General features: G+C 43.0%; 3 protein-coding genes across 3 annotated transcripts; 1 reads left to right on the top strand and 2 right to left on the bottom strand.

The window, feature by feature from the left end:
* Nucleotides 1-5,313: 5,313 nt before the first annotated feature.
* Nucleotides 5,314-14,018, bottom strand: LOC115206868 (P2Y purinoceptor 13-like). The gene is made up of 4 exons (XM_029774045.1): nt 14,004-14,018; nt 10,807-10,813; nt 6,214-6,391; nt 5,314-5,824 (listed from the first exon to the last, which is right to left on the bottom strand). The coding sequence occupies exons 1-4, from the start codon at nt 14,016-14,018 to the stop codon at nt 5,314-5,316; spliced, it is 711 nt and encodes a 236-aa protein (XP_029629905.1).
* A 13,456-nt stretch (nt 14,019-27,474) lies between these two features.
* On the bottom strand, nt 27,475-29,536 carry LOC115206867 (P2Y purinoceptor 12-like; the record flags this gene model as incomplete). The annotated part of the gene is made up of 3 exons (XM_029774044.1): nt 29,411-29,536; nt 28,787-29,046; nt 27,475-28,254 (listed from the first exon to the last, which is right to left on the bottom strand). Coding segments are annotated over exons 2-3 (1,032 nt in total), but the record flags the coding sequence as incomplete, so codon positions are not given.
* Nucleotides 29,537-52,978: 23,442 nt separating this feature from the next.
* On the top strand, nt 52,979-68,636 carry LOC115206866 (uncharacterized). Its single transcript, XM_029774043.1, has 3 exons — nt 52,979-53,731; nt 61,709-64,360; nt 68,622-68,636. The coding sequence occupies exons 2-3, from the start codon at nt 61,955-61,957 to the stop codon at nt 68,634-68,636; spliced, it is 2,421 nt and encodes an 806-aa protein (XP_029629903.1). The 5' UTR covers nt 52,979-53,731; nt 61,709-61,954.
* Nucleotides 68,637-72,089: the final 3,453 nt, after the last annotated feature.

The raw sequence follows: 72,089 nt of genomic DNA, 5'->3' as shown, positions 1-72,089 counted from the left end.
GAGTTTGGAATCTGATTGATTGATTGCTTCTGTGGACAGGTGTCTTTTATACAGGTAACAAGATGAGATTAGGAGCACTCCCTTTAAGAGTGTGCTCCTAATCTCAGCTCGTTACCTGTATAAAAGACACCTGGGAGCCAGAAATCTTTCTGATTGAGAGGGGGTCAAATACTTATTTCCCTCATTAAAATGCAAATCAATTTATAACATTTTTGACATGCGTTTTTCTGGATTTTTTTGTTGTTATTCTGTCTCTCATTGTTGAAATAAACCTACCATTAAAATTATAGACTGATCATTTCTTTGTCAGTGGGCAAACGTTCAAAATCAGCAGGGGATCAAATACTTTTTTCCCCCACTGTATATATTTTGTGCCACTGACTTAGTCTGACTTTAATTCCAATTGGTGTACAAATTAATAATTGGTATGTTGGAGTCACGTCTCCATCTCAACCAAGAATCAAAGTGAAAGAATATGACCAAATCAAATCAAACTTTATTTAAAGTGCATAATTTTTTGCTGATAGTGGATATAACGTTTGAGATCTAAAGTTGTTTCAAAGGTACAAATTCAACATATTTTATGCAAGATTTGCTTACGTAAAAATATATATATTTTTTAATTGTTACAATGACAGACGGTTTAAATTCCAATCTCAAAACGACAGTTAATGACTTTTTTCAAATCTAATGTATTTTCCACGTCACAATACGTTGACAAATTACATTGAAACAACGTTGATTCAACCAGATTGTGCCCAGTGGGTGGCTTTGCATGATCAGGTGATAACGAGATAAAGTAACAGTAAACCGTTGGTGTGACCTCCCTCATTTTGCATTATACATTTTAGTCATTAAGCAGATGCTCTTCTCCAGAGCAACTTACAGTAAGTGCATCCATCTTAAGGTAACTAGGATGAGACAACCACATAAAAAAAAAAAAAAAAAAAAAACAATTTTATTGGTCACATACACGTGGTTAGCAGATGTTAATGCGAGTGCAGCGAAATGCTTGTGCTTCTAGTTCTGACAGTGCAGTAATATCTAACAAGTAATCTTAAAATTCTCCAACAACTACCTAATACACACAAATCTTAAGGGATGGGATAAGAACATGTACATATAAATATATGGATGAGTGATGTCCGAGCGGCATAGCCAAAATACAATAGATGGTATAAGATACAGTACATAAACTCAGCAAAAAAAGAAACGTCCCTTTTTCAGGACCCTACCTTTCAAAGATAATTCATAAAAATCCAAATAACTTCACAGATCTTCATTGTAAAAGGTTTGAACACTGTTTCCCATGCTTGTTCAATGAACCATAAACAATTAATGAACATGCACCTGTGGAACGTGCGTTAAAACACTAACAGCTTACAGATGGTAGGCAATTAAGGTCACAGTTATGAAAACTTAGGACACTAAAGAGGCCTTTCTACTGACTCTGAAAAACACCAAAAGAAAGATGCCCAGGGTCCGTGCTCACCTGCGTGAACGTGCCTTAGGCATGCTGCAAGGAGGCATGAGGACCGCAGATGTGGCTAGGGTAATAAATTGCAATGTCCGTACTATGAGACGCCTAAGCCAGCGCTACAGGGAGACAGGACGGACAGCTGATCATCCTTGCAGTGGCAAACCACTTGTAACAACACCTACACAGGATCGGTACATCCGAACATTACTCCTGTGGGACAGGTACAGGATGGGAATAACAACTGCCTGAGTTACACCAGGAATGCACAATCCCACCATCAGTGCTCAGACTGTCCGCAATAGGCTGAGAAAGGCTGGACTGAGGGCTTGTAGGCCTGTTGTAAGGCAGGTCCTCACCAGACATCACCGGCAACAACGTCACCTATGGGCACAAACCCACCGTCGCTGGACCAGACAGGACTGGCAGAAAGTTCTCTTCACTGACGAGTCGCGGTTTTGTCTGACCAGGGGTGATGGTCGGATTCGGGTTTATCGTCGAAGGAATGAGCGTTACACCGAGGCCTTTACTCTGGAGCGGGATCAATTTGGAGATAGAGAATCCGTCATGGTCTGGGGCGGTGTGTCACAGCATCATCGGACTGAGCTTGTTGTCATTGCAGGCAATCTCAATCGTCCTCCCTCATGTGGTACCCTTCCTGCAGACTCATCCTGACATGACCCTCCAGCATGACAATGCCACCAGGCATACTGCTCGTTCTGTGCGTGATTTCCTGCAAGACAGGAATGTCAGTGTTCTGCCATGGCCAGCGAAGAGCCTGGACCGCAATCCCATTGAGCATGTCTGGGACCTGTTGGATCTGAGGGTGATATGTAAATATTATTAAAGTGGCATTGTTTAAAGTGACTTGTGATCCATTTATTAAAGTGGTCAATGATTTGAGTTTCTATGTAGGCAGCAGCCTCTCTGAGTTAGTGATTGCTGTTTAGCAGTCTGATGGCCTTGAGATAGAAGCTGTTTTTCACTTTCTCGGTCTCAGGTTTGATGCACCTGTACTGACCTCGCCTTCTGGGTGGTAGCAGGGTGAACAGGCAGTGGCTCGGGTGGCTGTTGTCCTTGATGATCTTTTGGGCCTTCCTGTGACATCGGGTGCTGTAGGTGTCATGGAGGGCAGGTAGTTTGCCCCCAGTGATGTGTTGTGGTGCCCCTCTGGAGAGCCTTGTGGTTGAGTGCTGTGCAGTTGATGTACCAGGCGGTGATACAGCCCGACCGGAAGCTCTCAATTGTGCAACTGTAAAAGTGTGTCAGGGTTTTAGGTGCCACGCCAAATTTCTTCAGCCTCCTGAGGTTGAAGAGGCACTTTTGCGCTTTCTTCACCACACTGTCTGTGTGGGTGAACCATTTCAGTTTGTCTGTGATGTGTACGCCGAGGAACTTAAAACTTTCCACCTTCTCCACTACTGTCCCTTCGATGTGGATAGGGGGGTGCTCCCTCTGCTGTTTCCTGCAGTCCACGATCATCTCCCTTGTTTTGTTGACGTTGAGTGAGAGGTTATTTTTCTGACACCACACTCCGAGGGCCCTCACCTCCTCCCTGTAGGCCGTCTCGTCATTGTTGGTAATCAAACCCACTACTATTGTGTCGTCTGCAGACTTGATGATTGAGTTGGAGAAGTGCATGGCCACAAAGTCATGGATGAACAGGGAGTACAGGAGGGGGCTGAGCATGCACCCTTGTGGGGCCCCAGTGTTGAGGATCAGAGGGGTGGGGATGTTGTTTCCTACCCACCAGAAAGTCCAGGACACAATTGCACAGGGCGGGGTTGAGATTCAGGGCCTCCAGCTTAATGATGAGCTTGGAGGGTACTATGGTGTTGAATGCTGAGCTGTAGTCGATGAACAGCATTCTTACATAGGTATTCCTCTTGTCCAGATGAGATAGGGCAGTGTGCAGTGTGATGGCGATTGCTTTGTCTGTGGACCTGTTGGGGCGGTATGTAAACTGAAGTGGGTCTAGGGTGGCCGGTAAGGTGGAGGTGATATGATCCTTGACTAGTCTGTCAAAGCACTTCATGCTGACAGAAGTGAGTGCTACGGGCAATAGTCATTTAGTTCAGTTATCTTTGCCTTCTTGGGTTATCTTTGCCTACAAGAACAACATCTTGAAGCATGTGGGAACAGCAAACTTGGATGGGGAGCGATTGAATATGTCAGTAAACACACCAGCATGCTCTCAGGACGTGGCTAGTGATGCCGTCTGGGCCAGCAGCCTTGCGATGGTTAACACATTTAAACGTCTTACTCAAGTAGTCCACAGAGAAGGAGAGGGGAGGCCCACAGTCCTTGTGTCGGTGGCACTGTATTATCCTCAAAGCATGCAAATACATTCGGTATCCGTAACGTGGCGGGTATTCTTTTTGTGGTCCGTAATTGCCTGTAGACCCTGCCACATACGTCTCATGTCCGAGACATTGAATTGCGACTCCACTTTGTCCCTGTACCGACATTTAGCTTGTTTAATGAATTGCCTTGCTGAGGGAATAACTACACTGTTTACATTCGGCCATATTCCCAGTCCTCTTTCCATGGTTAAATGCGATGGTTCGCGCTTTCAGTTTTGCGCAAATGCTGCCATCTATCCACGGTTTCTGGTTTGGGTAGGTTTTAATAGTCACAGTGGGTACAACATCTCCTATACACTTCCTGATTAACTTAGTCACAGAGTCAGCGTATAGGTCGATGTTATTCTCTGAGGCTGCCCGGAACATTTACCAGTCCGCGTGATCAAAACAATCTTGAAGCGTGGATTCCGATTGGTCAGTCCAGCATTGAATGATTCTAGTCATGGATACATCCTGTTTGAGTTTCTGCCTATAGGATGGTAGAAGCAAGATGAAGTCGTGGTCGGATTTGCTGAAGGGAGGGCAGGGGAGAGCCTTGTATGCATCGCGGAAGTTAGAGTAGCAATGGTCCAGTGTATTACTCACACGGGTCCTGCAATCAATATGCTGATAGAATTTAGGTAGCCTAGTTCTCAAAATGTTATTTGTTAAAATCCCCAGCTACAATAAATGAAGCCTCAGGATATATAGTTTCCAGTTTACATAGAGTCCAGTGAAGTTCCTTGATAGCTGTCGTGCTATCAGCTTGAGGAGATATATACACATCTGTGACGATAACTGACGAGAATTCTCTTGGGAGATAATATGGTTGGCATTTGATAGTAAGGAATTCTAGGTCAGGTGAATAAAAGGACTTGAGTTCCTGTATGTTGTTATGATTACACCATTAGTCGTTAATCATGAAGCATACACCCCTGCCCTTCTTCTTCCCAGAGAGATGTTTATTTCTGTCGGCACGGTGTATGAAGAAACCCAGTGGCTGTACCGACTCCGACGACATATCCCGAGAGAGCCATGTTTCCATTAAACAGAGAATGTTACAATCTCTGATGTCTCTCTGGAAGGCAACCCTTGCCCTAATTCCGTCTGCCTTGTTGTCTAGAGACTGGACATTAGCGAGTAATTAACTTGGAAACGGACATTGGCGAGAAGTATGCTCGGAAGACAGTAAATACATTTTTCCTCACTAAAGCGGCTTCCCTCAAACTGTCTCTCTATCAAAGATTGGTGGAAACATTTAAACAAGTATAGAACAAAATAAAACAAATTTAAGATACAAATTTTAAGTTTTCCTCAGGAAGTTTTTTTTCAAATCCCCTATTTAGCCCTACAATATGTTTTTGTCTCAATTAGAGAAATGTCCAAATGGATGTCCTGTCTAATTGTTCTTTATACTCCTCCCTGTCTATGTTGAGCTGTACTCTGTGGTGCCTGATGTTATTTATGCAGGTGTCCCTCCTCGGTTCACCATCCTCATCCGTTTCTCTCTGAACTCCCTGCACAGCAAGAGGAGTAGAGGAGTGGGTCCAGGCAGATGTTGGTGGTGGATAGCCACAGCGTCACCTTTTTAGCGATCTTGATGGAGACTTGAGAACAGGGCTTGTCATCGTTGGTCTGCTGAAAGGTGTATGGGATCTGCACGGTGTGGAGCGGAATAAAGCACACAGAGAACATCACCAGAACCAGGAAGACACGGAACTTGGTCTTTTGCTTGCCCTGGCTTTTGTTGCTGCCGGAGTTTCTGAAGGACTGGAGGACCTTGTTGGTGATACACATGTAGCAAACTACAACCAGTATGCTCACAGCCCAGAACAAGACATCTATGAACACAACCACACCTGTGTGAAATCTGACCCCAGCTGGGTTCTTCATGGACATACAGAAGGTGACCGTCTCATTGCTGGCACACTGATCAGTCAGGATAATGGAAGGGAGAGCAGTGGCTGCAAACAGCGTCACCCACACCGAGGCAGACAACACTTTACTAAGAACAGGTTCTGACCCAACAACTTGCCACAGGGCCTGATGATCTTGAAGAAGTGATCCAGACTGATGAGGCCCAGTAGAGGGATTCTTGTGTGATAGATGACACCGGAGTAGCGACTGGCGAATTCTCATAACCCAACAGATGAGGTTGGAAGTTTATTTGTAATTTTTTATTTAACCTTTATTTAACTAGGCAAGTCAGTTACGAACAAATTCTTATTTACAATGACGGCCTACCCCGGCCTCCCCTAACCCAGACGAGTCACATTGTGCTCCACCCTATGTCACTCCTGGTTGTGATACAGCCCGGCATCGAACCAGGGTCTGAAATGACGAATCCAGCACTGAGATACTTAGACCGCTGCGCCACTCTGGATCCCTGTTCACTGGCTGCCACGAGAGGCGTGGTCAGGTGTTGTCAGGTTCCTGAGAAGGTCAGCGGCCACAAGGTTCTTCAGATACACCATGAAGGTTGAGCTCAGGTGTAGGGAGACCCAGGACACGACCCCATTCAACAGCAAGGCAAACGGGAACATTACAAAGTACATACATGGGACAACCACATCTAGGTCGCCATGATTGAAAGAGCCACAGTCCAGAAGAAGAGTGGGGATGTCTGGTTAGGTGTCTGGTTAGGTGTCTGGTTAGGTGTCATTGCAGCATCTGAAAAAAGGGAGAGGAAAAGTTATAGAAATATCTCAGTATAATCCATTGTTTTGAAATATCTCAGTCTAATCCATTGTTTTGAAATATCTCAGTTTAATCCATTGTTTTGAAATATCTCAGTATAATCCATTGTTTGGAAATATCTCAGTATAATCCATTGTTTGGAAATATCTCAGTTTAATCCATTGTTTTGAAATATCTCAGTCTAATCCCTTGTTTGGAAATATCTCAGTCTAATCTGTTGTCTGACAAATTATAAACTTTTTCAAGGGCTCTCCTAGGTCTATATGAAAACATGCAAAATAAAGACACTGAGAATTTAACAGAATTTAACATGATTTAATATAATTTAACATGATTCAACATGATTCCACAGGATTTAACTGATTTGCATTAGTCAATGCATTGTTTTGGTTTTCTTTTGTTAGCATTAGCCTACAGTGAACCAAGGGAAACAAGCTTAGCCTATAGTGAACCAAGGGAAACAAGCTTAGCCTATAGTGAACCAAGGGAAGGAAGCTTTGCCTATAGTGAACCAAGGGAAGGAAGCTTAGCCTATAGTTAACTAAGGGAAGGAAGCTTAGCCTATAGTGAACCAAGGGAAACAAGCTTAGCCTATAGTGAACCAAGGGAAGGAAGCTTAGCCTATAGTAAACCAAGGGAAGGAAGCTTAGCCTATAGTGAACCAAGGGAAGGAAGCTTAGCCTATAGTAAACCAAGGGAAGGAAGCTTAGCCTATAGTAAACCAAGGGAAGGAAGCTTAGCCTATAGGGAACAAGGGAAACATGCTTAGCCTATAGTTAACCAAGGGAAGGAAGCTTAGCCTATAGTAAACCAAGGGAAACAAGCTTAGCCTATAGTGAACCAAGGGAAACAAGCTTAGCCTATAGTGAACCAAGGGAAGGAAGCTTTGCCTATAGTGAACCAAGGGAAGGAAGCTTAGCCTATAGTGAACCAAGGGAAGGAAGCTTAGCCTATAGTGAACCAAGGGAAACAAGCTTAGCCTATAGTGAACCAAGGGAAGGAAGCTTAGCCTATAGAAAACCAAGGGAAGGAAGCTTAGCCTATAGTGAACCAAGGGAAGGAAGCTTAGCCTATAGTAAACCAAGGGAAGGAAGCTTAGCCTATAGTAAACCAAGGGAAGGAAGCTTAGCCTATAGGGAACAAGGGAAACATGCTTAGCCTATAGTTAACCAAGGGAAGGAAGCTTAGCCTATAGTAAACCAAGGGAAGGAAGCTTAGCCTATAGGGAACAAGGGGAACATGCTTAGCCTATAGTGAACCAAGGGAAGGAAGCTTAGCCTATAGTGAACCAAGGGAAGGAAGCTAGCCTATAGTGAACCCAGGGAAGGAAGCTTAGCCTATAGTGAACCAAGGTAAAGAAGCTTAGCCTGTAGTAAACCAAGGGAAGGAAGCTTAGCCTATAGTGAACCAAGGGAAGGAAGCTTAGCCTATAGTAAACCAAGGGAAGGAAGCTTAGCCTATAGGGAACAAGGGAAACATGCTTAGCCTATAGTTAACCAAGGGAAGGAAGCTTAGCCTATAGTATACCAAGGGAAGGAAGCTTAGCCTATAGGGAACAAGGGGAACATGCTTAGCCTATAGTGAACCAAGGGAAGGAAGCTTAGCCTATAGTGAACCAAGGGAAGGAAGCTAGCCTATAGTGAACCAAGGGAAGGAAGCTTAGCCTATAGTGAACCAAGGTAAAGAAGCTTAGCCTGTAGTAAACCAAGGGAAGGAAGCTTAGCCTATAGTGAACCAAGGGAAGGAAGCTTCGCCTATAGTGAACCAAGGGAAGGAAGCTTAGCCTATAGGGAACCAAGGGAAACATGCTTAGCCTATAGTTAACCAAGGGAAGGACGCTTAGCCTATAGTTAACCAAGGGAAGGAAGCTTAGCCTATAGTGAACCAAGGGAAGGAAGCTTAGCCTGTAGTAAACCAAGGGAAGGAAGCTTAGCCTATAGTTTACCAAGGGAAGGAAGCTTAGCCTATAGTGAACCAAGGGAAGGAAGCTTAGCCTGTAGTAAACCAAGGGAAGGAAGCTTAGCCTATAGTTAACCAAGGGAAGGAAGCTTAGCCTATAGTAAACCATAAAACAGCTCAGAGAAAGGAGAAACTTTTATCCACTGATACATTTACTCACCTAGCAACCTGAAGGGAGACACCTAGGCAGTTGTAAAACTGAGTGTATTCAACTGAAATGTGTCTTCCGTGTTGAACCCAACCCCTCTGAATCAGAGAGGTGCGGGGGGCTGCCATAATCGACATCCACGTAACAGTGGGTTAAATGACAGATTTTAGGTGGTTAGGAGGTTAGGTGGTTAAGTGGTTATTAGGTTAGGAGGTTAAGTGGTTATTAGGTTAGGAGGTTAGGTGGTTAGGTGGTTAGGAGGTTAAGTGGTTAGGAGATTAAGTGGTTAGGTGGTTAAGTGGTTAGGAGGTTAGGAGGTTAAGTGGTTAGGTGGTTAGGAGGTTAAGTGGTTAGGAGGTTAAGTGGTTACTAACCACTTAACCACCTAACCACCTAACCTCCTAACCACTTAACCTCCTAACCACTTAACCACCTAACCTCCTAACCACTTAACCATCTAACCTCCTAACCACCTAACCACCTAACCTCCTAACCTAATAACCACTTAATCACCTAACCTCCTAACCACCTAACCACTTAATTAACCTCCTAACCTGGTTGTAGATATCCCTCTAGTGGTGTGGGGGCTGTGCTTTGGCATAGTGGGTGGGGTTATATCCTGCCTGTTTGGCCCTGTCCGGGGGTATCATCGGATGGGGCCACAGTGTCTTCTGATCCCTCCTGTCTCAGCCTCCAGTATTTATGCTGCAGTAGTTTATGTGTCGGGGGGCTAGGGTCAGTCTGTTACATCTGGAGTATTCTCTTGTCTTATCCGGTGTCCTGTGTGAATGTAAATATGCTCTCTCTAATTCTCTCTTTCTCTCTTTCTTTCTTTCTCTCGGAGGACCTGAGCCCTAGGACCATGCCTCAGGACTACCTGGCATGATGACTCCTTGCTGTCCCCAGTCCACCTGGCCATGCTGCTGCTCCAGTTTCAACTGTTCTGCCTGCGGCTACGGAACCCTGACCTGTTCACCGGACGTGCTTGTTGCACCCTCGACAACTACTATGATTATTATTATTTGACCATGCTGGTCATTTACGAACATTTTAACATCTTGACCATGTTCTGTTATAATATCCACCCGGCACAGCCAGAAGAGGACTGGCCACCCCTCATAGCCTGGTTCCTCTCTAGGTTTCTTCCTAGGTTTTTGGCCTTTCTTAGGAGTTTTTCCTAGGGAGTTTTTCCCAGCCACCGTGCTTCTTTCACATGCATTGCTTGCTGTTTGGGGTTTTAGGCTGGGTTTCTGTACAGCACTTTGAGATTTCAGCTGATGTACGAAGGGCTATATAAATACATTTGATTTGATTTGATTTGATTTGTTAGAAGGTTAGGTGGTTAAGTGGTTAAGTGGTTAGGAGGTTAAGTGGTTAGGAGGTTAAGTGGTTAAGTGGTTAGTGGTTAACCACTTAACCACCTAACGTCCTAAAGCTCACACCTTGACCTTCCCTGAAATTACTCAAGAAGGCTTTACGTGTACGGACAGATGAGAATCCAGGGAAATAGAGTGACGCTGAAGGAACAGCACTACTCCACGGTACGGTTATGTTACTGTGAGTCTCTAATGCAGTGTATAACAACATAATTTTAACCCAGATAGTCTCGTTTTGACATACTGTAGACTAATCTGGCAACCCAAAAATATATCTTTAACCTAATATGACCATGTTATTCCTTTATCTGGCAACCCAAAAATATATCTTTAACCTAATATGACCATGTTATTCCTTTATCTGGCAACCCAAAAATATATCTTTAACCTAATATGACCATGTTATTCCTTTATCTGGTAACCCAAAAATATATCTTTAACCTAATATGACCATGTTATTCCTTTATCTGGCAACCCAAAAATATATCTTTAACCTAATATGACCATGTTATTCCTTTACTGCTATGCTTTTTTAATAGTATACAATACTTTTATGGAAAATGAAAATTAGATCCAAAGATTAATGTAGAGACTATTTAATTGTATAATCTAAAAGTGTTTAATACAAGCAGCTGCAGGGGAGATTCGCCTATGATTTCACAGGGAATAACTTGAAAAATAAGTGGTTCCGTGTCCCTTATACAGTGGGAGGTGATAATACAATCCTATTGGTTACACAACAGTTATTCTATAAATTGACAACTGTTCCAGAACACAATGGGCTTATGTTCTAGGGTGCAAACATACCAGGAGTCTATGAAAGGCAGGACATCCACAGTCCAACACAGAACATATCCCCATTGAGAAGTTACAACAGTTCCACCCTAAATTCTGCCACCACAATGCGATATACTTTATTATCCATTGTCACAGAAAATGACGTACTCTTCGGCGAATATGTCGTATGGGAGAGAGAAGGACCAAGGCGCAGCGGGATTGTGGACACTCATGTTTATTACTGACAAAACATGTAAGGCATCCACTTGAAAAAAAAAACACTAGACAGTACTCACGACATGGACAGTCTTGCAGGCTATACAAAACGCAGTGCAAAATCAATTCCCCCACAACCCCAAAGAAAAACACACACACCTATATAGGACTTCCAATCAAAGGCAACTATACACACCTGCCTTCAATTGGAAGTCCCAATCACCAACACAACATTTATCAAACACAAACCACCTGCCACATCCTGACCAAGACTAAGCAATACGCCCTCTGCTGTTCAGGACGTGGCATCCATTTACATGGAAATGCATTTTGTGAATTCAACATACAAAACACACAAAAAAAAACAATACAGCATAATAATACAATATGGAAAACACTGGAAAGCTAATAGTTAGCATGGGGGCCATCTGACCATAACATCATCATGACCTGCAACAAAGGGTGACTGGAAGATGGTAGAGCTCTAACACAACAAGGGGGTTGCTACGGTGACATGTGGAATTGTTTTAAGACGGTCATACCATGGATCATTTAGCTGTTTGATTTAGAATTTTAGGACCCCTTTAGGTATCAAAACAAATATGTAAAAAATTATTAGATTAAATATTGAATTTGGACTTTACTGCTATAGCCCATAGAAACACATTGAATAACGTTTGTATAGAGAAAAACATAAATCTGAAGGAACAAGGTTTTGAAGTGTCTGTCCTATATCTAGGAGATATAAGAAAGCTCAGGAGTTAATTTTATTCAATTTTTTTTTACACATATTTAACCCCCTTTTTTAATGGGGCACAAAACTACCTCTACGAAAAAATTAATAGCAGGCCTACAACACATGTAACTAGTAGGATAGTACATCACACCTAGTGGATTCATTTCTAATATAATTAGTAGGATAGTACATCACACCATGTGTAATAACCCAAACCCTCTAATAATTAGTAGGATAGTTAACCTTCCACCAGGGGCCAGTATGATACTTGGTGAACAGAACATCACACAACATAAAGTAGATAGTTCAGAAGAGTTTTTATTTTCTATTCCATCACAGGAGTCTTATCGGCTCTTAACCAACCATGCTTAACTTGTTTTGTACATATTGTAATGTTGCTGCTACCATCTCTTATGTGCCGAAACGAACGCTTCTGAACATCAGAACTGAGATTGCTCACCTCAAACTAGACGAAGAGTTTTTCTTCAATGGGTCGGATGGGAGGAATATACTACAGACACCCGACCAGGCCCAGATCCCCATGATTCGCTGGAGAAGGAAACTGAGATTGAGGCAAAAGATCAGGGTGCCTTGTGAGGATCAGGTGACGAGTGGCTAATCTGCCCTTGCCCTCCGTTCTGCTAGCTAACGTTCAATCGCTGGAAAAGAAATAGGACGCTCTGAAAGCACGTATATCCTACCAACGGGACATTAAAAACTGTAATATCTTATGTTTCACCGAGTCGTGGCTGAACGACGACATTAAGAACATACGACGGGTTATACACTCTATCGGCAGGACAGAACAGCAGCCTCTGGTAAGACACAGGGCGGGGGCTATGCATTTATGTAAACAACAGCTGGAGCACAATATCTAAGGAAGTCTCAAGGTTTTGCTCAGCTTATCTCATGATAAGCTGTAGACTACACTATCTACCAAGAGAGTTTTCATCTTTATTTTTTGTAGCAGTCTACATACCACCACAAACCGATGCTGGCACTAAAACCACACTCAATGACAGTAAAACGCTAATCCAAAGGCGGCGCTCCTGGTGGCCTGGGACTTTAATGCAGGGAAATCAGTTTTACCTCATTTCTACCAGCATGTTAAATATGCAACCAGAGGAAAAAAAATGGTAGACCACCTTTACTCCACACACAGAACTGTTAAGGTACAGCTAGATGGTAGTGATACTACTGTTAAGGTACAGCTAGGTGGTAGTGATACTACTGTTAAGGTACAGCTAGGTGGTAGTGATACTACTGTTAAGGTACAGCTAGATGGTAGTGATACTACGCGTACAAAGCTCTCCCTCGTCCTCTATTTGGCAAATCTGACCATAATTCTATCCTCCTGATTCCTGCTTACAAGCAAAATTAAAGCAGGAAGCACCAGTGACTCGGTCTATAAAAAAGTGTTTAGATGAAGCAGATGCTAAATTACAGGACTGTTTTGCTAGCACAGACTGGAATATGTTCCAAGATTCTTCTGATGGCATTGAGGAGTACACCACATCAGTCACTGGCTTTATCAATAAGTGCATTGAGGACGTCGTTCCCACAGTGACTGTACATACATACCCCCAACCAGAAGTCATGGATTACAAGCAACATTCGCACTGAGCTAAAGGGTAGAGCTGCCGCTTTCAAGGAGCGGGACTCTAACCCAAAAGCTTATAAGAAATCCTGCTATGCCCTGCGACGAACCATCAAACAGGCAAAGCGTCAATGCAGGACTAAGATCAAATCGTACTACACCGGCTTCGACACTCGTCGGATGTGGCAGGGCCTGCCAACTATTACAGACTACAAAGGGAAGCACAGCTGAGAGCTGCCCAGTGACACAAACCTACAAGAGAAGCTTAACTTCTCTAGGGTAGGGGGCAGTATATTGACGTCAGGATGAAAGGCGTGCCCGTAGTAAACTGCCTGCTACTCAGGCTGAGAAGGTAGGATATGCATATTATTAGTAGATTTGGATAGAAAACACTCTGCAGTGTCTAAAACTGTTTGAATGATGCCTGTGAGTATAACAGAACTCATATGGCAGGCAAAAACCTAAGAAATATCCAACCAGGAAGTTTGACCTCACATGGTTGTAGTCATTTCAAATTATGTTCTATCTAAACTGCAGTGTCTGTGATGTCATATTGCACTTCCTAAGGCTTCCACTAGATGTCTACAGTCATTAGAACCTTGTTTGAGGCTTCTACAATGCAATTTGATTGAATAATACCCGGAACAGTAAGTGGTCGACCTGGTGTCATTGACTTACCTCGTGCACGCTCATGTCGGGCTAGCCATTTTTATTTTTTTTCTGTAATGATTCTGCTATTGTCCGGTTGGAATATTATTGAAATTCTACGTTAAAAACACCCTAAAGATTGATTGTGAACATGGTTTGACATGTTTCTACAAATGCTGAGGGAACTTTATAACTTTTCGTCAACGGTGGATAGATGCATTTTGGAATGGTGATCTGGACGCTCCATCAAAACGGATTTATTTCGACTTAAATTATGGACTTTATCGAACAAATGAAAATTTCTTGTGGAAGTGGGAGACCTTCCGAGTGCATTCAGCCGAAGATCAGCAAAGGTAAGATAATATTTTTAACATATTTCAGCGTTTTGTGGATGCCGTGGCTGGACGGCTAACTGAATAGCTTGGGGCTCAGTACTCAGAATATTGAACAATGTGCTTTCTCCGTAAAGTTATTTTGAAATCTGACAAAGCGGTTGCATAAAGGAATAGTTCATCTATACTTCTTTAATTAATTGTTATATATTTTGTCAACGTTTATGACGAGTATTTCTGTAAATCATGGTGCCCATTCACCGGAATTTTGGGGTGAATACATTTTCTGAACGTCACGCGCCAATGTAAAATGTTTTTTTTTAATATAAATATGATCTTGATGGAACAAAAAATGCATGTATTGTCATAATGTCCTAGGAGTGTCATCTGATGAAGATCGTCAAAGGTTAGTGCATCATTTTAGCTGGTTTTGTGCTTTTGGACGGCCACCCTTGCTTGGAAAATGGCTGTCCTTGCCAGGAAAATGGCTGTGTTGTTGTTTTTTTGCTGTGGTGGTATCCTAACATAATCTAATGTTTTGCTTTCGCTGTAAAGCCTTTTTGAAATCGGACAACTTGGTTGGATTCAGGAGAGGTTTATCTTTCAAATTGTGTAAAATAGTCGCATGTTTGAGAAAATTGAATTGTGGTATTTTAGTTGTTTTTGTATTTCGCGCCATGCGATCCCATTGGCTGTTGGCTAGGGGTTCCGCTGGCGGAACAGGGTTCTGCTAGCGGAACGCCTAGATGTAAGAAGTTAGCTGTGTTCCTTTTCTTTTTTGAAGACATTGGAATTGTCCGGTTGGAATATTACTGAAGATTTATGATAAAAACATCCTAAAGATTGATGCTATACATTGTTTGACATGTTTCTACGAACGTAAATATAACTTTTTTTGACTTTGTCGTGACATTTTGCGCACGCTTCCTGCATTTGGAGTAGTGGACTAAACGCGCAAACAAAAAGGAGGTATTTGGACATAAATGATAGACTTTATCGAACAAAACAAACATTTATTCTGGAACTGGGATCCCTGGGAGTGCATTCCGATGAAGATCATCAAAGGTAAGTGAATATTTATAATGTAATTTTTGTCATTTCTGTTGACTCCAAAAATGGCGGGTATCTGTATGGCTTGTTTTGATATCTGAGCGCTCTACTCAGATTATTGCAAAATGTGCTTTCGCCGTAAAGCTTTTTTGAAATCTGACACAGCGGTTGCATTAAGGAGAAGTGTATCTATAATTCTTTGAATAACTGTTGAATATTTTATCAACGTTTATGATGAGTATTTCTGTAAATTGATGTGCTCATTCACCGGAGGTTTTGGGAGGCAAAACATTTCTGAACATTACAAGCCAATGTAAAATGGGGTTTTTGGATATAAATATAAACTTTATCGAGCAAAACATACATGTATTGTGTAACATGAAGTCCTATGAGTGCCATCTGATGAAGATCAGCAAAGGTTAGAGAATAATTTTAGCTGTATTTCTGGTTTTTGTGACGCCTCTCCTTGCTTGGAAAATGGCTGTGTGGTTTTTCTTGTATCGGCGCTGTCCTAACATAATCTAATGCTATGCTTTCGCCGTAAAGCCTTTTTGAAATCGGAGAATGTGGTTGGATTAATGAGAAGTGTATCTTTAAAATGGGATATAATAGTTGTATGTTTGAGAAATTTGAATTATGAGATTTTTGTTGTTTTGAATTTGCCGCCCTGCTATTTCACTGGCTGTTGAATAGTGTGAAACACTAGCGTCCCACATACCCCAGAGAGGTTAATAACTTATATGCTCACTTCGAGGCAAGCAACACTGAAACATGCATGAGAGCATCAGCTGTTCCGGACGACTGTGTGATCACGTTCTCCTCAGCCGATGTGAGTAAAACCTTTAAACAGGTCAACATTCACAAGGCCGCAGGGCCAGATGGATTACCAGGATGTGTACTTCGAGCATGCGCTGACCAACTGGCAAGTGTCTTCAATGACATTTTCAACCTCTCCCTGTCTGAGTCTGTAATACCAACATGTTTCAAGCAGACCACCATAGTCCCTGTGCCCAAGAACACTAAGACCCGTAGCCCTCACGTCTGTAACCATGAAATGCTTTGAAAGGCTGGTCATGGCTCACATTAACACCATTATCCCAGAAACCCTAGACCCACTCCAATTTGCATACTGCCCCAACAGATCCAGATCTAGGAACACCTATGTGAGAATGTTATTCATTGACTACAGCTCAGCGTTCAACACCATAGTGCCCTCAAAGCTCATCACTAAGCTAAGGATCCTGGGACTAAACACCTCCCTCTACAACTGGATCCTGGACTTCCTGACGGACCGGCCCCAGGTGGCAATGGTAGGTAACAACACATCCGCCATGCTGATCCTCAACACGGGGGCCCCTCAGGGGTGCATGCTCAGTCCCCTCCTGTACTCTCTGTTCATTCATGTATGCACGGCCAGGCACGACTCCAAGACCAGCATTAAGTTTGCTGATGACACAACAGTGTTAGGCCTGATCACCGACAATGATCAGACAGCCTATAGGGAGGAGGTCAGAGACCTGATCGTGTGGTGGAAGGACAACATCCTTTCCCTCAATGTGATCAAGACAAAGAGATGATTGTGGACTACAGGAAAAAGAGGACTAAACACGTCCACATTCTCATCGACGGGGCTGTAGTGGAGCAGGTTGAGAGCTTCAAGTTCATTGGCGCCCACATCACCAACAAACTAACATGGTCCAAGCACACCAAGACAGTCGTGAAGAGGGCACCACAAAACCTATTCCCCCCCAGGAGACTGAAAAGATTTGTCATGTATCCTCAGATCCTCAAAAGGTTTTACAGCTGCACCATCGAGAACATCCTTTCGGGTTGCATCACTGCCTGGTAAGGAAACTGCTTGGCCTCCGACTGCAAGGCGCTACAGAGGGTAGTGCGTACGGCCCAGTACATCACCGGGGCCAAGCTTCCTGCCATCCAGGACCTCTATACCAGGCGGTGTCAGAGGAAGGCCCTAAAAATGATCAAAGACTCCAGTCACCCTAGTCATAGACTGTTCTCTTTGCTACCGCACGGCAAGCGGTACCGGAGCACCATGTCTAGGTCCAAGAGGCTCCTAAATAGCTTCTACTCCCAAGCCATAAGAGTCTTGAATAGCTAATCAAATGGATACCCAGACTATTTGCATTGCCCCCCCGTCCCCCCCGGAATGCTGCTGCTACTCTCTGTTATTATCTATGCATAGTCAATTTAATAACTCCACCTACATGTACATATTACCTCAATTACCTTGACACCGGTGCCCCCTGTATATAGCCTCGCTATTGTTATTTACTGCTGCTCTTTAATTATTTGTTATTCTTACATTTATTTTTAATTTTTGGGGTATTTTCTTAAAACTTCATTGTTGGTTAAGGGCTTGTAAGTAAGCATTTCCCTGTAAGGTCTACCTACACCTGTTGTATTTGGCGCATGTGACAAATAACATTTGATTTGAATTGATTTGAGTCTCCCAGGGGAGTCTCCTGTGTTTGGGTCTGATCCGCTGCTGTGTTGGGGCCGGACCCTCTTCTTGTTTTGTCATTATGGGGTATTGTGTGTAGATTTATGAGGGGGAAAAAACTATTGAATCCATTTTAGAATAAGGCTGTAACGTCACAAAATGTGGAAAACGTCAAGGGGTCTGAATGCTTTCCGAATGCACTGTATCTGTCTATCTTGTCAAAATCAGTGATACATATCCCCCTCCACCTTCTGGTGGTATGGATAACTTGTTATTATATTTTCTGAGAAACCTAGATTCAAATAAAGGTCCTATTTATTTAAATGATATGTTTTGTCTAGGGTCAAAATGACCCAAAGGACTTTAAGTCCATATTGATACAGAAACGTTAAACAATGATTTCGATTTGATTAAAACAAGTTGATTGACAAGATTATGAACATTTTGAAGACTTTAATTAAAAGTATGCCCCAGTTGTCACGTTCTGACCAGTAAAGGTGTTATTTGTTATTGTAGTTTGGTCAGGACGTGGCAGGGGGTGTTTGTTTTATGTGGTTCGGGGGTTTGTTGGGCTATGTACTATGTAAGAGGGGTGTTTGTTTAGAGTGTTTCGGGGTTTGTTGGGCTATGTTCTTGTTAGTTTATTTATTTCTATGTTAGTTCTAGTCTTTCTATGTCTATGTTCAGTTAATGGGGTTGACCTTCAATTGGAAGCAGCTGCTCCTCGTTGCTTCTAATTGAAGGTCTTATTTAAAAGGGGGGTTTTTTTCTATGGGATTTGTGGGTAGTTGTCTCCTGTTTTGTGTCTGTGCACCTGACAGGACTGTTTAGTGTCGTTCGTTGTTTTGTATACGTGGTTTGTTTTTCCTTCTTTTGATTTAATAAAGAAGATGAGTTTACATGTTCCCGCTGCACCTTGGTCCAATCCTTATGACACCCGTTACAGACATGTTCAACAGAAATAATGTATTTAAAAATCCCCCCCCCCAAAAGAAGTCCGTAGTTTGAGGGTTATAAAGTCAAAACATGGATGTACCATTTACAGATTTCACCTTTTAATGTTTATCTTTTTATTCAAAAATAAATTTGACACCACAATATGGTTCATTTTCATTGTGTGAATTGATACTCTATGGTTATTGCAAAATACAATTGATATTGTATACAAGTCTTATGATTGTGATTCATAAGAAACTTCACAAGAAAAACATTTCTGAAAATAATCCAAAACGTATTCTTTCTGTGTCAAAGGCATGCTTTTGTCAGATTTGTTATATTTGCATACATTCTTTGTCATGAGAGAATAGCTAGTAAATTTACATTCTTCCAAGTCAAAACAGTGAAAATATTATTTAAGACAAAAAGATGTGTTGATATAAATAAATTAAGGAAACTCACCGGTGAAGTTGTGAAAGACTGTCTTTGCATGGAGGAAAGTCACTACGATTTCTCTGCGTACATGTGAGATATGTTACTGCAATGTATTTTCTATGTCACCTAATACACTTCCTGGAGATGGGCAAGAGGTCAAATAGAGCTAACACACTGTGTTAGTTATCAGTATCTTCAGCTTTCGCCACAATTTAATATGTTGTGAAATCTGTTGTGAATGTATTGTAATGTTTAAAAAATATCTATAACTGTCTTAATTTAAATATCTATAACTGTCTTAATTAAGACCCCAGGAAGAGTAGCTGCTGTCTTAACCGCTTTCTGCTCTGGTTAGAGCCAGTTTGCGCTGTTCGGTGAAGGGAGTAGTACACAGCGTTGTACGAGATCTTCAGTTTCTTGGCAAGAACTCACATGGAATTGCCTTCATTTCTCAGAACAAGAATAGACTGACGAGTTTCAGAAGAAAGGTCTTTGTTTCTGGCCATTTTGAGCCTGTAATCAAACCCACAAATGCTGATGCTCCAGATACTCAACTAGTATAAAGAATGGCAGTTTTATTGCTTCTTTAATCAGGACAACAGTTTTCAGCTGTGCTAACATAATTGCAAAAGGGTTTTCTAATCATCAATTAGCCTTTTAAAATGATAAACTTGGATTATCTAACACAACGTGCCATTGGAACACAGGAGTGATGATTGCTGATAATGAGCCTCTGTACGCCTATGTAGATATTCCATAAAAAATCTGCCGTTTCCAGCTACAATAGTAATTTACAACATTAACAACGTCTACACTGTATTTCTGATCAATTTGATGCTATTTTAATGAACAAAAAATTTGCTTTTCTTTCAAAAACAAGGACATTTCTAAGTGACGCCAAACTTTTGAACGGTCGTGTACATTTAATATGACCCCGGAATCAAACCCATAATCCTGGTGTTGCAAGAGCCATGCTCTGAAAACTGAGCCATATGATGTTAGAGAATTGTTGTTGTCATGAATGGTGCACTGCTGCTGATAGCACCACAGGCTAACGTCTATAAATGGTGGAATAGTATTTCTCCCAACAGTCCCCTGGATTCAGCATGCTAGGGAGGTTATGCATTTTTGTATTTTTCTCACGGGGAAGTTGCTGTTTTAGCTTCTTCAAAAGATCAGACCTCATCAAATTAGATGTGAGGATGCCATATACTCAATTCAATTTCAATGTAAGGACTTTATTGGCATGGGAAATACATGTTAACATTGCCATAGCAAGTGAAGGAGATAATAAACAAAAGCGAAATAAGCAATAAAAATTAACAGTAAACAGAACAAAGACATTTCAAATGTCATATTATGTATATATTATCACGACTCAGGATATGACCCAGATGCAGACACCGGAGGCGGATAGTACAGTTCTCAGATAATTTATTAGAAACACGGGGCAGGCAAAGGGCAGGTCGAGGACAGGCAGATGTTTGTTATCAGGTCAGAGTCAGGCAGGTACAGGACGGCAGGCAGGCTCGGGGTCAGGGTGGGCAGAAGGGTCAAAACTGGGAAAAACTAGGAAACAGAACTTGAGGAACAGGAAGACGGGAAAGCACGCTGGTAAGACTTGACAAGACAAGACGAACTGGCAACAGACAAACAGAGAACACAGGTATAAATACACAGGGGATAATGGGGCAGATGGGCAACACCTGGATGGGGGTGGAGACGAGCACAAAGACAGGTGAAACAGATCAGGGTTTGACAGCCCTCTAGGGGCGCCACCTGGCGTCCTACCTGGGCGCATACCTGTTTGACCGGGGTGCCAACGATAGAATGCAGCGATGAGGGCTGGGTCCAGAATGTTCCTAGCGGGGACCCAGCACCTCTCCTCCGGGCCATAACCCTCCCAGTCAACCAGGTACTGGAATCCCCTGCCCCGTGGCCAAACCTTCAGGAGGCGCTTCACCATGTACGCTGGTTGGCCGTCGATGAGACGGGGAAGAGGGGTGGGCCTGGAAACATGAGACAAAAGGCTGTGAGACATAGGTTTAATCCTAGACACATGAAAGGTGGGATGTTTATGGACGGTACGGGGCAACAGAAGATGAACAGCAGAGGGGCTAAGAATCTTGGAGATGGGGAAAGGGCCAATTAAATGGGGACACAGTTTGCGGGACTCTACCCAGAGGGGCAGATCCTGAGTGGACAGCCATACCCTCTGCCTGAGATGATAACGGGGAGCCGGGGTCCGGTGGCGGTCGGCGTGTCATCGATACCTGGAGGTGTTCTTGAGAAGAGCCAACTGGGCTCGAACATCTGGGCCGAGGAAGAGCCGCTCTTGGAAGAGCGGTGGCTGATATCCCAGGGAGAACTCAACAGGTGAGAGACCAGTGGCTGAGCAAGGGAGGGTGTTGCGGGCGTATTCTACCCACATGAGCTGCTGGCTCCAGTTGGTGGGATTTGCAGAGACCAGGCAGTGAAGAGTCGTTTCCAGGTCCTGATTGGCTCGCTCCATGACTGGCCGTTAGACTGGGGGTGGAATACGGAGGACAGGCTGGCCGACAACCCAATGAGCATGCAGAACGTCTCCCAGTAATGGGACGAGAACTGAGGACCCCGGTCGGAGACTGTGTCCATGGATCCAGAAGATGTGCTGCACCATGAGCTGGGCCGTCTCCTTGGCTTAAGGTAGCTTGGTGAGAGGAATGAAATGGGCGGCTTTGGAAAACCGGTCCACCACGGTAAGGATAACCATGTTGCCATCAGACGGGTGGAGACCTGTGATGAAGTTCAGGGATATATGTTACCAGGGACGGTGAGGGATGGGAAGTGATTGAAGGAGGCCAGCCAGAGCTTCCCAAGGAGTCTTTTCTGGGCACACACGGTGCAGGCGGCGATGAACGCGTAGACGCCAGGATCCAAGGTAGGCCACCAAAAATGTTGTCATACAAACACCAGGGTCTGACGGGAGCCAGGATGTCAGGCTGGTCGAGAGGAATGAGCCCATTCCAGAACCGAGGAACGGGCAAAGTCCGGGACAAACATCCGGTTAGCCGGGCCCCCCCCCCCTGTGCCTCAAGGACCGGGTTCTCTATACCCCAGATGAGTGCAGCCGCAAGACAAGAGGTAGGGAGGATGGTCTCGGGGTCTGATGGTGTAGTAGTGGCGCTGTAGAGGTATGACAGCGCATCCGGTTTCACATTCTTGGACCCCGGCCGGTAGGAGATGGTGAGGTTGAATCAGGTGAACAGCAGAGCACATTGAGCTTGTCTGGAGTTGAGGCACTTGGCGTTGCAGAGATATTCCAGGTCCTCGTGAACTGTCCATACTCTAACCAGTGCCTCCACTTCTCCAATGCCATCTTCACCGCCAGTAGTTCCTGGTTACCCACGTCGTAATTCCTTTCTGTGGGGTTGAGACGATGGGAGAGGAAAACGCAAGGATGCAGCTTTTGGTCTTGGGCCGAACTCTGGGACAGGACAGACCCCACTCAACGTCTGAGGCATCAACCTCCACCACAAACTGCCGGGTCGGATCCGGATGGATTAGGATGGGAGGGTGGTGAATTGGTGATTGAGGTCCAAGAACGCCTGGTCTACAGCTGGAGACCATGTAAATGGGACTTTGGTAGAGGTGAGCACTGACGGGGGGAAGCCCAGGTGTTGTAGCCTCAGATGAACCGGCGGTAGAAATTGGCAAACCCCAGGAAGCTTTGCAGCTGTATTCTGGAGGTGGCCAATCCACCACCACCTTTTCAGGATCCATCTGTATGTTGCCTGCAGCGATGATGTACCCAAGGAAGGAGATGGTGGAGTGATGGAATTCACATTTTTACGCTTTAAGGAACAGCTGGTTCTTCAGAAGACACTGGAGGACATGTCTGACATGGAGGACATGTTCTTGAGCTGAGTGGAAAACACAAGTATGCCATCAAGGTAGACGAATACGAACCGATTCAACATGTCCCGGAGAAAGTTGTTTACCAGGGCGATATATTCGTAGTGCCAGCTAGCTGCGTTAAAGGCTCATCCCGTATACGAACCAGATGGTAGCCATTCTGGAGGTCCAACTTGGAGAAGATGGTAGCCCCCTGGAGAGGCTCGAAAGCCGAGGCGATGAGTGGAAGCGGGTAACGGTTTTTAACCGTGATGTCATTCAGGCCCCAGTAGTCGATACACGGATGGGGGAGGCAGAAGGACGGATACCCACTGCAGCCAGGGAGTCCTCAATATATGTCTCCATCGGCTTAGTCTTCGGCCCTGACAGGGAATAAAGTCGCCCCTGAGGTGGTGTAGTGCCCAGGAGAAGGTTAATGGCGCAGTCATAGGGCTGATGCGGAGGAAGCGAGATGACACAAGACTTGCTGAAAACCTCCCGGAGTTCCTGGTACTCCGCGGGAACGGTGGAGAGGTCTGGAGCTTTGCCCAAGCCCGCAGGAAGACGTCCCGGGGAAGGCAGTGCCGACTTCAGACAATGCTCATGGCAAAACGGGCTCCAACCCAGGATAGAACCCGTAGCCCAGTCGACCAGAGGATTGTGCCTCTGGAGCCAGGAAAACCCCAAAACCACGGGTGCATGAGGGGATTCGATGGGCAGGAACTGCATAGACTTGCTGTATTACCCGACTCTCCCAGGTTAATGGGACACATAGAGTGGGTGACTCTGCCAATAGAGCGCCCATCCAACACTCTGACGTCCATGGGAATGGAGAGGGGTTGTGTGGGGATTCCCAGCTCCGAGACCAGGGTAGTGTCCATAAACCTCTCATTGGCCCCAGAGAGCACCTGGAGAGATTTGGGCAACAGGGTAGCATGGAGAGGGGAGCGAGAAATGGAAGATGGGGAAACTCCCCGTGCGGCTCACCAGAGTACTTGTACCTATTTGAAGACTTATCTCTTCAGTAGGTCCTATGATTGAGTGTAGTCTGGCCCAGGAGTGTGAAGGTGAACGGAAAGGCACTGGAGCAACGAACCGCTCTTGCTGTCTCTGCCTGGCCGGTTCCCCTCTCTCCGCTCGTATTCTCTGCCTCTAACCCTATTACAGGGGCTGAGTCACTGGCTTACTGGTGCTCTTCCATGCCGTCCCTAGGAGGGGTGCGTCACTTGAGTGGGTTGAGTCACTGACGTGGTCTTCCTGTCTGGATTGGCGCCCCCCCTTGGGTTGTGCCGTGGCGGAGATCTTTGGGGGCTATACTCGGCCTTGTCTCAGGATAGTAAGTTGGTGGCTGAAGAAATCCCTCTAGTGGTGTGGGAGCTGTGCTTTGGCAAAGTGAGTGGGGTTATATCCTGCCTGTTTGGCCCTGTCCGAGGGTATCATCGGATGGGGCCACAGTGTCTCCCGACCCCTCTTGTCGGGGGGCTAGGGTCAGTCTGTTATATCGGAGTATTTCTCTGTCTTATCTTATCTGTTATATCCGGTATGCTCTCTCTAATTCTCTCTTTCTCTCTCTCTCTCAGAGGACATGAGCCCTAGGACCATGCCTCAGGACTACCTGGCATGATGACTCCTTGCTGTCCCCAGTCCACCTGGCCGTGCTGCTGCTCCAGTTTCAACTGTTCTGCCTGCGGCTATGGAACCCTGACCTGCTCACCGGACATTCCACCTGTCCCAGACCTGCTGTTTTCAAGTCTCTAGAGACAGCAGGAGCGGTAGAGATACTCTCAATGATCGGCTGTGAAAAGCCAACTGACATTTACTCCTGAGGTGCTGACCAGTTGCACCCTCTACAACTACTGTGATTATTATTATTTGACCATGCTGGTCATTTATGAACATTTGAACATCTTGGCCATGTTCTGTTATAATCTCCACCCGGCACAGGCAGAAAATGACTGGCCACCCCTCATAGCCTGGTTCCTCTCTAGGTTTCTTCCTAGGTTTTGGCCTTTCTAGGGAGTTTTTCCTAGCTACCGTGCTTTTACACCTGCATTGCTTGCTGTTTGGGGTTTTAGGCTGGGTTTCTGTACAGCACTTTGAGATATCAGCTGATTTAATTTGATTTGATTTGATTTGATGAACCTGGTTCTTTAAAACTCCTTCGGGATTGCCTGGTCCCCTGCGGGACAGTTGAGCTAACGTAGGCTAATGCGATAAGCATGAGATTGTAAGTAACAAGAACGTTTCCCAGGACATAGACATATCTGATATTAGCAGAAAGCTTAAATTCTTATTAAAATCTCTTAAGGATCCGTCCCTTTTTTCAATTTTCGCCTAACATGACATACCCAAATCTAACTGCCTGTAACTCAGGCCCTGAAGCAAGGATATATTGGATATGCCAACATATTTTCCAAAATAATGGCCTGCCCAGCATGATCGGATACTAATTGCTTAATTAACTCAGGAACCACACCTGTGTGGATGCACCGGCTTTTAATATCATTTGTATCCCTCATGTACTAAGTGTTTCCATCATGTGGGCAGTTACCTGTAGATTAGTATAAAAGAGTAATTATGCAAAAAACGTTAAAAAAAATAATCTTATCAGGCCCAAACTATATATATATGGGCCGCTGGCCATGCCACATTTTTTAAATATTTTTTTTACATATATATATTTTGTGTGTGTGTGTGTCAATTTCTACCAGCACACCCAACAAAAACATTGCCCACCCAACAAAAAAATTGTCCACCCCATCTGACATTTGCCAAAATTGCCAGATGGCCAATCCGCCCCTGCAGCAACAGGCTACACCCTCTCACCTCCCCATAGATCATCTGTTAATAGGTTGTATAATGTCTGTCTGACATACAGAACGACTAGCTTTCAATTAATCGTCTAAATCAGGAGATTTATCCCTTAGTGTCATATTGGTGTGTTGAAGAATGGTTTATATACATGGATCATTTCATAGAAGAGACAAAAACATTCAGATTTCACAATTTTATGCTGTATAGAACGTTTTGCTAATTCGATCCTGTGCGTTACAGGCGTAAACACTGTGACATGGTTACACATAATTACAGGGGCCAATACCTATATCTCTTATTTCAGTTCCTAAGCCAAAACAATGATGAAGTCAAAGCAGAATGCCAGTGTAGGGAACTAAGCTGTTATGAGAAAAGACAGGGAGACCTGAGGTGCATTCCTTGGCATGAGGTTATGGTGATGTTTAGAGGGTGTTCTAACATTCTACTAACTGTTACAGACTGGTGTAACAGACTGGTGTAACAGACTTATGTAACAGACTGGTGTAACAGACTGGTGTATCAGACTGGTGTAACAGACTGGTGTAACAGACTGGCGTAACAGACTGGTGTATCAGACTGGTGTATCAGACTGGTGTAACAGACTGGTGTAACAGACTGGCGTAACAGACTGGCGTAACAGACTGGCGTAACAGACTGGCGTAACAGACTTATGTAACAGACTTATGTAACAGACTGGTGTAACAGACTGGTGTAACAGACTGGTGTAACAGACTGGCGTAACAGACTGGTGTATCAGACTGGTGTAACAGACTGGTGTAACAGACTGGTGTATCAGACTGGTGTAACAGACTGGCGTAACAGACTGGTGTAACAGACTGGTGTAACAGACTTATGTAACAGACTGGTGTAACAGACTGGTGTAACAGACTGGTGTAACAGACTGGTGTATCAGACTGGTGTAACAGACTGGCGTAACAGACTGGTGTAACAGACTGGTGTAACAGACTGGTGTATCAGACTGGCGTAACAGACTGGCGTAACAGACTGGTGTAACAGACTGGTGTAACAGACTGGTGTAACAGACTGGCGTAACAGACTGGTGTAACAGACTGGCGTAACAGACTGGTGTAACAGACTGGCGTAACAGACTGGCGTAACAGACTGGTGTTACAGACTGGCGTAACAGACTGGTGTTACAGACTGGTGTAACAGACTGGTGTATCAGACTGGTGTAACAGACTGGTGTAACAGACTGGTGTTACAGACTGGTGTTACAGACTGGTGTAACAGACTGGTGTAACAGACTGGTGTAACAAACATAGAGCTATTGCTGTACTGGAACAGCTGCTCTGCATATTATCATAATCATCACTAGCTAAAATATTTTTTCTCATTGGAAGTTTACATTGATTGTTTCCATTGCCCAGACATTTTAATCAACACACAGTTCAGTTTAGTCAACCTTCCAGGAGAGGGCAGTATAATCCTCTGTGAAACATTCCCCAGATCTTCACGATACATAGATAGAACATAGAGTTTTAGTTACCTAAATACAGATAGATTTGTCTCCCAGGGATGTCTCCTGTGCTGTGGTCTGATCCTCCACTGTGTTGGGGCTGGACCCTCTTCCAGTGAGCCAGCTGCAGGTCCCAGGTGGGAGACGGAGGGTCTTGAACAGGGTGGTTCTGAAGGACTTACAGAGGAAGAAGTAGATGAGAGGGTCCAGGACGGAGTTGAGGGAGGACAGCCAGAGTGTACTCTCCTTTAACTGGAAGAAGAACAGCTTGAAGTTGCAGTCAAACAGGTGTACCCTTGTCTGACTCAGGGTGTACGGCACGCGGGAGAAGTGGAACGGCACGAAGCACACAAAGAACACGGCCATCACCAGGAAGACGTTTGAACTCACACTCTTCCTCCTGGGCTGGCGCTGCCCTTCAACATTACCCCCAGCAGTACCAGCGTTGTGCATGGCTCCGGTAGAACGGCAAGCCCTGGTGCGGGCGTATGAACTGTACAGCTCTTTGGTGATGAGGGTGTAACACACTATCACTGTCACCAGGTTCCCCCAGAAGATTATCTGGCACACATAGTTGACCACCTCATGCCAGTGCAGCCCAGCCCTCGTCTTAAGATCACTGCACTTGAAGTAGGCCGAGGTGGGGCTGCGGCTGGTCAGGATTATGTTGGGCAGGGAGAGGGTCAGCAGGGAAGCCCAGATAGCCACAGAGAGCAGCTTCCTGTGGGCCAGACGGGCCTTGTTGGTCACCTTGAAGGGCTGGAGGGTCTTCCTGCAGCGGTCGATGCTGATGAGGCCAAAGAAGAGGATGCTGATGTACATGGTGAGATAGAATAGCACAGAGGAGACGCGGCAGACAAAGACACGTAGACCCACGGACGCCATGTTGGAGTCAGACAGCACCTGAAGGAAATACACATCTTTATTATCAATATTGTCATTATTATTTTCATTATGATCATTATTATCAATATTATCATTATTATCATTATTATTATAATTATTATCAATATTATCGTTATTATCATTAGTATAAATATTATCAATATTATCAATATTATCATTATTATTATAATTATTATCAATAATATCGTTATTATCATTATTATCATTAGTATAAATATTGTCATTATCAATATAATTATTATTATCATTATTATCATTATTTTCATTATAATCATTATTATTATTATCGTTATTATCATTGTTATCAATATTATCATTATTATCATTAGTATAAATATTATCATCATTATCAATATAATTATTATTATCATTATTATCATTATTATCATTAGTATAAATATTATCTTCATTATCAATATAATAATTATTATCATTATTATCATTATCATTATTATAATTATCATTATTATCATTATCATTATTATAATTATCATTATTATCATTATCATTATTATCATTATAACTGCACCTTGAAGGGGAAGGTGAGGGTCATGAGGACGTCGGCCACCACAATGTTCTTGAGGTAGATGATGAAGTGGGAGCGGCTGGGGATGCTGAAGAACACCCACACTGCCAGGCCGTTGAGCGACAGGCCCAACAGGAAGAGGAGGGAGTAGAGAACAGGAAACACCACCGTCTTCAGCACGTTGTCACGGGAACAGTTGCTCTTGGTGAAGTTGTTATTGACAGTGGTCAGGGCCAATTCTGTTGTGTTGTCCATGTCGAGGGCTGTGTTGTGTAGAGCAAAACAAAATAGGTGAAAGTTGCACAGTACTTTATTCTTCCTAATTTCATTTTACTACAGTCAGCTTACAGTCAGGATGGCTGGCTTAGAGACAATAGAACTGCCCTCCCATACAAAAAAGCTGTTTTAATTTAATAAAAAATGTAATACACTTACAAAATGCATCTGTAGATGAACTTTAACCATGTACAGTCATGAAGCCATTACAATTAACAAAGTTTCAATATTGAACTTTCAAAATGACATAAAGTTTAACATCTTATTCCCTGTTTTACATGTTCACCATTTTGTTCATGTCCTGTTGACAGATGCTGAGTAATTCTGTCTCATGTGTCTGAGTGAACCCACCTGATGCTTCCCTCCCAGGGGAGGATTGAGACACCGGCTTCTTCTCTCTCAGCAGATTGGAATCGTTAGATAGTCTGCTTGCATTAGATAGTCTGCTTGAGATGCATGTATGGGTTCTCCAAGACAGTGAAATGAATGAAAATCCACCTCTCTCTACTTATATATCTGTCAATCTGGTCTGACTAGTACACGTGGGACTTTCTTCCTCTCTTCTGCTTTTTGTTTCCTGTCGTAGATGTGACAGCACAACAGCAACATCCTCCCATGAATGTTCTCCTGTTGCATAATTTGACCATCAATATCTAGGTATGTTTAGTCATGGTCAATGCTGTTTAGTCGCCATATTTGTGTTTCCATGCTAGGCATATGCAGGTGCGTGTGCGTGGGTGTTTTACTATGCCGAATACAACGGATGGTTTTTGTTACCATAAGTCATTTATTTTTATTTGAGATGTTTATTCAACAAGTTATTTCAATTTCTAAGCATATAACGGCACCACTTATCATTGGCTGGACCAGACCAAGGATTAAAAAATAAATAAAAAAAACACATGGCAAAGTGATGTCTTATGAGACAGACCTTTAAGGAAACTATCCCTGTCCCACTGTCCTCACAAATCTGTATGTCTTCTTTCCTCTGCGGCTATACGACGTCACAGATCGGCACAGACCATGAAAAGGAATGGTGCAGCCTGCTGTGATGATCTTTAGACCAGGTAATGTGAGATCACATGACACCCTATTATGACCTCATGACCCTGGAATGTCTGCTTCTGGTTCTTTATGACATCACTACCCCACATTACATTATACCAGTTTCAAATGTTCACATATCCCTCCAGTCTATTATTAATTACAATGGCGAAACAAGGTGAAACTGAGACAGATGCTTGTTGCTAGAAGCAAATGCTTTGCCTAAGAGATATACTTGAGTCAATGTTTCTGTCTCTCAGGTATTGTGCCAGTTACATAACTGTACTTCCCTGCTGGACATTACTGTACTTCCCCGCTGGTCATAACTGTACTTCTCCCCTAGATATAATGTTAGGGCTCCCAGACATGACATAATCTCCTTCAGGATAGTGAATGGTGTATTTGGAAATGTTCCATCTATTAAAGTTTTAATCCTATTGAAAGGCTGCCACTAGATGTAATGGTCTGTTATGCACTGTGGAGCCCAGGATATGACACATTCAGTCTTGGTTAGTTTAAAAATACACTTTTGTCATATTAATTCGAAAATAATCTCCATGTTTGAATGCAGTACACACAATCTTGAACAGCTAAGCTTGTGGGGACACAATTCAGTCCCATTCAAAATCCTATTTTTCCTAACCCAAACCCATGCTCTTACCCGTACCCTAACCATAACCTTATTCCAAAAACCTAACCTTAACCTTAGCTCCTAACCCTAAACCTAACCCTAGCTACTAACCCTAGCTACTAACCCTAACCTAACCCTAAACATAACCCTAACCCTAACCCTAAACCTAACCCTAGCTCCTAACCCTAAACCTAACCCTAGCTCCTAACCCTAGCTCCTAACCCTAACCCTAACCCTAACCCCTAACCCTAAACCTAACCCAAGCTCCTAACGCTAAACCTAACCCAAGCTCCTAACCCTAAACCTAGCTCCTAACCCTTAACGTAATTCTAACCCTAAGACTAATTCTGAAATCAAATGTTTGTTTGTCTACTATTCTTGTGGGGACGCACGCACGCACGCACGCACGCACGCACGCACACACACACACACACACACACACACACGCACACACACACACACACACACACAAAACAACTATTTCATGCCCATCTTCAGTCTTCACTCCCCTGAGACTGAAATGGTAGCCTACTTATCTTCAACTTTACCCAGAGAAGATAGTAAATGTACATTAGGCATGAGATGTAATGGGACATGTTATGTATATTCTGTGTGAGAGCACTTTATCTACAGTATATTCTGATATGTGTGAGAGCACTTTATCTCCAGTATATTCTGATATGTGTGAGAGCACTTTATCTACAGTATATTCTGATACTTTGCAGTATTATTTTTGTGTGTGTGTGTGTGTTATTTATTAAATTATTAGCCCAGAACTTTTTATTGTGTTATTACATACAGCTGGAAATAACTTTTGGATATCAGAGCGGCGGTAACTCACCAGCATTACGACCAGGAATATGACTTTCCCAAATTGAATCCTTTGTTCGTACCCCCACAGGGCAATTTAACTTATTCCAGAGGCTGCTCCAAGATGCCGCCGGAAGAGAAGAGGTATTCGGAGTGGACTTGATTTATCAAATCACATCAATCAAATCAAATCAAATGTTATTCGTCACGAAGCAGGTATAAAACGAGCAGTGAAATGCTAATATGCTAGCTCCCCCAACAATACTCCCTCAACAATGCTCCCTCAACAATAGTCCCTCAACAATGTTCCCTCAACAATACTCCCTCAACAATTCTCCCTCAACAATACTCCCTCAACAATACTCCCTCAACAATACTCCCTCAACAATACTCCCTCAACAATTCTCTCTTAACAATGTTCCCTCAACAATACTCCCTCGACAAATCTCCCTCAACAATACTCCCTCAACAATACTCCCTCAACAATTCTCCCTCAACAATACTCCCTCAACATCGTTACAACACTGTATATACATAATATGACATTTGAAATGTATTTATTATTTTGGAACTTCTATGAGTGTTATGTTTACTGTTCATTTTTATTGTTTATTTCATTTTTGTTTATTATCTACATCACTTGCTTTGGCAATGTAAACATATGTTTCCCATGCCAATAAAGTCCTTGAATTAATTTGAATTGAATTGAGAAAGAGAGAGAGAGGAGATGTAAAAGTATTTTCCTTAGGTCAGATAGAGAGACAGAGCAGGAAAGAGCCAGAGCGATAGAGAGAAACAGAGAGGGGATGTGAAAGTGTTTTCCTTAGGACAAAGAGAGAGAGAGAGAGAGAGAGAGAGAGAGAGAGAGAGAGAGAGAGAGAGAGAGAGAGAGAGAGAGAGAGAGAGAGAGAGAGAGAGAGAGAGACTCTGTTAAATTAGTCAAAACAGGAACATTTTACATCTGGCTAGAAATGAATAAGTAAATTATCTCAACAGAGAAAAATGTCCTAATGTGTGCTACATACAGTTGAAGTGGGAAGTTTACATACACTTAGGTTGGAGTCATTAAAACTTGTTTTTCAACCACTCCACAAATTTCTTGTCAACAAACTATAGTTTTGGAAAGTCGGTTAGAACATCTACTTTGTGCATGACACAAGTCATTTGTAGTGGCTTCCTTTCCTCTTTACCATAGCCACTGCCCAAGCCTGAAGCGGGGTTGTTTGGTACGCATACAGTCCACACTCAAGGTTTCCAAAAAGCCAAACATTCAATGTGATCCAGGGATATGGTGCAACAAAAATGTTTATTCTTCTTATATCTAACAGGAAAATGAATATCCAATCAACTTAAAACATAGGTTACTTGATATGGAAAATACACAATATGACCTGTCTGTATGTCTGTATGGTCAAAAAACTATACCGCTCCCGCGTCTAGCAAGGACTCCTCCCCCCAAAGGCCCAACTTCCTGCTTTTATCCTAACACACTTACTGCAGTACAATGAATGGGCAAGAGGGGGGAACAAAAACTAAGTTACACTAACAACAAGTGAATACATCTCAATCAGGTAAATATAAATCATAAAGGTATGTACCTAATATTTCATCATATACATTCATATTTACACAAATATACATGGAGCTCTGAATGTTCTGTCTTTTATACAAATATGTCCAAATCGGCTCTAACATACCGGCCCCTAATTGTTAACTGCACTGAGTGGACAACAATTACTTAATATTCAAACGTAGAGCCAATACACAAAACATTCTATACCAGATCACTATTACAGTTCATAGCTATATACAAATTTACAAGGTGCCATATAGGAAAATAGTCCGTAGATCTCAGTCTGAGTTGAAGTGTTCAGGTGTTCAACTTCCAAAAATGTCAAGAGTATGACGTCCAAAAAATGTATGACTACGACATCAAAGAATGTAAGAGTACAACATCAACGAATCAGAGGTGCACGTGATTCAAAGATGGAGCACTGTGTATGTGTGTGTGTGTGTGTGTGTCTCTCACTCCGCCGACTCCAGGAGCAGACAGAGTTTATTGATAGGTCTCTGTAAGATATTGGTCTTGGTCTTAACCATGACGCTCCGGACAAGACCTTTGGCCCCTGGCAAAGCCTCCACCACACGCCCCATTAGCCAAGAGTTCCTAGGGGCGGTGTCGTCGACGATGACCACAAGGTCACCAGGACTAAAGTTTCTCTTAGTTTTGTTCCACTTGTTCCGCTCCTGCATAAGTGGAAGATACTCCCTGATCCATCTCTTCCAGAAGAGGTCAGTAATATATTGTACTTGCTTCCATCTCCTTCGTGAGTATAGGTCGCTTCTCTGGAATAGTCCTGGTGGCAGGACTGGCTTTGCTTTCAGATGAAGCAGATGGTTCGGAGTCAGGGGTTCTAGATCATTAGGGTCATTTTTTACAGTTGTGATTGGTCTGTCGTTCATGATCGCCTCAACTTCACACAAGGCTGTCTGCAAAGCCTCATCATCCAGTACTTGCTCTTTAAGGACTGAATAGAGGATCTTTTTCACTAGTCGGATCAACCTCTCCCATACCCCCCCATGGTGGGCTCCAGAAGGAGGATTGAATGACCATGTCACTCCTTCCTTCAGTAATTCATTTTGAATCTTGTTGTGATCCAGCTCTTTCAGAGCTTCTCCTAGCTCTCTGTGTGTTCCAACAAAGTTGGTGCCATTGTCTGTTCTGATACTTGTGACTGGGCCCCTTCGACAGATGAACCTGCGCAGGGCATTGATGCAGGAATCAGTATCCAGATAACTAGCAACTTCTAGATGGACAGCTCGACTCACAAGGCAAGTAAAGATCACACCATACCGCTTCACATGAACGCGGCCTCGCTTCACCTCTATGGGGCCGAAGTAATCTATGCCCACATGGGTGAAAGGCGGCAAATCAGGTGACACCCGATCTTGTGGAAGGTCGGCCATCTTCTGTTCTCCAGCTCTAGCTTGCATCCGCCTGCAGAAGACACAGCTCTTAAGGATCTTCCTTGCTAAGGAGTTGGCACAGGGTATCCAATATCGCTGGCGAAGTCTAGAAAGCATGTGACCTCTCCCAGAGTGGCCAACCTGCTCATGGATGTGGAGTAAGATCAGTCTGGAGATGTAGGAGTCTTTGGGTAGGATCATAGGATTCTTTAGTTCCGTAGGCATAGCAGCTTTGCTTAACCTTCCTCCCACTCTCAGAATGCCATTGTCAAGAATTGGATCAAGCTTACAGATTGAGCCATTTCTCTTGGCACATTGTTTTCCTTTCACAACTAGTGCAATTTCTTGTTTAAAGTGCTGTCGTTGCTCAAATCGAATGATGGCCTTTTCTGCTTCATCTAGGTCATCCACAGACAGACTTTCTTTTCCAAATGTCAGTTTGAACTTGTCAATTTGTTCCTTCAGTGAGTTTGTCAGACTCTGATCTGAACCTGGATCAGTTTGTGTGAGAACTTTCCTTTTCTGGCTTAACTGTAGAAGAAGTCTCTTCAGTTTCAGCATCCAGGCAACTGCTTTCTTCAAGCTGTTCCATGTTGAATAGTACTCAATCAGTTTGCTGGTCGGACTCTTTTCTTCCACACATATACTGTTTACGTTGACGTCTTTTCTCACCTCAGGATCATCTGAAGGGATGGGGCCAAGCTCCTCGGGGACTTTTGGCCATTGTGTTTCTGTTTTCTCCAGGAATTCTGGTCCTTTGCGCCATCTCTTTGAGTTCAGGAAAATTTCAACATGTAATCCTCTTGAAGCATCATCGGCTGGGTTGTGTTTGGAGTTCAAATACCTCCACTGTTTTGCTTTCGATAGGTCACGGATCATAGCAACCCTATTAGCCACAAAGGTATGGAATCTCTTGGTATCATTGCGGATGTATTTTAGCACAGACTGGCTGTCTGTCCAGAAAGTTGACTCCTCAAGTTCAATCTGGAGCTCCAACCTTAACATCCTGTCCACTCTCACTGCCAATGTTGCTGCAGCAAGTTCCAGTCTGGGGATCGTCATCTGCTTGAGTGGAGTGACCCTTGATTTCCCCAGTATGAATGCAATGTGGACCTTTCCCATACCGTTTGTGAACCTAAGGTAGCTTGCCGTGCCATAACCTTGCTCACTTGCGTCACCGAAGTGATGCAGCTGTGCGGTCTTGACTTGACCAAAGTTCTCAGGCATCATACACCTGTCTATCTGGAATCTGGAAAGCTGGTCTAGCTCTGAGAGCCATCTCTTCCAGGAAATAGAGTGTTCTTCGGGGATGACTTCGTCCCATCCACACTTTAGCTTGCAGAGCACTTGAAGAATTTGCTTTGCCTTTAATACGAATGGGGCGAGGAAACCTAATGGATCATAAACAGAGCTGACAGTAGAGAGAATACCTCTTCTTGTAAGGGGTCTGTTCTTGACAATGACTCGGAAGGTAAACACATCTCTTTCAATGTTCCATCGGATTCCAAGTGCTCTTTCAACAGGCAGCTTTTCTCTGTCCAGGTCCAGTTCTTTTATCTGCTTGGCTTTGTGTTCATCAGGGATAGAAGCCAGCACAGCACGGCTGTTGCCGACCCACTTGGTCAATTTGAACCCACCCTGAGAGCACACATCCATGAGGTTTTTTGTGAGAGCTATGGCTTGTTCTTCTGTGGCCACTGACTTGAGGCAGTCATCAACGTAGAAGTTGGACTTGACTGTTTGAATCACCTCTTCATCGTACCTCTCACAGTTGTCTTCTGCAGTCTTTCGTAGTGCAAAATTTGCACAACTTGGAGAGGATATAGCACCGAAAAGATGTACTGTCATTCTGTACTCCTCCAATCTTTTGTTAGTGTCACCATCCGGCCACCATAGGAATCGCAGGAAGTCTAAGTCATCTTCATGGACACGTACTTGATGGAACATTCCTTCGATATCTGCCATCATGGCAATGTGCTCTTGCCGAAATCTTAGCAAGACTCCTATAAGCGTGTTTGCCAGGTCAGGGCCTTGAAGGAGTTCACTGTTAAGAGATGTACCTTTATAGGATGATGAACAGTCAAACACCACTCGTATTGTTCCTTTGCGCTTATGGTGAACGCCATGGTGTGGTATGTACCATACCTTGCCTTTCTCTCTGAGAAGCTGTTCTTGTGGTACCTTCTCGGCATAACCTTTTGTTATCATCTCTTCCATGAAGCCTTTGTACTCTGCAGCATAACCTTCATCCTTCTTAAACTTCCTGATGATATTTAGAGCCCGCTGCTTTGCCATGTCACGATTGTTCGGCAGGACTACCTGTTTGTTGCGAAAGGGCAACGGTAAGTAGTAGTGACGGTCTTTGAGGGTTATGGAGCTTGATACTATCTCCATAAACTTACGATCCTCAGCTGACATCTCACTTTTCTCTTCATACTCTCTCTCAGGGAAGTCATGGTTGTATTGATTTACAAGAAGAACCCCCAGGTCGGCCATTGAGATACGATTGGCCATCACCGTAGGACATCCAGATTCTTCTGCCATGGTACAATTGTTAAGAGGACCGTTCATCACCCATCCAAAGATGGTTTTCACTGCATACAGTCCGTTGCCTTGGCTATTTATGATTTGCCAGGGTTCCATTGCCTTTGGAGCATTTACGCCAATCAGGAGTTCGACGTCGGCATCAATTTCCTTCAACTGAACCTCTTTCAGGTATGGCCACCTTTTGAGATCTTTCTGAGTGGGAATGTTCTCTCTTGTCACTGGGATCTTATTTTGGGTGTAGACCTTTGGTAATGCAAGAAATGTGTTGCCTTCCACGTTGCCAATCTCTAATCCAGATATCTCAAAGCTCTTGGTAGGACTCTCCTGCCCCATTGTGCGTAGCAGAATTTCAGTCTCACTGCATTTAGCATTCAGCTGCCTCATAAGTCTTTCCGTACAAAATGTTGCAGAGCTACCAGAATCAAGAAACGCATAGGTTAACACAGACTTGCTTCCATTTGCCACCTTTACTTGAACTGGCACAATTGCAAGTGCACAATCTGTACCGGCCCCGGTATCTTCACCAGCTTCCAGTGAGACAAGAGCACTGCTGACAGTCTCCTCCCGCTTTACTGCTACACCACTCATATCTGCCGTTTGAGATCTAAATCTCTCTCTTCCTTCAATGTGCAGGATAGTGGGGTGCTTTCTTTGACAGCTCTGACAGGTCATCCTTCTTTTACATTCTTTGCTTAAGTGTCCTCTCATCAAACAGCCAAAACAAAGGCCTTTTGATCTCAGAAACTCAACCTTGGATTCATGTGGCTGTGCCTTCACCTGTTGGCAGTCGACCAATAAATGCTCTCCAGCACAAAATACGCATGAGATACTGGGAGCGTCAGAAGGGTAGGTGCCTGGTCTCTTTACTTTTAATGTTTGTTCTTTTAGAGGTTTTTCAGAGTCACAATCTGCCACTACAGCTACTGCAGTGGCAAAGCTGCTTCCCCTACTCTTGGACTTGAACTGCTGTTTAAAGTCAGCTTCTGTTCTGGTTTTTAAAAACTTTTTGTTGGACAGGGGATCTTGAATATCTCCATACAACGGATCCTGCAGTATTTTGGCCTGTTTTTCCATGAACGTCACAAGGTCACTGAACTGGGCCCTCAGGTGTCTTCTCTCTAAAATATCACATGCCGTAGACCTCCATTTTTCCCTTAGTTTGTAGGGAAGTTTTGACATGATCAACTTTATGTTGGAGGGAAGATTAAGCTCTTCCATGTTCTGTAGGTCTTGCATGGCATTACAGCAACCTCTAAGATAGAGTGCATAGCCACCCAGTCCCTTTCCATCATCTGGTTTGATGTTTGTCCAGTTCCAAGCTTTTTCCATGTAAGCAGTGGTGACTTTGATTTCATTGCCAAAGTGTTCCTTTAACAACCTCTTAGCCTCTGCATAGCCTCTTCTGGCTTCCATATGCAGACAACTACGTACCAGATCCTTGGGCTGACCAGTGGTGTACTGTTCCAGGTAATAGAGCCTATCCTGGTGACTGCTCGTCTTATCTTCTATACCATGTTCAAATGCACGCATGAATGGCCTAAAGTTCAGAGGATCACCGTCAAACATAGGTATCTCCCTAACAGGGAGTGTGGCCTGTTTGTGCTGTAGTACAAGAAGGTCAGCAATTTCATTCTGCCTTTGCATGACAGAAGAGAGGTTATCATGGCTGGTATTATCGCTGATACCCGCAGTGTTGATTCTGTGTTGATTGCTAGACCTTGCTGTTGGCTGCTGAAGGGTGTGGTTCATGACTGTCCTCTGAATAGGTTTTGATGGCTTTGTTGTCGGTTGTTGTAAAACCCTTTGTAGTGGGGTCTTTGGAACTGCACCTAATGCAGCAAACTCAACAGGTGATGGTTCAGGTTCCACATAGACCTCAGGTACCTGGTTCTCAAAATAAGAGTTCATTCCATCTTCTTGGCTTAGTAAATGGGCTGCCACAGCATGGGATTGAGAAGTAGACTCAACACTCTCCAGGACCTTCAGTTTGGCATTATATGCTGCTATGTCCGTTTCCAGTGCCATTTTCTCCATCCTAACATTCAGTTGAGCTTTCTCCAGTTCCAGTGCATGCTTGTCCTGTAATGATGCTTGGCGAGCTAGTAGAGCTGCTCGTTCTGCCTCAGCTTTTAGGCGTACAGAGGTCACTGAGGAAGCCGTCTTAGAATACTTTGTTTTACTTGATGTTTTTGACACATTGGAAATGCTGTCATGTGGTTCAATGAGCGTTTGTGGCTCAACTTCAGCTTTTTTCCATATTTCCACCTCTTTCAGGAAATGTTCATAAGTTCTCATTCTTGGTTGATAATAGTTCATGCTCTCCTGTTCTTGTTCCTCCTCTGTGACCAGCTCTAGCACAGATTCATGAGCATTCTTAAAGTCATTGAGAACAGCATCAAATGCTTCAAGACTCTCATTCACAGTTTCAATGTTTCCTCCATCAACAAGAAGGACTTTTATTTCATTCATTTTGCGTGTACACACTCCAAGTTTGCCTCTCCGGGCTGCATAGAGTGAATTTAGATGCTCCTCTGCCCTCTCCAGTGGAGTCTTATTTGGGATTTCATCCTCCATCATTCACTTTTAGTTCACTCAATTTACAATGACACAGTTGTTGGTTTGATTGTTAAACATAATGCCCCTTTAGACCTCCTTTAATGCTTTAAAACACAGTCATCCATTTCAGCATATTGACCCATTTTGAATTGAACATGTGCAAGTTCGGCATTTTAGTTGCGTTTTAAACATTTCATCCATTTATACGTTTTGTCCCTTTAATGAAGTTTGAACACGCAGTATCATTCGTTGCGTGGATGCATTGCATTTCTACTTTAGGCCAAATATTAGACATATGATTAGGTTACATTGTGCCTAGGATCTCAGTGTTACCCAAACTTAAACTTCTTAATTGTTTTCACAGCGCTGTGTTTTGAATTCCATTCCCAAGTTTATCAAACATTCCAATTATAAGCACATTTGCGCTTCCATAATATGCATGATCAATCGAACGCATTGAACAGGGCAGCTCATTCATTCGCAGTGGTTACTCACGGCTGGCGAATTCTAGGAGTTCAAGTCCTTCCAAGCGAGCTGTCCTTATGGTATGAATGCAATTACAAATAGAACAATATCCAGCGTGTGTCCAAAACCGGAGATTTCCTTCCGATAGCAATCCTTCACGGAGTTTTTTGACTTGATTGTAGTGGCTTCCTTTCCTCTTTACCATAGCCACTGCCCAAGCCTGAAGCGGGGTTGTTTGGTACGCATACAGTCCACACTCAAGGTTTCCAAAAAGCCAAACATTCAATGTGATCCAGGGATATGGTGCAACAAAAATGTTTATTCTTCTTATATCTAACAGGAAAATGAATATCCAATCAACTTAAAACATAGGTTACTTGATATGGAAAATACACAATATGACCTGTCTGTATGTCTGTATGGTCAAAAAACTATACCGCTCCCGCGTCTAGCAAGGACTCCTCCCCCCAAAGGCCCAACTTCCTGCTTTTATCCTAACACACTTACTGCAGTACAATGAATGGGCAAGAGGGGGGAACAAAAACTAAGTTACACTAACAACAAGTGAATACATCTCAATCAGGTAAATATAAATCATAAAGGTATGTACCTAATATTTCATCATATACATTCATATTTACACAAATATACATGGAGCTCTGAATGTTCTGTCTTTTATACAAATATGTCCAAATCGGCTCTAACATCATTTTTCCAACAATTGTTTACAGACAGATTATTTCACTTATAATTCACTGTATCACAATTCCAGTGGGTCAGAAGATTACATACACTAAGTTGACTGGGCCTTTAAACAGCTTGGAAAATTCAAGAAAATTATGTCATGGCTTTAGAAGCTTCTGATATGCTAATTGACATTATTTGAGTCAATTGGAGGTGTACCTGTGGATGTATTTCAAGGCCTACCTTCAAACTCAGTGCCTCTTTGCTTGACATCACAGGAAAATCAAAAGAAATCAGCCAAGACCTCAGAATATAAATTGTAAACCTCCACAAGTCTGGTTCATCCTTGGGAGCAATTTCCAAACGCCTGAAGGTACCACATTCATCTGTACAAACAATAGTACACAAGTATAAACACCATGAGACCACGCAGCCGTCATACCGCTCAGGAAGGAAACACGTTCTGTCTCCTAGAGATGAACATACTTTGGAGCGAAAAGAGCAAATCAATCCCAGAACAACAGCAATGGACCTTGTGAAGATGCTGGAGGAAACAGGCACAAAAGTATCTTTATCCACAGTAAAACCAGTCCTATATCGACATAACCTGAAAGGCCGCTCAACAAGGAAGGCACTGCTCCATAACCGCCATTAAAAAGCCAGACTACTGTTTGCAACTGCACATGGGGACAAAGATCGTACTTTTTGGAGAAATGTCCTCTGGTCTGATGAAACAAAAATAGAACTGTTTGGCCATAATGACCATTGGTTATGTTTGGAGGAAAAAGAGGGAGGCTTGCAAGCTGAAGAACACCATCCTAACCATGAAGCACGGGGGTGGCAGCATCATGTTGTGGGGGTGCTTTGCTGCCGAAAGGACAGGTGCACTTCAGAAAATAGATGCTCATGAGGAAGGAAAATTACGTGGATATATTGAAGCAACATCTCAAGACCTCAGTCAAGAAGTTAATGCTTGGTTGCAAATGGGTCTTCCAAATGGACAATGACCTCAAGCATACTTCCAAAGTTGTGGCAAAATGGCTTAAGGACAACAAAGTCAAGGTATTGGAGTGGCCATCACAAAGCCCTGACCTCAATCCCGAAGAAAATTTGTGGGCAGAACTGAAAAAGCGTGTGCTAGCAAGGAGGCCTACAAACCTGACTCAGTTACACCAGCTCTGTCAGGAGGAATGGGCCAAAATTCACTCAACTTGTTGTGGGAAGCTTGTGGAAGGCTACCCAAAACGTTTGACCCAAGTTAAACAATTTAAAGGCAATGATACCAAATACTAATTGAGTGTATGCAAACTTCTGACCCACTGTGAATGTGATGAAAGAAATAAAAGCTGAAATAAATCGTTCTCTCTACTATTATTCTGACATTTCACATTCTTAAAATAAAGTGGTGATCCTAACTGAACTAAAACAGGGAATGTTTACTTGGATTAAATGTCAGGAATTGTGAAAAACTGAGTTTAAATGTATTTGGCCAAGGTGTATGTAAACTTCCGACTGTATATTCCCCCAATAGAATCCTAATACTTTAACAATGACAGCTTCTCCATTCTCCAATTTCCAGGTTCAGGGACATGTACTAGTCTGTGGTGACCTAAATGCCAGAACCGGACAAGAACCTGACACCTTCAGCACACAGGTGGACAAACACTTACCTGGAGGTGACAGTATTCCCTCCCCCATATGCCCCCCTAGACACAACTATGACAATATAACCAACAAAAACGGGTCACAACTCCTGCAGCTCTGTCAGACGCTAGGTATGTACATAGTCGATGGTAGGCTTCAAGGGGACTCCTATGGTAGGTACACCTATAGCTCATCTCTTGGCAGTAGTACTGTAGACTACTTTATCACTGACCTCAACCATGAGTCTTTTAGAGAGTTCACAGTAAGTCCACTAACACCCCTATCAGATCACAGCAAAATCAGTCTACTTGAACAGAGTTTGCTCAATCATGAGGCATCAAAGCCAACAGAACTGAATAATATTAAGAAATGCTTTAGATGGAAGGAAAATGGTGTGGAAATCTACCAAAAAACAATTAGGCAACAACAAATTAAATCCCTTCTAGACAATTTCCTGGACCTGTCACGTCCTGACCAGTATAAGGGGTTATTTGTTATTGCAGTTTGGTCAGGACGTGGCAGGGGGTGTTTGTTTTATGTGGTTCGGGGTTTGTTGGGCTATGTACTTATGTAAGAGGGGTGTTTGTTTTATGTGTTCCCGGGGTTTTTTGGTCTATGTTCTATGTTAGTGTATTTCTATGTTCAGTCTAGTCTATCTATTTCTATGTTTAGTTCATTGGATTGACCTTCAATTGGAGGCATCTGTTCCTCGTTGCCTCTGATTGAAGGTCCTATGTATAGGGGTGTTTTTGTAATGGGATTTGTGGGTAGTTGTCTCCTGTTTTGTGTCTGTGCACCTGACAGGACTGTTGAGTGTCGTTTGTTGTTTTGTATACGTGTTTCTTTTGTTTGTCCTTCTTTTAATAATAATAAAGATGAGTATACACGTTCCCGCTGCACCTTGGTCTAATCCTTACGACGCCCGTGACAGGACCAAAGGTTTCACTGTAATAATGAAGGTGTAAACTTGGCAGTAGAAAACCTAAACAGTATATTTTACTTCTCAGATTCCCTATGAAATCTAAAAATTTCAAGCAGACAACCTTACAAAATTAACAACAACAGCAAATGTTTTGATAAAGAATGCAAAAACCTAAGAAAGAAATTCAGAAACTTATCAACCAAAAACATAGAGACACAGAAAACCTGAGCCTTACACTTTTACTATGGTGAATCACTGAAACAATACAGAAATACACTACGGAAAAAGAAGGAACAACACATCAGAAATCAAATCAAACTTTTTTTGTCACATGTGCCAAATACCGTGAAATACTTGGACCGGGACATGGACCGTTGAGGATCCTAGGGGTGGAAAGAGCAGTAGATGAGCTTTGAACTTTAACCCCTGCACGGGATAGACCATCTCTATTAGAGAGATAAAGGGGTGCTGAAGGATTAGGAATCTTTTTTTAGGGTTCTGTGACCTTTCGGGTGGTCTCTATATTTGTGTGTGTGTGTGTGCGTTTAGAATGGCAGCCTGTCAGGCTAGCTCCTGAACACACACCCTGAACGTGCAGGCTACCCTATGTTTTGAAAGTGTAAGGTTACTACAGCTACTGATGTTGGCAGCCTGTTCAGTCAGATCAGGAATAGCTTTTCCACATGGCCCCAACACAAAACAGAATCTTAAAGGTACAATTTCAGGCCTACACCGTGTTGGAGGTATTTTGGAAAGGGATTTTGAGGGCCACTAACTCACCTGATACCAGCACGATATAAACTAACCTGACACCAGCAGGGTATAAACTAACCTGGACTCAGGGGTAGACGTAACATAGTGAATGTCAATCCGGGATACTCCAATTAGTATGATATGTTACCTTTCATATGGTATGTATTCACTTATAGATGACATTCATCCGTTTCGTATAATATGTTACGAATTACAATTATTTTGATACGCTACGAATTGCAATTTGCCCTATATGTTATCAATTGCAATTCATACAAAATGTTACGGCTTTGTAAAACGTATGACATGTTACAAATTCCAATTTATTGTGGCTAATGTTAGCTAGGTCGCTAATGCTAATGTTAGCTAGGTGGTTAATGTTAGCTAAGCTAGGGGTTAGGAGTTAAGGTTAAGTTTAGGAGTTAGGTTAAAAGGGTTAAGGTTAGGGTAAGGGTTAGTTAAAAGGCCAAGTCGTTGCAAAGCAGCAGAAAAATAGTAAGTAGTTATAAAGTTGCTAATTAGCTAAAGTTGTCCTTGATAAAATTCTAACACGGAATCTTTCGGTTACTAGAAGTTCACGTTATACACACACTCATCCATTCCAACCAACCACCTTCATTTAGTTTTTTCCTTTAGTAACCTTCTGACTTATGTAACCATACCAAATGAAACATATCATACCACTTTGACTGTTCCGCATTTAGATTTTACTATGTTACGCCTAATCTATGAGACCAGGCTGTATTAACACATCACTCCACACTACAACTTTAATAAACAGACTAAACTAAGTATTTAAGCACGTTTCTGAGATTTCTTAGCATGCGAGGTTAGTGAGGTTAGAAAAGACTCAGCACTTGTAATGGCTGACTGAGGTACATTCCTCCTGTCCACACAAGACCCGTCAAATGTCAGCGGAGTGACGGACGTCTGCTCCAAACTGCACACACACACACACACGCACGCACGCACGCACACACACACACACACACACACCCTCCTTCTCAGGTTCTGGCTCATCTCCACCAATAAATGATGTCGTTGATTCCATTCTGACCTTTGGTTTGTTACACACACAGAAAGGGTGTCCGTGGCAACGGATTTTGTTCAGTAATGAGGCAAATTATCACTTATCTGGTCTGGCACCAGCGTCAGCCAGTGAACAACAAAACATCGCTTCTGCAGCTGATGTTTGAAATATTTCCCAAGAGTGATCCAGGTAGCCAGACCTTTTCCCACCGAAACACTGTTCTACTCCATTTGAGGATATACTATTATACTAATCACATGACCCTTGAAATAAACGCTGGCTCTGTTGAAATGTTGGGTCCACAGAACTAGCTGGATGGCCAGGAAGGTTTTACTACAGCCATGTGAAACACAGCTGACCTGGGTAGCTTGAATAGGTAGGTTGGGATCCAGCTGGTTACTTTGTTGTGTTGTGGTTGCTTTGAGAAACAAGTCATCAGAGGATTCATCAGATGTTCACCGTACCCCCAGATGTGGCTCCGTCTTCTGCCCCTTTACCTTGTTCTTCTTCTTCTATGATATAATTGGCGGTCCGCAAACAAACGTTAAAGGTGCATGCTGCCACCTACTGTTCTGGAGTGTGTGGTCAATCACGGTTTACAACATTTCTAAATCAAATCAAATTTCAAATCAAATCAAATGTATTTATATAGCCCTTCTTACATCAGCTGATATCTCAAAGTGCTGTACAGAAACCCAGCCTAAAATCCCAAACAGCAGGCAATGCAGGTGTAGAAGCACGGTGGCTAGGAAAAACTCCCTAGAAAGGCCAAAACCTAGGAAGAAACCTAGAGTGGAACCAGGCTATGAGGGGTGGCCAGTCCTCTTCTGGCTGTGCCGGGTGGAGATTATAACAGAACATCCTCCTACCTAACCCAGTACTAACTTCTAATAGACGCTTCCCCTGCCCTCCCATCTCCAAAATACCTTCCAACCCCCCCACCCACCAACGCAGTCCAACCTCAATGACCCTACACTTCAATCTTTCTCTCCCTTCAACATACTTACAACAATATAACAACAGATGCTCCACCATTTTCATCGACCATACACTCCAGACACATACCCTTCACATGCTTGCCAACCAGATGTAATGACGAGTTCAATGTACAATGTCCTAAAGCACAATCGAGCGAACAGCACTTCTTCCTTCCTAATCTGACCTGACTGACCTTAATGTCCTGAAGTAATGATGAACTGTCGTTTCTCTTTGTTTATTTGAGCTGTTCTTGCCATAATATGGACTTGGTATTTTACCAAATAGGGCTATCTTCTGTATACCAACCCTACCTTGTCACAACACAACTGATTGGCTCAAACGCATTAAGAAATAATAAATTCCACAAATTAACTTTTTAACAAGGCACACCTGTTAATTGAAATGTATCCCAGGTGACTACCTCATGAAGCTGGCTGAGAGAATGCCAAGAGTGAGCAAAGCTGTCATCAAGGCAAAAGGGTGGCTACTGTTAGCAGTTGATGTTACTCTTCAATAACAAAGACCCCAAAGCAAATCAGGGGGAGAAAAATAGATTTATTTGAAAAGGACAAATCACAAATCACAGATGTTATGCTTGGAGGTAGATGGTAGATATTCATTCTCCCCTGTCCTCAGTTTTTCTCCACAGAACAAAGTAACAGGATGTCATGCTTAAACCCCCTCTATAGCCCGTGGTTGACCAATCAGAAGTCCATGCAGTACAACTGGTCCAATGGCCAAATAACAAGTATCCTGCTCCAGATTCAATGGACAGACCAATGAAAACGTGGCACACGTAGCTCTGAGTCCAGGACAGACGTTCCACAGATTTTAAACAGATGTTGAAAATCAACTATTTCCATTGATAATTCCCTATTGATCGTTAGTACTCTTGCGTCCTCTCATCCTCTTGTTCTGTATTGTCCTCTCATCTTCTGCGTTGTGTATTTATCTTTAAAATATTCTTATACTACTTTGAAGAATCTGAAATATAAAATATTTTTCATTTGTTTACCACATTTTTAGATACCACATGATTCATTATGTGTTATTTCATAGATTTGATGTCTTCACTATTATTCTGCAACGTAGAAAATAGCACAAATAAAAAAAAAACACTTTTTAGTTACCAAAAAAAGTGTTAACTTGTTATGGATAGGGGGCAGTATTTTCACGGCCGGATAAAAAACGTACCCGATTTAATCTGGTTATTACTCCTCCCCAGAAACTAGAATATGCATATAATCAGAAGCTTTGGATAGAAAACACTCCAAAGTTTCTAAAACTGTTTGAATGGTGTCTGTGAGTATAACAGAACTCAAATGGCAGGCCAAAACCTGAGAAGATTCTGTACAGGAAGTACCCTGTCTGACCATTTCTTGGCCTTCTTTGTCATCTCTATCCAAAACAAAGGATCTCTGCTGTAACGTGACATTTTCTAAGGCTCCCATAGGCTCTCCGAAGGCGCCAGAACGTTGAATGATGACTTTGCAGCCCATGGCTGAAAAACAGTAGCGCATTTGGTAAGTGGTCGATCTGAGAACAATGAGACGGGTGAGCGCAAGCACGTGAAGAGTCCATTTTAGATTATCAGTCTTTGAACGAAAACAATGACTCCCGGTCGGAATATTATCGCTATTTTACGAGAAAAATCGCATAAAAATTGATTTTAAACAGCGTTTGACATGCTTCGAAGTACGGTAATGTAATATTTTGATTTTTTTTGTCACGAAACGCGTCGGGCGCGTCACCCTTCGTCCCCCTTCGGATAGTGTCTTGAACGCACGAACAAAACAGAGGATATTTGAACATAACTATGGATTATTTTGAACCAAACCAACTTTTGTTATTGAAGTAGAAGTCCTGGGAGTGCATTCTGACGAAGAACAGCAAAGGTAATCCAATTTTTCTTATAGTAAATCTGAGTTTGGTGAGGGCCAAACTTGGTGGGTGTCAAAATAGCTAGCCCGTGATGGCGAGCTATCTACTCAGAATATTGCAAAATGTGCTTTCACCGAAAAGCTATTTTAAAATCGGACACCGCGATTGCATAAAGGAGTTCTGTATCTATAATTCTTAAAATAATTGTTATGTTTTTTGTGAACGTTTATCGTGAGTAATTTAGTAAATTCACCGGAAGTGTTCGGTGGGAATGCTAGTTCTGAACGTCACATGCTAATGTAAAAAGCTGGTTTTTGATATAAATATGAACTTGATTGAACAAAACATGCATGTATTGTATAACATAATGTCCTAGGAGTGTCATCTGATGAAGATCATCAAAGGTTAGTGCTGCATTTAGCTGTGGTTTTGTTTTTTGTGACATTATATGCTAGCTTGAAAAATGGGTGTCTGATTATTTCTGGCTCGGTACTCTCCTGACATAATCTAATGTTTTGTTTTTGTTGTAAAGCCTTTTTGAAATCGGACAGTGTGGTTAGATAAAGGAGAGTCTTGTCTGTAAAATGCTGTAAAATAGTCATATGTTTGAAAAATGTAAGTTTTCGGATTTTCGAGGAGTTTGTATTTTGCGCCACGCCCATCATTGGATATTGGAGCAGGTGTTCCGCTAGCGGAACGTCTAGATGTAAGAGTTAAACAATCAAAATATATGTTATATTTGAGATTATTCAAATAGCCACCAGTTGCCTTGATGACAACTTTGCACACTCTTGACATTCTCTCAACATTCTCTCAACCAGTATCACCTGGAATGCTTTTCCAACAGTCTTGAAGGAGTTTCCACATACAGTATGCTGAGCACTTGTTGGCTGCTTTTCCTTCACTCTGCAATCCAACTCATCCCAAACTATCTCAATTAGGTTGAGGTCAGGGGATTGTGAAGGCCAGGTCATCTGATGCAGCACTCCATCACTCGCCTTCTTGGTAAAATAGGCCTTACACAGCCTGGAGGTGTGTTGGGTCATTGGGTCATTGTCCTGTTGAAAAACAAATGATAATCGCGCTAAGAGCAAACCAGATGGGATGGCGTATCACTGCAGAATGCTGTGGTAGCCATGCTGGTTAAGTGTGCCTTGAATTCTAAATAAATCATAGACAGTGTCACCAGCAAAGCACCCCCACACCATCACACCTCCTCCTCTATGCTTTACGGTGGGAAATACACATGCGGAGATCATCCGTTCACCCACACTGCGTCTCACAAAGACACAGTGGTTGGAACCAAAACTCTCCAATTTGGACTCATCCGACCAAAGGACAGATTTCCACCAGTCTAATGTCCATTGCTCGTGTTTCTTGCCCCAAGCAAGTCTCTTCTTCTTATTGGTGTCCTTTAGTAGTGGTTTCTTTGCGGAGATTCGACCATGAAGGCCTGATTCACGCAGTCTCCTCTGAACAGTTGATGTTGAGATGTGTCTGTTACTTGAACTCTGTGAAGCATTCTTGCCATAATATGGACTTGTCATCAAGGAAAAGGGTGGCTATTTGAAGAATCTCAAATATAAAATATGTTTTGATTTGTTAAACACGTTTTTTTACATTTACTACATGATTCCATGTGTGTTATTTCATAGTGTTAATGTATTCACTATTATTCTACAATGTAGAAGATAGTAAAAATAAAGAAAATCCCTTGAATGATTAGGTGTTGTAAATTTTTGACCGGTAGTGTATGTTTAGCAGATGTTATTGCAGGTGTAGCGAAATGCTAACATGAACACCTCCAATAGTAAGTTACTCCTATTAGATTTACCAGATGATAAGATATTCATTACAGACAGAGAATCTAAGCATACTATAATTCAAACAGGTTGTACATCCTCCACCAACTTGTGGGAAACTTTTATGGCCAACATTTCAATTGAGTACACTGACAGTTCATCTGTTAGTCTTCTACATATCTGTATGTCAAATTCAAGAACGTAAACACCTGCTCCTGTGGGACCACTATCTGGTTCCTTGGATCCATCTGTGAAATACGATAAAAAAGCATTAAAACTTCTACAAATGTTATTGTCAACCACTATCCCTATATCACTGACTTCTGACCAATAATTTATTTTCTCTACAAAGGTTAGATCAACAAACAGGATCTGAGAGTAACCATGGAGGAAAATCCCTTATCACCACAGAAGGGGGAACCTCCAACTCCCTCAAAACACTCTCATCAGCAAGCTTTTCAACTCTCCAACCAAAACCACTGACTTGTCTACTAGTTTTATTTAGTATTATTTACATTTTTTACTTCAGTTTATTTAGCAAATATTTTCTAAAGTCAATTTTCTTAAAACTGCATTGTTGGTTTAAGGGCTTCTAAGTAAGCATTTCAAGGTAACGTCTACACCTGCTGTATTCGGCGCATGTGACAAATACAATTTGATTTAGTATATTTGCAACTGTCATTTAGAACAGTAGCAGTGGGATTTGTATTTTGTTTTTATTATGGATCCCCATTAGCTGCTCTTCTTGGGGTCCAGCAACATTTAGGCAGTTATACATTTCAAAAACATTACAAAACATTCATAACATATTAATCAATATTTATCATACAACACACTAAGGTTATATGAAGAGTGTTGTCTCCTGTTTCACCACACAGACCTTTACTATAGACTACTGAAAAATTCTGTATGTGAAACTCTGTCTGCAATTGCATTTTATTACTAAAGAGTTTTATACCAAGGTTCTTGTGTCTGTGTCATCAATCTGGAAGATTGATTGTTAAAGGAAACTTACATCACCCCATGCAAAGGACCACCCAACATATTCATAACAGATTTATCAACACACTAAGTGTGGCCCCTACTCCACTATATGTGGATATGTAGGCCCCTACTCCACTACCACATATCTACAACACAAAATCCATGTGTACGTGTTTGTATAGTGTCTATTCATATGTTTGTGTTGCTTCACGGTACCCGCTGTTCCATAAGGCGATTTGTATCTGTATTTTAAAATCTAATTTTACTGCTTGCATCAGTTACCTGATGTGGAATAGAGTTCAATGTAGTCATGGCTCTATGTAGTACTGTTCGCCTCCCATAGTCTGTTCTGAAGTTGGGGACTGTGAAGAGACCAGGGGCGGAGCCAGAGGGGTGTCCGGGGTGCAAAACCCCAAAATGTCATTCGCTATTGGCAGTTTGATGCTGATTGACATCTCATTTCACCTCTTGTTGAAAGAAACATTTATTTTGACGTTCGGCGGCTCATTTTACAAATCAAAGACGAGGAAGAGAGAATATTAACGTTGGTGGCGAGATACAGAAGAATAAGAATAACATACAGAAGAAGAAGAGAGAATCTTTCCGCAGCTCCACAAGCTCTTTTCGCGATTGGCGAAAGCATCATATTTGAAGTAAGTTTTTGTAACGCCCTGGCCATAGAGAGGGTTTTTTTGTTCTCTATTTTGGTTAGGCCAGGGTGTTACATGGGTGGGCGTTCTATGCTTATTTTTCTATGTTGGTTTGTTTCTTTGGTTTGGCCGTGTGTGGCTCTCAATCAGGAACAGCTGTAGTTCGTTGTTGCTGATTGAGAGTCATACATAGGCAGCCTGTTTTTCCTTTGGGGTTTGTGGGTGATTATTTTCTGTCTTGGTTGGCTGTCGTTTCTTTTCATGTTTTATTTGTAGTGTTCATTCGTTGATTAAAATCCTTTATGATGAACACATCCTCCGCTGCACCTTGGTCTCTTTCTGACGACGGCCGTTACAGTTTTAAGGTTTAGCGTCGAATTTAGGTTTCCTGAACAACTTTTATGAAAGTTGACTCGATGTGTAAGTTAACGTTAGACCTTTGGCTCCATTAACAGACAGTTAATCAGATAAGAGAAATTGGTTCCCAATTTAGCCTAGCATTATGTTTACATCTGTACTAGTAATACACACACACATATACAGTGCAGTGTTGTAAGTTACAGTACATGAATGTTTAGATAATGTGGGGTAACTAGTAGGCTACAGCTCTCAGTGTTCAGCAGGTTAACATTCAGCAATTTGAAATCCATTAACTCAGTTAAATTTTCGTACTTGAACTCAAAATGTACAGTTGCTATTATCAATCTGTTAACGTTACTCAAAAGATGACCACAATTTGCAGATAGCCTGTTTGCTATCGTGAATGTGTTAGAAATTATAGCTAGCTAAAGTTACTTACTGCAGAATAGGGCTAGCCATGATCCAACTAGTAACTTAGGCTGGTAGTTTTAAGGTACTGTTATGATATAATGGGGATTTGTAATTAAGATTGAGATTGGACTAAAATGTGGGCAGTTGAACGCTTAGATGTAACCATACGCGGTCTTATTGTTGCATAGGGTCAATTAAACATGGAAAGAAAGGGAAATGTTTTAGACTTCTGTTCCAAAAGGACCCAATGGTAGGCCAGGCCTATACTTTAAATGACACATTTTAGTATCTAATCTTGTGGATCCCTTAATTCTACATTTCCATAGAGATATGACACATTATTTAACGTGTATTTCAGACATTTCAAGATCCAGAGAAGAGTGTCCTGTACAGTCGTGTTTGAAAACATTTCCCAGAACTCAGCATGGTACTAGGGAAAAGGGTTTTCAACAGCTCCTGATATAAAGGACAATTCATGGCTTGAATATACTGTAAGTCAAGATTCAGTTTATTGTTTTGCCTGTAGGCATTTTTCTCTGCCCAATACACCTGAATCTGCCTTCACATCACAGTCAGGTTTTTGTAACTGGAAAAAAGGCGCTGTTTACAGATTCTGGGTTTAAGATCCATTTGAAGGCAGAGCATCATATCAATGCTATGTATGCTTGGAATCAGCATCAAAGGGCTATTGGCAGCAACTCATCAATGTTAGATGTTATAAATGAGGACCGGAAAAAGAAAGTGGAGGAAAACTGTACTGACATTAAAACATTTGCAGATGTGCTCCTATTAACTGTGTGGGAGAAGGAAAAACGTGCTGAAGGAAGGAAAGACATAGATACATTAACTAGGAGAAAATCTCCTTTTCTCCTAAAGATAACAAGGTTAAGTAAAGATAACAAGGACGTTGGGGATCATGTAAGGGCCAGGCGGCCTAATTACAGAGCCATGACAAAGTACAGTTAGGTAAATGAAATTATGTTAAACATACACTGCCTAGGGTACATCTGGAAAAGTACATGAAATGAGGTAACTGATTAAGTACATATGAACCTGGTGAACTCAGAAAGAAACACACGTGAAAGGAAGATGGGACAGGCAACCGAGAGCATGCATGTGATGCATGCATTAATTTTATGTTCACGTGAGGAAGGTTTGGCCACCATTATGTTAGAAATAAGAGCAGATATGGGCGTTATCCTCAGATGTGGGCGTTATCCATAGGATTGAAAGATAATGGTGGCAGAAAGGAAAAAGGGTTTTTCTTCATTTACATAAAGGATGGACCTATGTATTGTATGTGGATAAAAAGCAGAGCTGGGGCTGGGGAAAGGCAGTTGCTCCGCGGACCAGCTCGGCTTTGTTACTTTGTATTAAAGTCTATATTGAATTTACAAGTTCTTGTAAAGAGTGTTACTTTTAAGACCATTTTCCACGACATACTTTGGCGAGCTTGCCAGGAGACGCCAGGGACCTCAGACAACGGCGTTTTTGGTTGGTGACGGTTTTTCTGGAGCAGTCTCGCAAACGGGTGGCCGCCCAACTATAATAAGGTAAGCTTGTTCTTACAGTAGTTGAAATGTTTGTGTAGATTGCTTCAGAGACTCAGTCTCAACGAAGGAAACGCCACGTAGGTCTCTCTTCTAAAGAACTCCTGAAAAATTCTGTAGCATTGAAAGAACTTTTGAATTCAATAGAACTGCATGCATGCATGAATGGGGGATTGTTAAATGTGATATGTGTACATTTTGTTGGGATTACATGCGCAGTGGATAGTGGACCGGCTTGTGGGGGTGTCTAGCGGGGAGGGTTTGCGCCTGCGCTGATTGGACCATTCTAACGGGCCCACATGTGTGGTTTTGCTGGGAGGGCTTGTCCCGTCTGATTCTGCTTGGCCGAGTTCGACTGTTTCAGGACCTGTTTTGGGATGTGCGTTAACACAGCCCAATCAACCTGATCAGGCGGTTCGTGCTGGGTGTGTGATTCGGGTTGGTCCTTTCTCGAGACCATAGGATCTGGGAACCTTGTGTGGCCCAAGAGGTGTGTGTGTTTGCTCTCTTTCGGCTGGACTGCCTGACCTGGCGTGGGGCTGCTGTTGCTGTGTGCGTGTGGTCAAAACAAATAGATAAGTAGATAGAAATCCTGCATAATCGCGCCTAGGAGAAAATTAGAGCGCTTGATTAGGTAGGCTGTTCACGATATCGCTCGCGGAACGAGGATCTGTATGCAGTGAACAGATAGGGCACGGGAGAGATTCGATCGAGATAAACGAATGATAACCGTGGGGAAATTAGCCAAAGGGGCTACATAGATAGAAATCCTACACAATCGCGCCTAGGAGAAAATAGAGGGCTTGATTGGGTGGGCTGCTCACGATATCGCTCGAGGAACGAGGATCTGTATGCAGTGAGCAGGAAGGGCACGGGAGAGATCCGGTCTAGGTAGACGTACGGAAACCGTGAAAAAGTTAGTCCTACAGATAATAACGCTCCGCCTTGCTAACGGCGCCGGAAGATCTGTGGGGTCCACCGCGTAGCTGCTCTGAGGAACGGAGGACAGTACGGGGGGGGAACAAACAGTGTGAAGGGAAACTGACTCGATTAAGCAGAAATTCCGACATACTACAAAAATCCTAAGAATACAAAGTTATCCTGTGTTGAGGAAGTGTATCAGGAATAGACTGAGGTATATAGGTTGCTTTAGGTAAAGCAGGGGGTGAATGAACGAATGTGAATAAAGATTGTATGAATGCGAATAAAAAAGTGTTTGAATGAGTTAAGGTTTCTCTAGGTTAAGGAAGAATATCAGAACAAGCCAGAAGCAGAGAGCAAGGAGGAGAAATAACGGGTGTGTGTGCGCTATTTTGGGACAGGGGAGGAACTGTGAAACTCCGCTGTGTAGCCGCTCGATATAAATAGGGAGAGTAGGGTTAAAACTCTCCTGGGGAGAAGGGAGTAAAACCAATAGATAACAGATAAGGAGAGCTATAGGTAAAGATAAAACATCGATATAATACAGTATATTAAATTTATAGAACTAGGAAAGAAAGGACACAATAAAAAGGCAGTAAACACATACACATAGCACACACGGTGCGCAGGGAGGAAAGGAAACACATACAAATAAAGACATAAACTAAAACGGGAAGTAAAAAGTAAAGACAGGTCAAGCCAGAATTAAATAAGATAGCACACGGAACCGCAATAAATGTTTGGCACTCACAAAACGGATAACGCAGCACAGTGTGAATACAAGTAAAAATAAAGCACTTTAGAATTGCTGGGTCCCTAGGAGGTCGCAGCCTAGGAAGGGAGAATCAGTATATGATAACAAAGAGAAACAGAGAGAGGACTAGGACAGACCGAATAAGACAGGAACAGAATAATAAGAAGTCATCGGAAAATAGTAAAGCACATAGAATAAGATAAAAGAGGATAGATATTATAAAGGATAGAATTGGAAGAAAGTTAAATACAGGAAATTAAAACTAGAAGCAAAGATGCCCATCAAAATGAAGGGGACACCGGTAGAGATCTTGGGGGCCAGGCACCCTTTGAGTAAAAATGAAATAAAAGAAACATCTGAGAAATGGGAAAAGCGTACTAGAAAATATAAAACCAAATGGCCTGCAGAGGGGACATTGGATGTCTCTGTGTGTGAGGAAATGGAGACCTTAATAAAAAACTACAAACCGAATGACAATAAGCAGAAAAGAAAGAACAAACGAGAAAGAGAGAATGAAATATTGAAAATGTTTAAAGAAGAAGGAATGGGTCTGTTACATAGCATGAGAACGGCAAGAGAAATGCTGAAGAAAGATCACAAGAAAAATGAGGAAAAGGGTGTGTGGGAGAATAAGCCACCACCTTACTCCCATGGGCAGTATCCCATGGTAACCGGACAGATGGAAATAAGAGGTAGGGTAGAAGTGACAGAGGAGGAGGAGGAAGAGACCTGCACACCTAGAGCAGTGGGCGCACTCCCTCACCCAGCAGGGAAAGGTCCAACAAAAACAAAGAGACACACAAAAAGCGAAGAAGAAGGTTTCAATTGCTATGGGGGTTTGATAAAAACCCTGAAAGCAATGGAAACAGAAATGGGAAAAAAGGAAACATCGAAACAACACACAACAGAAGGAAGAAAAGAAAAAGACAAGAGAGAAGAGAAGTCACAGAAACACCCAAAAACTCCTGAAGGATCCGATGGAAGCAGCAATTGTGGGGAAGAATCTGAGGATGAGGGAAAAAGTAATAGATTTGATATAGATCTATTAGAAAGGAAGAACCGCCTATTAACACAAAAAATACAAGAAGAATATGAGCGAGCAAAGGAAGAATATGCAAGGGAGCAAGAAAGGCAAGATGAGGCAACAGCTCGCAACCTACAGGAAAGCCTGAGACGAGACTCCACTGAAACAGATCACATGGTGCTCAGAGACAGGACAAAGATAAAAGCAAAAAGCTATAGTCTAGATCCATATAACCAATGCCCAGTCTTGATAAAAGGAAATCAGGGGCACTACATACCATGGGCTACGCAGGACCTGGAAGGTTTGGTCGCCCGGCTGCCGGACATCCATGAGGGGGCTGGGAAGTGGATCAGAACCTTTGAAGAATTTACAATGGGGAAATTACTGGCGGTGGGCGACATAAGGGCATTACTGGCAAGGGTAACAAGCGTGCAGAGAATGGGAGAAATCCTGCAGGAGGGAGGAATCAACGGCACAGGGTGGGAGGTGTCAAGTGATGGACTGATGTTTGACAGGTACAGGCCTGCCATCTGGAGGGCCCTAAGGGCAGCATACCCAACAAAAGTGGACCCTAAGGCATTGAGGGGAGAGGCCATTGGAGCTACAGAAAGCCCAGCTGCGTACCTACATGAACGACTGAAAAAATGGAGAATGGAAACAGAACAGGATCCGGAGGAAAATGAATTGATGACAACGATGTTCCGGAACTCAGTGGTGGAAGCCATGCCCCAGCCAGTAAGGAACAGGCTGGAGGATGTGGTGGGACTTACCTCAAAACCATACAAAGAATTCTGTGACTATGTGGTTCACGCTGTGGAGAAACATAGAAGGGAGGAACAGAAACAAGCTGAGCAAGGGAAAGACATCCAGAGAAGACTGGCCCAGTTGCAGCTGGAAGAATTGACCAAAGGAAAGAAAAAGATCCAGGCCTCAGTAACCACTTCTGTGCCCGAGATAGGAACAATGGCTGCTGTTTCCCCAGGAGGGCCGCAACAGTTGGCCCCTGACCGGACCCAAGTGCTCGTCCCACTGCCAGTAGCAAATGTGTACACACAGCCCCCAATTTGGACTAGGGAGCACACTGGTGGGAACAGACAACAAAGAAATGCACAGGGGGATCAGAAGAGAGGAATCAGGACCCCGCGGGGGCCGCCTGGTGTATGCTGGGGTTGCTACCAACACGGACACACCAGACGTGAATGCCCCGTAAACCCCTGGCAGGATCGCACTGGGGATAATACGCACAATAGGCGTACACCAGCGAACAACAGCTCCGGTGGCTGGCAGCCACCTGCTGGGGGAAACCAGAATCCCTGGGGCCCTACTGGCGGATGGCGGGGTGACCGAAACCCACCTCCAGGCCCTGTGAACCCATGGTCAGGACCCAATCAGACTTACTAGGGATGCCCAGAGAATCCTAAAGGGGAGGGTCAGCTTACAATTTTAACCACAGGAGCTGACCAAGAGCCTATGCTGCAGGTTCAAATAGAGAATAGAGACGTACCCATGTTAATAGATACTGGAGCCACTTACACATGTGTAAGTCCAAATTATGCCTCTCATCTCCCCATGTCTGGTAAATATGCCAAAACAATGGGATTCTCGGGAAAAGCGCAGCTAAATCCAATGACCGCTCCAGTTCGTCTTACTGCCAACGGTAAATCAGCAACAATCCCAATACTGGTATCAGATCAAACACCGGTTAATCTGTTAGGAAGAGATGCCCTATGCCAAATGGGTGTACAAATTAAGTGCTCCCCCGACGGGGTGATAATAGAAAAAATAGGACTACAATTATCAGTGGTAAACACAGAGGCCACAGCCAACGTATATTGGTTAGGAGGAATTGAAACAGATGTGGATAGGACAGTAAGAAGATGGGGTAAATTTATTCAGGCCCAGATACCCGGAGCAGTTAGAGCAGGGTCTGAATATCACTGCACAATGCAATTTGACCCTCATCAGGATCCATTGCTAGAACGACTCTGGGTCTTGGGGGCACATGGCAGGAAAGCACCAATTATGTCCCAATGTATAATCATTGGAAAACAGGGAGCAGCAATGGACGTGATGGACGGAGATGATTCTGAGTTTGTGCTGAAATGGTTCAATGTCTCGGACTCTATCCCTCACATCACATTGCTGGTGAATCAAGGTTTCACATCAAAGGAGATGGGACCCATGATGAGGGAAGCTAAGAAGACAGAGTGGGATAAAACGGATAATCCATTAATTTTCCACTCCAAAAATAAAGAATTCATCAAGATAGTAACCACTACAATAATGATTGGCGATCCTAGGGAGATAGAGGTCCGTGCAGACCAACTAGTAATGTTAGGTGAAGGGATAGGGCTAATTTGCGAGCTTAGAGAAGAAATGGAGAAAATCATACCACCAGAAGTATGGTCACAACATGATACCGACGTAGGGCTTGTCAAATCAGCAAGCCCGATCAACATAAAAGTCAAACCAGACGCCAAACCCCCTTGGAAAGCCCAGTATCCTATGAAGCCCGAAGCTGAGGAGGGAATAAGATCAACAATTGAGGGACTAATCAGGGCAGGAGTATTAATTGAGATGCCAAGCGTCTGTAATACCCCTTTGCTACCTGTACTTAAAGCCGATGGTAAAAAATGGAGACTGGTACACGACTTAAGGGCTATTAATGACATAGCACAAGATTGTCCAGCAGAAGTTCCCAATCCTCACACGCTGTTGACTAATGTTCCCCCAGATGCCAAATACTTCACCGTGATTGACCTGTGTGGAGCATTTTTTAGTGTCCCCCTGGCGGAGGAATGCAGGCACTTGTTTGCATTTCGGTATAGGGGTAAGACCCTGTCTTACTCACGCCTCCCCCAGGGATTTAGGCACAGCCCGCATTTATTCAATCAGATATTAAGAGCAGATTTAGAAGAATTAATGCTTGACGGAACTTTGATCCAATATGTAGATGACCTGTTAATCTGCGCCTCTACAATAGAACAGTGCCACTCTGACTCTCTAAAAGTCCTGCAGAGGTTAGCGGATGGAGGACACAAGGTCTCTAAAGCAAAATTACAGTACTGTCAACCCCAGGTTGAGTACTTAGGTAGAACAATAGCCCATGGAACCAAAGCAATAGCTCCAGGACAGTTAGAGGGAATTAGCAAAGCACCGTTGCCCCGAACGGTAGCTCAAATGATGACCTTCTTAGGAATGACAGGATTTAGTTCTGATTGGATAGAGGAGTATGTAGTCAAAACAGCTCCTCTGAGAGAAATAATGAAGGAAGCAGGACAGCTTAATCTAAGAGCGCCTCTGGAGTGGAACGCCGATGCTATCATTGCGTTTGAAACACTTAAAAAGGAAATGCAAACAGCACCAGCCCTAGCAGCTCCCGACTACACTAAACCATTTTTATTGTACGTAGCAAATAGGTGTGACAACTATGCGGCCGCTATTCTTATGCAGGAAACATGTAGCGGTAGAAAGAAACAGCCTATTGCCTACTACAGTTCTAAGTTAGATCCAGTAGCCCAAGGCTACCCACCCTGCTATCAGGGATTAGCAGCCTTACATTATGCATATGATAAGGCCTCGACTATCACCATGGGATATCCGGTGATTATCAGTACCCATCATAAAATAGTGGAGCTGATAGAACAGGGAAGATTTGTGTTAACTAACGCTAGAACTTTGGACTATATGACGTTACTCACATACCCGGACGTATCCATAAAAAGATGCAACACTGTCAATCCAGCTGACAGAATTCCATTTGACTTTGAAGGACAAGCACACGACTGTGTGGCTGAAGCCTTAACATTTACCAAACTGCGCCCCGATTTGGAGTCCATTCCCTTAATGGACCGTGAGGGACATAACCTGGACAACTACTTTGTAGATGGTTCTTGTTATAAGGACTACACCGGTAATCATGCGGGGTTTGCAGTAGTTAAGGAACAAGGTAGAACCTTTACCGAGGTAATATTAGAATATTGCCCTCAACCATGTTCGGCTCAGTTGGCTGAACTGCAAGCATTAACGGCTGCTTGTGTACTAGGAAAGGGAAAGACAGTTAACATCTACACCGATTCGGCTTATGCACATGGGGTGTGTCACCTGTTTGGTGCAGTATGGAAACAGAGAGGGTTTAAAAAGAGTGATGGAACTCCTATACAACACCATGCACAAATCATCAAGCTAATGACAGCTTTAATGTATCCTAGAAGACTGGCCATAATCAAATGTCAAGCACACAAAAAAGGTAATGATTTTGTTATCAGGGGTAATAATGCAGCTGATGAGGCTGCTAAGAAAGCTTCTAGATGTACTGTCCCTATTCTCACGGCACCGTTGCTAGATGTAATTGGTATTGCGCCGCTCACGACTCCCGATGAGTTGATTCAAATTCAGGCTCGTGCTACAATTACCGAAAAAAATACCTGGGTACAGAGGGGAGCCTCTGTTGATAGACATGGGGTATGGAGAACACATGATGGAGCCATACTTGCCACAACCACATTATTGGGTTTGCTTATTAATGATGCACATGATCTAGATCATTGTGCAAGGGGGGAGGTGGTAAGACAAATCAAAAAACAAGGTTTTTGGTCTCCGTATCTACAGGCAACAGTAGATTACGTCTTGTCAAAATGTGAAATATGTGCGAAAAACAACATACGTAAAGGTATAACCACGCCCATAGGTCACATACCAGTCCCAGAAGGACCATTTCGACACATTGTGATGGACTATGTAGACATGATAAAACCTGCTTATGGTAAGAGGTACATGTTAGTCATCATAGACAGGTTTAGCAGATGGATAGAAGCAATACCGTCGGCTGATCAAGGAGCAAACACAGTGATAAAATTCTTATCAAAAGAAGTAATACCCAGGTTTGGTATTCCATCAGAAATCAGTTCAGACAATGGCGCGGCGTTCATACAAAAAGTAGTAAAAACCATAATACAGAAGCTAAGGATGAAACAAAGACTAGGATGTGTGTATCATCCCCAATCGCAAGGAATCGTAGAGAGAGCCAACGGCTCGCTGAAAAACAAAATAATAAAGATTTGCTCATCCACGGGGCTTAATTGGGTAGATGCTTTGCCGCTTGCACTAATGAGCAGTCGCATGGAAACTAACAGAAACACGCACTTGTCACCGCATGAAATGCTTACGGGTCGACCCATGCCTGTGCCATCACTAGGGGGACTGTACAAAGGTCCCTCGTTAGACATACTAGAAACAGAACTAAAATCATATGTAAAGCATCTAACCAAGATACATGAAGCTATATATTCACAGGAGAAAAAGAAGGAACCGGAGCAGAGACCAGAAGGGCCACGACAGGTGATACCAGGGGACCTGGTCTACATTCGGGTGTTCCGGAGAAAGTGGGATCAGCCAAGGAGAGAAGGACCCTACGAGGTGGCCGAAGCCACGTCAACAGCCGTCCAGGTGAAAGGAAGCAAGACGTGGTATCATCTCAACCACTGCACCAGGGTCCCGACAGACAGAAGGAAACAACCGGATAAGAATGAGGACCCAGAGGATGCTGATACATCAAACGGGGGCACGACAGGAGAAGGAACAGCGGAAGAGAACGAGGCTTCGGAAGGAAGCCAGGAAGATAACAAGCCAGGCGAAAGCCAAGAGACGGCTGACACACCACCAACTGCCCTTAGAAGGAGTAAACGGAGAGACAGGGCAGGAGAAGAAACCGGCCAATCAACAATACTCAAGCCGGTGGGACCAGAGACTCCAAGGGGGAGGGAAAGCGATATGCCTGATACTCCTGGTGATATGCCTACTATGGCAGATAGCTATAACGAAAGCCCACTACAATGGGACCCAGAAATACACCACGAAGAATGGAAATGGCTTTTCCCTGGACCTGATGCACACCCAGACGGGGAGCCAGGTGGACCAGAGGAGGGAGATCCCCAAACCAAAGAAAGAACCACACAAGTGGCAGGAGGAGAAGCCTCCCAAAGGAGAGAAGAAGGAGATGACCCAAGGACCGAAGAGCAAAAGGCTTTTCCCACCATTGACTTTTCAGCACTCACTCGGTCCCCCTGATAAACAATTGAACAGGAAAAAAAGAGAAGAACCTGACAGACAACCAGGCGGGAAGAACAGGGTCAGAATTACAGTCCCACCTCAGATAATAACGGAAGCAGGGGAACAGAAAACAGTCGCATTGTACAGGATAAAACCTCTACCTGAAGTCGCCTACTGTGGATGGACTCATCATCAGACCAAGGGAGAAGTCATCTGGGATCCCAAAGGATGTGACCTGACAGTAATTAAAGAAGAAAACGAATGGGTGCTCAGCATAAAGAACATTGAACCAGTTGAAGGAGAAGAATTTATAGTTGAACTGACACATACAGGACTGGTCGGTGGAAGCACTACAACCACCATGAAAGTTGAATTCACACCAGCACCCGATCCCCAAGTACTTACAACAGCTAGAACCACGACGACTGTGACAGCAGCTGTAAACACCACAGTGGTCACGACTGGAGTAACATCTACTACTCTGGGTGAGAAATCCACTACACCTACCACAACACCGGTGATTACACCTACAGTGAAACCCACGACGAGACCAGAAACATCAGAATCAGGAGGGTTTTTCACAGACATTTGGAACTTGTTGACAAAGCCCAACAGTTCACCTCAAGAGAATGATATGGACGAGACAGTGGGTGGGGTAGAATCAGAACCACCCAAGGACAGAACATTGGAAGAAGCGGTAAAGAATGACTGGTATAAATGGGCAAGGTATACAGCAGATAGACATAAGATGGACAATTGTATATTATGCAGCAAATCACCCTTGTCTGAAATGTTAATAGTACCAGAACCGGCAACATTTGACAGTTGTGCTAAATGGAAAAACAATAATTGTAATCAAGGGAAGTACCATATTCCTTTATGTGACATTGAGTGCAGAATGGCTTTGGGCAGTTCTAAAGGTAAAACTATGTTACAAACGACCGTATTGGCTAACAAGGAATGTGCTACATACGACATTAGGACTGAGTTAACTAAACCTCAGATTGACAAAAGTACCGTGGTCAAAGGAAAATATGAATGTTTCTATAATTATGGTATTGGTGGAATTAATGTGGGAAACACAACGGTACAGTGTGACACCATCTGGGTGTTAGAAATTGCGGGTATTCGAAAATTTGATGAGAACGGACTAATGACAAATAGGAAGGGGTCGTGCGGCAACATCACTCAGGTTGCACCATCTCTGACCATGTTAAAGAACCAAGATAGAGGCATTGCGGATAGTTTTTGGATGTGTGGAAAAAACAAACTTCTGAATGTTCTTCCTGAAGGATGGATTGGGTTGTGTGCGTTAGTTAGAGCAGTCCAACAAGTTGACATTATTAAAATACCCCAGGTGGAACACGTTAAAACTAGGACTAAGAGAGAATATGAATCGGATCCTAAAGTATACCTTGACACAATTGGACAACCTAGGGGTGTGCCCACTGAGTTTAAAGCCAGGGACGAGGTTAAATCTGGGTTTGAATCTATATTTTTGTGGGTCACACCCAACAAGAACTTAGAATGGATTAATTATATATATTATAATCAACAAAGATTTATTAATTATACAGACTCTGCGTTGACAGCTTTAGGAGAACAGGTAAAGGCCACAAGCCAGATGACATGGCAGAACAGGGAAGCTCTTAACTGGCTCTTGGCGGAGAAGGGGGGAGTTTGTGTAATGTATGGAGATGCGTGTTGTACTTTTATCCCCAATAACACTGCCCCTAATGGAACATTTTCCCTAGCTATGAATAAACTCAAAGGGTTAAGAGCAGAAGTACAAGCGAATGCTGGGTTTGATTCCCATGTCTGGGATTGGTTAGACCTGGCCTTAGGAAAGTGGGGCGCTATGTTCACCAGGATGGCCATCATGGTGGGTGCGGGCCTGGTGGCGTTAGGCGTTGTATTCTGCTGTGTATTACCTTTAGTTAAATCACTTGTGGTCAAGACTGCTGTTAAACAGATGTCAGTACATGGAGTAACCCCTAAACCAAAGAGGAGGCAAAGAAAGAAGTTTAAGGATTATGTATTGGATCCACCTATTGTAATTAATCCTGTCCCAGATAATCCTGGACACTATACCAATAAGTATGGGAACCCTTGCAATGCTGTTGGAGGTCCCCTTGATTGCCCTTTTGGTAACCCTAACTGTCTCCATGAGGTAATCCTTGGAGGAGGTTATAGGTGCCATGATTGGCGACCTGGTGGTTTTCCGGTGTATAGAACAAACCCCGATTCAGGTGAATTAGTGATTGTTCATGTACACAAAAAATGTCCAAAACCTAGGCGTTGCAAGTGGTGCTCCCAAGACGACAATAATGAACATTACCATCATCCCGACCCTCTCTTTTGTGCAATGTGCCAAAGGGGGGATTGCCCTATTTGTGCAGATGAGGAGTGTGCCCCTAGGACATAACTCCTAGTATGATTCTGAACAGGCCTTAAATATATGTTGTCTTTTATGTTTGTTCTATGGGTTTCATACATATATAAATGTATGCTTTTCTTTAATTATAAGTTAGTTTTGCCTTCCTAAAAATGATGAACATGTATTATACGTTAGGTAACAGAGGGTGTTTCCGGTTACAAGTGTCTACGGACCATGTCCTTAATCTTCTAGCAGTTATGAGTAATAAGTGCTCAGTATATGTTAGAGAGGTGTCCGCGAGGGAGGATCGTGTTAGAATGTCTCATTTTGGAATGATGTTGTGTAACCTTTATTTTTGATTATTTGGGCCATGTTCAGATTCTTATACTGTGCATATTCATATATTATACATATGTTATTCGTATATTACCAATATATTCATGTATTACCTTTTAATCATTCTTAGCATGTTTATTATTGTTCTTTGTATTTTTCCAGTATTCTATATATATCCTATATATATATTCTACGTATATTCTACATATCTGAGACAACCTCAGGCAAGGCTTTGTACTACATGCTCATGCTTCATCATAGTTTATTCATGTGTCATGTGTATCCTCATGGTATATTGATTGTCACGTATATATTCTCATTATCGTTGTAATTTGACTGGATCTTTTACTCCTATCTTTGTTATTGGATTGGAGATGTTTGGTCCAGTGTACAAGTATGTTTTATCTTTTCACATTGCGTTCTACACCCTTAATATTGATGGATTATTATTATTATTATTAATTTGTTGTTATCCATTTCCCATCTTTCACTTCTCTAAGGATGTTTTTGTTTTGTTTTGTGTGGGACTAATTAGTCCCAGAGGAGGGATTTATGTGGGAGAAGGAAAAACGTGCTGAAGGAAGGAAAGACATAGATACATTAACTAGGAGAAAATCTCCTTTTCTCCTAAAGATAACAAGGTTAAGTAAAGATAACAAGGACGTTGGGGATCATGTAAGGGCCAGGCGGCCTAATTACAGAGCCATGACAAAGTACAGTTAGGTAAATGAAATTATGTTAAACATACACTGCCTAGGGTACATCTGGAAAAGTACATGAAATGAGGTAACTGATTAAGTACATATGAACCTGGTGAACTCAGAAAGAAACACACGTGAAAGGAAGATGGGACAGGCAACCGAGAGCATGCATGTGATGCATGCATTAATTTTATGTTCACGTGAGGAAGGTTTGGCCACCATTATGTTAGAAATAAGAGCAGATATGGGCGTTATCCTCAGATGTGGGCGTTATCCATAGGATTGAAAGATAATGGTGGCAGAAAGGAAAAAGGGTTTTTCTTCATTTACATAAAGGATGGACCTATGTATTGTATGTGGATAAAAAGCAGAGCTGGGGCTGGGGAAAGGCAGTTGCTCCGCGGACCAGCTCGGCTTTGTTACTTTGTATTAAAGTCTATATTGAATTTACAAGTTCTTGTAAAGAGTGTTACTTTTAAGACCATTTTCCACGACAACTGCTACTCAAAATATAGTGCAGAGAGGTCACAGAGAGTCTGATGACTCTCACAACAAGGGTCATTTTTTTGACAATCCTAGAAGAAATAGCAAAGCATGACCATCTCATAGAGAAAAGGATGAATGCATGTGGCAATGCTAAGTACACAAGCCACCAAATCCAGAACAAAGTTCTTGAGGGTTTAGCTGAGATGAAAGTGAAATAATAAGACAAGTAAAAGAAAGTGAAGTTTTTAGTGTAATTGCAAATGAAACCAAAGATTTAAAGAAAAAATAACAAATGTCTTTAGTTCTGAGGTACTATTACAACGAAGCCATCCACAAAAGCTTTTTACACTTTCAATCAGCTGAAAGCTTAGATGCAGCAGGTCTCACAAAAACTATTATTGATTGCCTTGAAAAACATGGCCTTGACTACAGCAATAGTCTTGTGGGACAAGGTTATGACGGTGTATCCGTCATGAGAGGAAAGCATTTTGGTCTGTCTGCATGGATTAAAAACAGTGCAAGATTTGCATTTTATGTGCACTGTAATGCACATCGTTTGAATTTAGTTCTTGTCGATGCTGTAAAATCAGTGCCTAAGACAGTTAACTTTTTTGCTTTCCTGCAGAAGCTTTATAACTTTGTATCTGGCTCGTACATTCTTCTCAAGTGGCTTGCAGTTCAGAAAGAGCTGTATCCACAGCAGCAGCCCAGGGAACTACAGAGACTTACGGATGTAAGGTGGGCATGCAGATGCATGGCATTCCGTAATCTGAGGGACAAGCTTCCAGCAGTTCTGAGAGTGCTACAGGATATCACACTTGAAAATAGTGGTGATAGATCAGTGGAGGCAAGGGGCCTTCTTTCTCAGATAGATTTACATTTCATAGGGCTTTTGGTTACCTTTTGTAAAGTGCTTGGTGATGCCAAATGTATTTCTGACATGCTCCAATCAAGCTCTCTTGACCTAGCAAGGGCTGTGGATCTAGTAGGTGCCCTTACAGACACATTACAGGACTACAGAAGTGAGGGTTACTTTGGAGAACTATGGAAAGAGGTTGAAGAGATTGCAGAGCATTGTGAAAAAAGTGTACAAACAGCGTGTAAAAGACAGCCTAAAACAAGCTTAAGATTTCACGACTCATTGATGATGAGCACTGTAGGACAGAAAAATAGTGACCAAAGTGATGGTGAGAGCTTCCAAAGAGCTGTCTTTTATCAGGTGCTTGACAGTCTCACAGCTGAGCTGCAGAGGTGTTTTCCAAAGAAGAATTGCGAGATAATGCAAGGGGTCCAGTCTCTCAACCCAAAGAGTACAACATTCTTGAATGAGGAGCCTCTGTTTGCCTTTGCTCAGACCTTTGAGTCAGATTTAGAGGACCTCAAACATGAGGTTCATCAAACCAAGCGGCTTCTTGATAGGAGAGAGAAAATTGGAAGCGACAGACCGTCTACTCTCCTTGACTTTGTTGTGTTTCTAGAACCTCATAAAGAGGTCTTCCATGAGCTATTTCGACTTTGTAAGATGTTACACCAGTCAGCAGTGCTTCTTGCAAGACAAGATTCTCTGCTTTAAAACTGATTAAAACCCAGCTTAGGACAACGATGGTTGATGACAGGTTAAGTCACCTCGGAATTCTCAGTGTTGAGTCAAGGAGGGCACGCTCCCCTCAACATGGATGAATTTGTGAAACATTTTGCCAGTTCTCACCAGATCCGCAGAATTATGCTGTTTTAAATCTACCCAGGATAATTTAGCACTTAGGCCTAAAACAGGGTTAAGATTTCACAACTCATTGATGATGAGCAATGTAGGACAGAAAAATAGTGACCAAAGTGATGGTGAGAGCTTCCAAAGAGCTGTCTTTTATCAGGTGCTTGACAGTCTCACAGCTGAGCAGCAGAGGTGTTTTCCAAAGAAGAATTGCGAGATAATGCAAGGGGTCCAGTCTCTCAACCCAAAGAGTACAACATTCTTGAATGAGGAGCCTCTGTTTAAGCTGGTTCTGATTAAAACCGGCACTGTGTACTAGCTAGTACACTGACATTCTAAAATTGTCACACCCTGATCAGTTTCACCTGTTCTTGTTATTGCCTCCACCCTCTCCAGGTTTCGCTTGTTATCCCTGGTGTATATACTGTATCCCGGTGTTTCCTGTCTGTCTGTGCCAGTTCGTCTTGTATGTTCCAAGTCGACCAGCGTGGTTTTCCCCTGTGCTCCTGCCTAATCTATTCTCTTTTACTAGTCCTCCCGGTTTTGACCCTTGCCTGTTCTGGACTCTGTACCCGCCTGCCTGACCATTCTGCCTGCCCTGACCTCGAGCCTGCCTGCCACACTGTACCTCCTGTACTCTGAACTGGTTTTGACCCTTTTGCCTGTCCACGACCACTCTTGCCTACCCCTTTTGGATGTAATAAATATCAAAGACTCAAACCATCTGCCTCCCGTGTCTGCATCTGGGTCTCGCCTTGTGCCCTGAAAAAAATGATGAATCCAAAAGGTATGATGTCACACAGATTTAATTTGGTCTTGATTAGGCCAATTCCAAAACTTTTCTTTGCTGTTAGTTAACGTAATATATATGAGCATACATATGATACTGTAAGTTTGTAATATTGATGGGCACCAAAATATTTTCATTTTTCAAGTCCACTTCTGCTTAATACCTGGTATGTCAAATTGCGGTGTGTTTTTTTGTAAATTAACTTTTTTGTAAATAAACTATGCAATTTATGTAACACACAAATGCTATCTTATCTCCTTGGTGTTTGAGATTTATTTTCTGAAAATATTTTGGATGTTCAACACTTATAGACCCAAATTCTATATTCATGAAAACAGAGTGACCCAAGTCTCCCCAGTGTGTGTGTGTGTGTGTGTGTGCGTGTGTGCGTGCGTGCGTGAGTGTGTGTGTGTGTGTGAGAGAGAGAGAAAGAAATTGAGCAGCAGTTCCGAGGTAGAGACACTGACTATTGCCAGTTCGTCTTGTTTGTCAAACTTACCAGCATTTTCCCTGTCAGCTCATGTTTTTTTCCCAGCCTCTCCTTTTCTCGCCCTCCTGGTTTTGACCCTCGCCTGTCCCGTCTCTGTACCCGCCTGCCTGACCACTCTGCCTGCCCCTGACCCTGAGCCTGTCTGCCGACCTGTACCCTTGGGACATCTCTTGATTATTGACCCCTGCCTATCTCTTGCCTGCCCCTTGGACTATTAAACCATTGTTTATTCAAAGTGTGTCACTCCCTGACCTTAGAGAGCCTTTTAGTCTCTATTTTGGTTAGGTCAGGGTGTGACTAGGGTGGGTACTCTAGTTTTCTTGTATTTCTATGTTGTATGGTTCCCAATCAGAGGCAGCTGTCTATCGTTGTCTCTGATTGGGGATCATATTTAGGCAGCCTTTTCCCCCTTGTTGTTTGTGGAATCTTGTTTTTTGTATTGTTGCCGTTGAGCCCTACAAGGCTGTACGTTTCGTTGGTTTCTCTTTCTTGTTTTGTTGCTGGTTATCATTAATAAATATGATTAACCTACCCCATGCTGCATCTTGGTCCGACCATTATTACAACGACGTTCGTTACAGAAGATCCCATCACCCCAGGACCAAGCAGCGTGCCCAGGAGGAGCAGGGATCCTGGGCCTGGAGTGGAGGACATCCTGGACGTGGGATGAAATCATGGCAGGGGACAGAAGCCTGCCATGGAAGCAGGCGGAGGCAGCGAGGGAGCAACAATGACGACACCGGGGTTCGCGGCCACGAAGGAAGCCCAAGAGGCAGCCTCAAAAAAAAAATGGGGGGGGGGCATACGGGGTGGTCGGAGGAGCCAAGGTGTGAACCAGAGTCAGTCTGGGAGAGGAAGGTGAACTTGGAGGGGAGTGAAGGGAGTGGATCAGAGACAGTTAAGGAGTTGATGGGGAAATTGGAGGAGAGAGTTATGAGAGAGCTGTTGTGTTGGTGCATGAGGCATGACATTTGCCCTAAGGAGCGTGTCCTCAGTTTAACTTTTTAGTGACAGGGGGCAGTATTAGGAAATTCAGATGAATGACGTGCCCAAATTAAACTGCCTGCTACTCGGGCCCAGAAGATAGGATATGCATATTATAAGTCGATTTGGATAGAAAACACTCTGAAGTTTCTAAAACTGTTTGAATGGTGTCTGTGAGTATAACAGAACTCATATGGCGGGCAAAAACCTGAGAAAAAAATCCAACCAGGAAGTGTGGAAATCTGAGGTTTGTAGTTTTTCAAGTGATTCCCTATCCAGTATACAGTGACTTAGGGTTAATTTTGCACTTCCTAAGGCTTCCACTAGATGTCAACAGTCTTTAGAACATTTTTTCATGCTTCTACTGGGAATAGGGAGAGAATAAGAGCTCCTGGATGTAGATGAGTGAGAAAATGACATAAGCTCAGTGGCGAGCGTTCCCGTGAGAGTTAGCTGTGTTCCTTTTCTTTTTTGAAGACAAAGGAATCGTCCGGTTGGAATATTATGGAAGATTTATGATAAAAACATCCGAAAGATTGATTCTATACATCGTTTGACATTCTATACATCGTCTGTAATATAACTTTTTTGACTTTTCGTCTGAACTTAACTACGCGAGCACAGTGCATTTGGAGAACTCTACCGAACGCGCAAACAAAAAGGAGGTATTTGGATATATATATGGACTTTATCGAAACATTTATTGGGGAACTGGGATTCCTGGGAGTGCATTCCGATGAAGATCATCAAAGTTAAGTGAATATTTATAATATTATTTCTGAGTTTTGTTGACTCCACAAAATGGCGGGTTTGGTTTCGTGTCTGAACGCTGTACTCAGATTATTGCAAAGTGTGCTTTCGCTGTAAAACTTTTTTGAAATCTGACACAGCGGTTGCATTAAGGAGAAGTGTATCTATAATTCTTTGAATAACAGTTTAATATTTTATCAACGTTTATGATGAGTATTTCTGTAAATTGATGTGCTCATTCACAGGAAGTTTTGGGAGGTAAAACATTTCTGAACATTACACGCCAATGTAAAATGAGGTTTCTGGATATAAATATGAACTTTATCGAACAAAACATACATGTATTGTGTAACATGAAGTCCTATGAGTGCCATCCGATGAAGATCATCAAAGGTTAGTGATTAATTTTAGCTGTATTTCTGGTTTTTGTGACACCTCTCCTTGCTTGGAAAATGGCTGTGTGGTTTTTCTTGTCTCGGCACTGTCCTAACATAATCTAATGCTATGCTTTCGCCGTAAAGCCTTTTTGAAATCAGACAATGTGGTTGTATTATCGAGAAGTTCATCTTTAAAATGGTGTAAAACAGTTTTATGTTTGAGAAATTTGAATTATGAGATTTTTGCTGTTTTGAATTTGCCGCCCTGCTATTTCACTGGCTGTTGAATAGTGTGTCCCGCGGGTGGGACGCTAGCGTCCCACATTTCCCAGAGAGGTTAATGCCACCTGAGTCAGCTCTCCGTACTCGTCCTGAGGAGCGTGCTAGCCGTCTGGTGAAGACTGTTCCGGCCCCACGCACCAGGTCTCCAGTACGCCTCCCCAGCCCTGCATGTCCTGTGCCAGCTCTCCGCACTCGCTTTGAGGAGCGTGTTATCGTTTCGGTACAATGTGTGCCGGTTCTACGCACCCTGTCTCCAGTGCGCCTCCACAGCCTGGTACGTCCTGTGCCAACTCCCCGCACTTGCCGTGCGAAGGTTGTTATCTGTGC

This window comes from Salmo trutta, chromosome 13 (assembly GCF_901001165.1).
Source record: "Salmo trutta chromosome 13, fSalTru1.1, whole genome shotgun sequence".
NCBI lineage: Eukaryota > Metazoa > Chordata > Actinopteri > Salmoniformes > Salmonidae > Salmo > Salmo trutta.
This window is presented reverse-complemented; position numbering and strand designations above follow the sequence as displayed.

What these genes read in the sequence shown, in the direction of transcription:
- LOC115206866 (XM_029774043.1), top strand. Translation starts at nt 61,955, where the DNA reads ATGAGGACCCAGAGGATGCTGATACATCAAACGGGGGCACGACAGGAG.
- LOC115206868 (XM_029774045.1), bottom strand. An exon ending in CACGCCTCTCGTGGCAGCCA is followed by an intron (nt 5,825 to 6,213) that starts GTGAACAGGGAT and finishes ACCTGTTCTTAG; the next exon opens with TAAAGTGTTGTCTGCCTCGG.